At 44.9% G+C, this 72,089-nt stretch overlaps 2 protein-coding genes across 2 annotated transcripts; one reads left to right on the top strand and one right to left on the bottom strand.

Annotated features, from left to right (window-relative positions):
* The first annotated feature begins 21,745 nt into the window (after positions 1-21,745).
* LOC116937840 (uncharacterized) lies at positions 21,746-41,809 on the top strand. Its single transcript, XM_076057557.1, has 12 exons — positions 21,746-22,437; positions 24,051-24,182; positions 26,564-26,631; positions 26,767-27,034; positions 29,803-29,870; positions 29,994-30,270; positions 31,010-31,285; positions 35,615-35,640; positions 35,775-36,057; positions 36,416-36,691; positions 39,650-39,828; positions 40,891-41,809. The coding sequence occupies exons 1-12, from the start codon at positions 22,377-22,379 to the stop codon at positions 41,053-41,055; spliced, it is 2,079 nt and encodes a 692-aa protein (XP_075913672.1). The 5' UTR covers positions 21,746-22,376; the 3' UTR covers positions 41,056-41,809.
* A 7,224-nt stretch (positions 41,810-49,033) lies between these two features.
* On the bottom strand, positions 49,034-66,570 carry LOC142907772 (uncharacterized). Its single transcript, XM_076057556.1, has 3 exons — positions 66,267-66,570; positions 54,084-54,444; positions 49,034-52,108 (listed from the first exon to the last, which is right to left on the bottom strand). The coding sequence occupies exons 1-3, from the start codon at positions 66,529-66,531 to the stop codon at positions 51,985-51,987; spliced, it is 750 nt and encodes a 249-aa protein (XP_075913671.1). The 5' UTR covers positions 66,532-66,570; the 3' UTR covers positions 49,034-51,984.
* Between the last annotated feature and the right edge of the window lie 5,519 nt (positions 66,571-72,089).

The following is a 72,089-nucleotide window of genomic DNA, read 5'->3' as shown; positions in this document are numbered from 1 at the left end:
TTTGTGGCATTCTTTTTTTCATGATTTACTTATTGCACGACATCGACCGTACCAACTGACGCCAATTGCCTGGGGGTGGCGGACTCTGCCAAGTGATGCGCCTTCGATCCAGCTCACGGGGGACATTTCATTTTACGCGTTTAACATGCAATAAATATACACATCACGCTGCGAAGTTTTCACCACAGTCTGATGTCCTCTTCGCCCCCCCCCCCCCAAACACGATGTGTCCAGTTTCTACTACAGAGTTAGTAGATAATAATATTATACTGCTTAGATATCATTATTCTTGCACGGGTGGGGGGATGGGTGTGGGGGTAGTGGCCCTGCCCCCAGCCTGCCAACGTGCCACCTCCACTGCCTCGGCAATCTAGGCCAGGACGGGGGCTCCGCACGAGCCTAGGCCTGACCAAGCCTATGGCAAGTACAAATTTCCTTGCTTCTTACGCTAAGAACTCAGGTTCATTGTTTACTATTATTAAACAAATAAGTTGGCAAATATTACTACCAGACAGTCTCGTCCCTTCACCTGATGAAGGCCGCTTGTGTTGTGGCCGAAACGTCGTGAGAATATTATTGTGTTATTTTATTTTATCAATTTATCATTTTATTCTCATTCTACGTGACTTTACCGAAAGAACCAAAGAAGAAGAAAAATATTACTGTCGTAATGTTTGTGTGCAGATAAGAACTAATGTTCATTGTTTACTACTATGAAACTAATAAGTTGGCAGAAATTACAATAATTGTGTGCAGATAAGAACTCAGGTACATTGTTTACTATTATGAAACAGATACGTTGCCAGATATTACAATAATAATCTGTGTGCACAAAACTACTTTTTCATTATTAGGTTGATAAATATTCCCTTTTTTAGCTGTGCTTTTATCACGCTGTGGCGGTCTATTGCCAGTCTGTCATGTGCTCTGCTGCCTGCTGATTAATCAACGGCAGTGCACTGCCACTCTATTATGTACACTGCTAATTTTCCTTTTGACCATTCTCAGTGTATGCCAGTCTATAATCTGTTGCCTGATTCTTTACCTCAGTGTACTGCCACAGCCTTTCATGTCGACTGTATTCTGCTTTTTCAGCTGATGCCCTTATTGCCAGCTTTTTATGTTGACTGCAGCAATGCCTATGTCATTGAGTCAGCGTACTGGCAGTCTATAATCTAGACTGTAGCCTGCTTCTCAACTTACCTGTGCGTGCTGCTGCTCTTTAATTTACACTTATTTCTGCTTATTTCTTCAATGCATTTCTATTGTTTCGATTGCTCACACGACGCTATTTACTCATACGTAGTACTGCGATACTGATAGCTGTGCCATCATCGGGGATTGCTGTGCACGTCGATGTGTGTGTGTGTGTGCGAGTCCATGTGTGTGTGTTTGAGTCTATATGTGTGCGTGTGTAGGTCTATGCGTGTGTTTAAGTCCATGTGTGTGTCTGTCTTTTACGATTGGACAATGCCCGATGTGTGTGTGTACGTCCAAGTGTTTGTGTGTCAGTCCAAGTATGCGTGTCAGTCCATTTGTGTGCGTATCAGTTGCTGTGTGTGTGTTAGTCGGTGTGTGTGCATGGCTCCATCTGAGTGTGTAAGTCAATGTGCATTTGTGTGTCTATGCGTGTCAGTAGATGTGTGCGTGTCAGTCCATATGTGTGTTTGTTAGTTCACGTGTGTGTAAGTCCATACATGTGTGTGTGTCACTCGATGTGTGTGTGTAAGTCAATGCGTGTGTGAGTTGATATGTGTGTGTGTAAGTACATGTGTGTTTACGTCAATGTGTATGTGAGTCCACGTATATCTGTGTGTGAGTCGGTGTGTGTGTGTCGCTGTATGCGTCTACGTCCATATATGTGTGTGTAACTCCATGTGTGTGTATGCAAAGTGGATATATATGCATGTGTGAGTCCATATGTGTGTGTGTAAGTCCATGTGTTTGTGTGTTAGTTGCTTTGTGTCCGTGACTCGGTGTGAGTCCGTGTAAGTCCATTTCTTTGCGTGTCTGTAGGTCCATGTGTGCGTGTGAGTGAATGTGTGTGCTTTATTGACCTGGTCAAGGCCTATGATACCATCAGTAGGCCTGGCCTCTGGGTTGTTCTTCATGCTTTCGGAGTCCCTCACCCTTTGCTCACGATCCTTAAGGACCTTCATGATGGTGAGCGGCCCCGCGTCAAACTACGTGGCTGTCAGTCAGAGCCATTCCCTCTACACCTTGGGGTGCGACAGGGATGTCCTTTGGCTCCCACATTATTTAACATATCTTTTGACCATGTAGTTCGTGAAGACTTCAATGGCTGTACCGGAGGAATTACCATATGGTAAAGATACAATGGGAGGCTGATCGATGCCTGGGTGCGGTCAAGGGATGGCTCCCTATTGATCAACCATGTTATGTATGCCGATGCTCTAGTGATTGCTGCTCACTCAGAGGAGGACTTGGAGGCACTGCTGCTGAACCTGGAGCTTGGCACTAAGAGGTGGGACCTTACCATCAGCCCCATCAAATCTAAGCACTTGCCTGGGTATTTTGGTACCATCGGACAATCCACCCCCACAACTCACAATTGCTGATGTGGCAGTTGTGGAGAGATTGGAGAGATTCCCATACCTGACCAGTGTGCTCATGACCAGCTCCAGTTTAACACCAGAGGTCTCACTCCAAATCAGTCGAGCACCATTAACTTTTCATCGGCTGCGTTAAGCTGTGTGGAAGCTACCTGGTCTCTCGCTCTGCATGAAGCTCCAGGTCTTCTCGGCCACGGTAATTCCCTACCTTCTCTACGCTTGCGAAACGTGCACCCACCTAATGGAACATCTTCGCTGATTAGAAACATTTAGGCTGGCCTGCTAACGATCCACCCTGGGTTTAACCATATGTGTGTGTGTGTGCATCTAAGTCTCTGTGTTTCTATGTGTGTGGGTTGATGTCTGTGTGTAAGTCCATGTGTGTGTCCCGGGCAACGCCGGGTACTTCCCGCTAGTCTGTAAATATATTAACTGTCAGTGCCAGTATGGGCTCTCTGCCTACTTGATGCCATTTACCTTTATCCCTGCCACTGTAATCCCTTTGGATCTCCTTTCCTCCTCTTATTCTCTTTCATCGTTTCAGTGGCTGTACTGCCACCGAACGGCGACTCCACTGCTGGAGAGGCAGGGTTCATCCGCATCAGTCATCAACAAATTACATAGAGTCTCACTATCGTGTCGTGGATTCCCTCAGGTGTGTGCTCAACACAATCATCAACAGGATTGTAATACAAAATATCTGTTAACCATTTACACACTTGTGGACTTTGTTGTAAGCATTGAGTTTATGACTCCAGAGTTGGGGGCCAAGGTCCACACGCAGGCTTATTACAGCGTGCTGTCTAGACCGTGTCAATCCGCGGGATGTTTTGTTGAGAGTTATGTGAGTTCTTCTTTGGTTCTTTCGGTAAAGTCACGTAGAATGAGAATACAATAATAAATTGATATTTTATTCTCATTCTACGTGACTTTACCGAAAGAACCAAAGAAGATGAACCCTTGCAGTCACGAAAGCTTTAAATCGAAAGTTATCTGAGTTGTTACTTGTGGGCGCAATTGGCCTTTGAGGTTCATCCCCCTTTAGTGATCCACAGATTGCCTACGGTCTCACTATCCTGTGTTGTGGTTGGTTTTTTGACCCTTCAGAAGGGAATTCTGAGTTGTCTTTATGCGGTGGTTGCTTGTCGGAAACAATGGACGAGGTGAAGCCACTCATAACTCGTGATTTGTGGATGCCAATCGGCCTCCTTGAGGCACGAACACGTGCTTGTCCATAGAAGTCAAAGTTTAATAAAAGGGTTTTTCCCCTTTTTTCTGGCAACAAAACTGAAACCTTTTTACAAGGAATCATGTGTGCATTAAGTACAATACTTGTGGTCAAAATGCAAAACAAACACACTCTGATAATATATGCATTGTCCTTGAAACTGATTGGTCCACACCAGAGATGGGTTTCTTTTGAGCCTCATCTCAATTGGTGCTAGACCAGAAGACGCCATCTCTGGTGTGGACCAATCAGTTTCAAGGACAATTAATATATTATCAGAGTGTGTTTTTTTGCATTTTGACCACAAGTATTGTGGTTAATGCACACATGATTCCTTTGAAAAAAGGTTTCAGTTTTGTTGCCAGAAAAAAGGGGAAAAACCTATTATTATATTTTGGTACTGGCAAAGGAGGTCTATTGATGTAGAAGTCAAAGTTTGCTACTGGGGTTGCAAGGATGTGGGGATGTAGGTCACCAGCATTTTTCTACGTCTCAACTTAAGCATAATAGGCTGAACTCCTTGTCATTGAGTATTTTCCTGATTTCCATGGACTTTTTATTAAGTTACATAACATTTCAGTGAGGGAATATTTGTTGATTTTAGATGGAGTTTTTTGGGCTTATAGGCATAGAGACTTTTAAAGTGATGCTGCTGTTGTTGTGGCCAACAAGTCGCGTCTTCTTTATAGGCGGTGGATACTGCCCCCACAAACTCTACTCGTTTCTCAGTGGTAACTGTTGGTTTGAAACATATCTCCTTTACTGCATGTGCAAAGGTCTTTGAAATTACCCCCTACCTCTCATAAACGCTATCACGTCAACCACTCACGGAAGCTGAACCTAAACACCACATTCAACGTTCATCATCAGCAGCGCGAGGCGATTCCGATGCTCCATGGACGCTCACATCTACAAGGAAATAAATCACATCCAAGTTCGCTCTTAACAACTGTTCATGCAAAGCCAAGGGACAGGGAGGTCAATGAGTTCGAGACTTGGGTTTTGAGCGGGACGAGTACTGGACATTGGATGTGGGAGTCTGAAAGTCTGTGGCGAGGAGAGGGGAGCATCATGACCTCGCGAATGAACCCAGCAGTGCTCATGATGGGAGTGAAACTCCTGCTCATGGTGAGGACGACCTCTCACATTCTCTAATTAATTTGTTCATTAAAGGGTTAATGTGTTGCTGAGGTTTTGGTATAGAATAGAATGTTCAACTGCCTGTGACCAAAGTGGATCCTTAAGTTTAGTGGCTATGGTCTCAGCCTGACCATCAGTAACTCACAGAGATCCACAAACTCACAAAGACTCACTGACTCACATAGTGACCCACAAACTCTTACAGAGACCAAGGGACTCGCACACAAGCACACAAACAAACACAGAGGCACATAATGACTCAGAGACGCATAGGCTTGCAGAGAGACCAAGGGACTCATACGGACTTTGTTATTAAACCAGGTTCTCAAGTGTAAGCAGCTAATAGTCTCGTTTCACTTGTTGAAGTGATGTTATGCGTGGTGATTGTGAGGGTTCAATTCCTAAGTTTACCGTTGTGGTTAAGTTGTCCTGTTGATCTAAAGTTGGAGTCTGTGATCAGAAATTAACTCAATATTTTTAACGTTTTTATTTCATATTCTATTTGTTGAATGAAAACTGCTAGAGATATTCGATGTTCAGGATGCACATGGATGACACGTCCGTTCCTCATGTGTTTGATTGCTTGGACTTCAACACAAACTCATAGTGAACAAATTGAGTGAACAAAAATCATAAGGAAGTCAATGGGGAATTATAATTATTTGACGGTGATATATTGATTGATTTCATATATGTTTTACTGTTGAATTATTGAAAGTGATATGGTTTGCCTCGTACCTTAACTGTTTTAAAAAGTGAAATAATAATATATCGATACCAATGCACGCCATGAATGAGGGGCACAGCAGATCGTGGATCCATTGTATTTCTAGCAGGTATCGGTATTTATTTTATATTTGATTTGTCTAGTGTATGATTAATTATGTGAACACAATGACAGAAGGAAAATGTATTGTCTAGATTCTTAGATATCTCCCATGTAATGGATGGATTTAATACACTGTTCAACCTCATACACAAAGACAGATTTCAATTATAAACACGCCTCTTGTTTACAAAAAAAAATCAGAGCACAGTTCGGTGCAATGCCTTTCTTTATCCAGTAGGCACAAATGCATTGTAATTTTCCTCCAAAATATATTCTGCAACTCTCACATTAAGTTTCATTAATAGCACTTGCAGTACCTGTCGGCTCTATATCATTCAACACCTGGAAAACATTTAATTGGTTTTGAGAATTTCCACTGGTTCACTACAATACCTTCTCCACTGCTCTACCACTACACATTCTCCACTGCTGTTCGACTATACCCACTCCACTGCTGTACTACTACACCTCCACTGCTGTACCACTACACCTTCTCTACTGCTGTACCCACTACACCTTCTCCAATGCTGTACCACTACACCTTCTCTACTGCTGTACTACTACACCTTCTCCAATGCTGTACCAGTACACCTTCTCTACTGCTGTACCACTTCACCTTCTCCACTGTTGTACCACTACACCTTCTCTACTGCTGTACCACTACACCTTCTACACTGCTGTACTACTACACCTTCTACACTGCTGTACCACTACACCTTCTCTACTGTTGTACTACTACACCTTCTCTACTGTTGTACCACTACACCTTCTCCACTGCTGTACCACTACACCTTCTCTACTGCTGTACCACTACACCTTCTACACTGCTGTACTACTACACCTTCTCCAATGCTGTACCAGTACACCTTCTCTACTGCTGTACCACTTCACCTTCTCCACTGTTGTACCACTACACCTTCTCTACTGCTGTACCACTACACCTTCTACACTGCTGTACTACTACACCTTCTACACTGCTGTACCACTACACCTTCTCTACTGTTGTACTACTACACCTTCTCTACTGTTGTACCACTACACCTTCTCCACTGCTGTACCACTACACCTTCTCCACTGCTGTACCACTACACCTTCTACACTGCTGTACTACTACACCTTCTCTACTGCTGTACCAACCACACCTTCTCTACTGCTGTACCACTACACCTTCTCTACTGCTGTACCACTATACCTTCTCCACTGCGGTACCACGAAACCTTCTCTACTGCTGTACCACTACACCTTCTCTACTGTTGTACCACTACACCTTCTCTACTGCTGTACTACTACACCTTCTCCAATGCTGTACCAGTACACCTTCTCTACTGTTGTACTACTACACCTTCTCTACTGCTGTACCACTACACCTTCTCCAATGCTGTACCAGTACATCTTCTCTACTGTTGTACCACTACACCTTCTCCACTGCTGTACCACTACACCTTCTCCACTGCTGTACCACTACACCAGGGGTCGGGAACCTTTTTGACTAAGAGAGCCATGAAAGCAAAAAATTTGGAAATTTATTTCAGTGAGAGCCATATAATATATTTTAAAAGTGAATTCAACTAAATGTCAGTATAATAAGCCTCTGAATTTATTCTTTTCAATAATGTTGTTATAACACTCACCATTAATGCGACTTCTGGTGCTGCATGGATTTGCTGATGTCTTTGTAGTCGGGTTGGTACTTGGTGAGGTTAAGCTTCATGCAAGCGTTGAGGCTTTCATCCGTTAAACGTGATCGTAGGTTGGACTTGATGTTTTTAAGATGTGAGAATGACTGCTCACATGCATACGTAGATCCAAACATGGTCAATACAGCAATACTCACACGCTGCAGTGTGTGGTATGTGACAGGAAGCGCGTTCCAAGTTTTGAGAATCAGCTGGTCTTCGGGTTGGAGTTTTTTCATTTCTGTCCACATGTGCTTGCTCGCCAACTCCGCTTTCTGTCGTGTGATTCTTTCCAAATCTTCATTCAGTGACTTGAACTTATTCACCCACATGTCTGAGGCCTTCAGGTCAGCCACTTCTGCTTCAAAATCTCTGACGGAGACACCAGGGATGTAATTCAGGTCGGCTGTGTTCAGTGAACACTCGTTTGGATGGGTGATGAACTTAAAAAGACGAGTGTGCTCACGAAATTCTCCAAAGCGTGCTTTGAAGGACTGTAGGAGACTGGATGTGCAGCCAGCTAGCTGGTGGAGATCAAGGTTTTGAATGGGCTCACTTGCTGTGCATGCATCTTTAAATTGGCTCAGTTTTTCAAAATGTAGTAAACGACCTGTTTCAAGATCCGTGATGAAAAGCTCCAGCTTGTTTTCAAAAGCAAATACAGCTTGTTGAAGGGATAACACTGTATTTCCAATGCCTTGCATTTTCACGTTGAGCTGGTTCAGATGTTCAGTCAGATCTACGAGATAGTAAAACTTGAGGAGCCACTCGGTGTCGGCTAGCTCAGGATGCCCGACGCCTTTCATTTCAAGGAAAGTCCGGATTTCGTTCAGGCAAGCCGCAAAACGGCTAAGCACCTTCCCTCTTGACAACCAACGCACATTGCTGTGCAAAAGCAGACCAGGATAGTTATTTACAACTTCATCCAGCAGTGTTTTAAACTGGCGATCATTTAAGGCTCGGGCAACAATAAAGTTGATCACACGAATGACCAGCGACATCACTTCGCCAAACTGCCTGTCACACATCTGAGCACAAAGTGCCTCCTGGTGTATAATGCAATGGAAACTTAGGATGGGTCTATTTTCATGTTCACGGAGAAGCACCACAAATCCTTTGTTTTTCCCCACCATACACGGAGCACCATCAGTACACACTGAGAGAAGTTTATCCATAGGTAGACTTTTTTCTTGAGCAAACTCCATGAAAGACTTGAATAAATCCTCACCTCTTGTGGACCCTTTTAATGGCAGAACAGCAAGACTTTCTTCGCGCAATGTGTCACCAACAGCATATCTTGCAATCACGCTGAACTGCGACAAATGGCTCACGTCTGTTGACTCATCCAAAGCCAGAGAAAAGAACGGTGCTGCATTTATGTCCTTCACTTGCGTTTCCTCCACTTTGTTTGCCATCACGATGGTACGATCATGAACAGTTCTTGCCGACAGAGGCATGTCTTGTATCCGTTTGATTATCTTGTCTTTGTTCGGAAGATCATCAAAAAGTTCATTGGCTACATCCAGCATGAACGTTTTAGCATACTCGCCATCTGTGAATGGTTTTCCGTTCCTCACTATTGCTAAAGAACCAGCAAAGCTAGCCGAATTATAGTCACCTTGCCGGGTCCATACGCGGAGTTGCTGCTGGCTAGCTTGCACCCTGCTCAGAAGCTCTTGGCACGCTTTCTTTCTGCTGTCTCCCGCAGGGTATTTTGATGCAAAGGTAGCGTGGCGCGTGTCGAAGTGCCGCTTTACATTCGACCGTTTCAACGATGTAATTTTGTCATTGCAAATTAGACACACCGCAGAACCCGCTCTCTCCACAAAGGCGAATTCTTCGGTCCATTCGTCCTGAAATGTACGATACTCGTCGTCTTTTTTTCTTTTCGCCATCTTCTTCGTCGAAGGGTTAGCTTTGAGCTAATGACCGAGCAGACGCAGTCTCAGACTGATTCAAAAGGGGGCGTTTACCTGTTTTACCCAGCAACGGCAAACGTAGGCCAGTATCATCCAATTAAAATAATGGACAATTGCTCCTGCAGCCCTGAACAGGACATGCGCAGTGAAAAATCGATGGATGGATTAAAACAAGTGAGAATATTTTGTTTTATCTGCGAGCCATATGCAATCATCAAAAGAGCCACATCTGGCTCGCGAGCCATAGGTTCCCGACCCCTGCACTACACCTTCTCTACTGCTGTACCACTACACCTTCTCCAATGCTGTACCACTACACCTTCTACACTGTTGTACCACTACACCTTCTCTACTGCTGTACTACTACACCTTCTCCAATGCTGTACCAGTACACCTTCTCTACTGTTGTACCACTACACCTTCTCCAATGCTGTACCAGTACATCTTCTCTACTGTTGTACCACTACACCTTCTCCACTGCTGTACCACTACACCTTCTCCACTGCTGTACCACTACACCTTCTCTACTGCTGTACTACTACACCTTCTCCAATGCTGTACCACTACACCTTCTACACTGTTGTACCACTACACCTTCTCCAATGCTGTACCACTACACCTTCTCCACTGCTACATTGAGTGGTTACTCGGCGTTTCAGGCATGCTCGTGCAATGCGCGACATCTATCGAGAGCAGCTTCACAAGCACGGGAGTGCGCTCACTCCCTGGCCAACAGGAGAAACAGGGCTGCCCCCAACGCTCTGGGCCCTATTACTCCCCTTCTGCTCTTTCTCCTCTAATGTAGTCCACTAATATGCTCCTTTTATTAATGGACGATTGTGTAAGAATAAATCATGTATTTCTTATCGGGTTTATGTTCTCTGTTTTGTGAGGCAAAGGAGACCCTACACATTTACCAGACCTCCAGAGCTTGGCCTTCCCTCTTTCCTTAATATTATACACGTAGTTTTGGTGATCTGTGCCGAACGTCTGACACTGTATGCTGTGTGTAACCCTGGGTAGGCTATGTGGATCCGAGTGACGTCAACAATTATCAAGTCGAATTTCTGCACACGCTAACACCATCTGGAATGCCACCTCATAAATTGGTTTTGAAAAAAGGAACCATTGTAATGCTGATTCCAAATCTCATCCCCCCCAAAAGGAGTATGCATTGGCACACGTCTGGTGATTCGTGAAAGGAACTGAAATTTTGTTGTGGCTGAAATAATTTCAGAATCCAATCGTAGAGATATTGTCTTCATTCCCAGAATTTATCTGGCACTGCATGATGTGAATTTGATATCATTGTCAAGAAATCACAAGGACAAACTTATGAGTATTTTGGACTTCATATTAACGAACCTCTTTTTTCCCATGGACAACTTTATGTTGCATTGTCAAGATGCAAAAATCCAACTAAATCAAAATGCTGATTCAATAGACTTCATCTCCAGAAAACTTTTGGGAAATGATCGTCAATTTACACCAAATGTGATATATAAAGTGTTTGATTAAATATATTCAATACAATCTTCACATTTTAGTCGTTTTGATCAAATGTTATTTTCAGGAGCCCGTGATATTACAGGAAAGCCTGCTACCAAATGTCACATGTCACATCATGCAGAAAATTCCAGCTGCAGGCTCAGGCACAATCAACCATAAAGCCAAGTTCATTTGAGTGAGAAGCAGCGTGAGTGGATAGTGGTGGGAGTAGAGTGGGCACGGGCAGCAGTTGTAGTGGTAGGTGGGGACAGTAGGGGACACGGATGGTGCACCTGCCAGGAGTCATCTCAGTCAGTCAACCTATGGCACCTGCTGGGTTGGTCCCGAGACCTCCTGTCAACAGCGAGCCTTCGGCATTTCACGTGGCCTCAAAGTGCACCTGGCCTGTCACAGGGGCCGTGGTGACATCGTCACTGAGTGACAGATGACGGGTATTGGTAGGGGTGGGGCGAGAAACAACTACAATAGTAAGTTTAGGGGGGGAAATGTATTGAGAATGTGCAAGGTACATGGTATGAATACATGCGTAGTGGATTTCAACTGAGTCACAGGCGTACTCTTTGGAGGCAACACATTTATTAACACCAACACATTAACACAAATGGGTTACTGCCCCTTTAACAGATAACCAATGATGGTGGGCCACCAGGCTAACTACGCTAGTTACTGGGAGTAGCTACAACGGGCAGGACCCTAGCTGGGGTCCTCGTCCACGTGTTGGTGACTTCTTCTTGGACGTCGAACGTAGATTGTAGATCTTCAGATGACAACAGCAACGCTGAACCCCGGTCCCTCTCAGGGACCTGGTTTATATGCTCGCTGGCCGTGGCTAGCCCCGCCCTTGGCCACGACCACCTTCTCGAACCCTCTCGTCGTTTCTCAACCCTTGCCGTAGGATCTCGCCCTGGCACGTGACCACCCTCTAGCCCCCACCTGGGGCCCCTGTGTAGACCTTACTGTTGTCACGTGTCTTCCAGGGTCAACCAGAGTGCCATAGCCTAGGGTAACCTCTTCCCATGTCAGCACTGCACGCCACTGAGCGCTATCCTGGCGCTCAACGAGCCCCCTCTATGGCTGGTACTACACCCACCTATGGGGTGTCTGCGATGACAATGCATCGCATGCCATGCCTTGCTTGAGCCGGCATTACTCAGTGACATTCACGATGTCGCTACATACGTGATATGCGCGATGTGTGTACATCACACGCCGTGCCTCTTTAGGGCCAACGCCACACAGTGACATCCGCGATGCCACTACACATAACAGGTCCCTGCAGGGTGGGCTGGTAGGACAAGTCTCTGCGCTGTCTATTGCTGATTTTACACCCAACAGCACGAGATTTCACTTCGTTAAAGTATTGAAAGGGGACGGACGGACGAACGGACGGACGGACACATTAATCTATTGCAGGCTGGTACACTCAGTTTACAACTTCGTTCCTACCAGTATAACTAATTTTGCTCTGGATATATTTAACTACGTAGTGACGACCAACACACGTTTACACATTTATTAAGAGCCTTTATTGGTTGGCAGGAACACCATCTTAAAGCACGAGCTTCGGTTCTTCAGGAACGAGCTTCGTCTTCTCTCCAAGCGTCTCTTCCCCTTGTGCTATTCCTTTTTATACCCCTCAAGCCTCCTTTCTCGAAAGTTTTCTCGACCTATCTCCCTCAGTCAATCCCCGTCCTCCTCTTAGAACGGTTGTCAACCGTTCTCCTGTCGGTCAAACGTCGTTTTCCCACCCTTTGCATTTGTATTTTTTCTCCAATCCCTTATTTTTTTTGTCTCTAGCCAATTTATTTCCATGAACCCCCTCTGCACTTCTCTTTTCTCCATCATCCACCCCACGTGGCCTCTCCCAGATTAGGGGCACTGATCAGGGGCCTTGTTTTGCTTACTGACTGCCCATGTTTGCACGCACGGCATTACTCATCGTCAGGTACAGTGAGGGAAAAAAGTATTTGATCCCCTGCTGATTTTGTACGTTTGCCCACTGACATATAAATGATCAGTCTATAATTTTATTGGTAGGTTTATTTGAACATTGAGAGACAGAATAACAACAACAAAAATCCAGAAAAACGCATGTCAATAATTTTATAAATTGATTTGTATTTTAATGAGGGAAATAAGTATTTGACCCCTCTGCAAAACATGACTTAGTACTTGGTGGCAAAACCCTTGTTGGCAATCACAGAGGTCAGACATTTCTTGTAGTTGGCCACCAGGTTTGCACACGTCTCAGGAGGGATTTTGTTCCACTCCTCTTTGCAGATCTTCTCCAAGTTATTAAGGTTTCGAGGCTTACGTTTGGCAACTCGAACCTTCAGCTCCCTCCACAGATTTTCTATGGGATTAAGGTCTGGAGACTGGCTAGGCCACTCCAGGACCTTAATGTGCTTCTTCTTGAGCCACTCCTTTGTTGCCTTGGCCGTGTGTTTTGGGTCATTGTCATGCTGGAATATCCATTCACGACCCATTTTCAATGCCCTAGCTGAGGGAAGGAGGTTCTCACCCAAGATTTGACGGTACATGGCCCCGTCCATCATCCCTTTGATGCGGTGAAGTTGTCCTGTCCCCTTTGCAGAAAAACACCCCCAAAGCATAATGTTTCCACCTCCATGTTTGACGGTGGGGATGGTGTTCTTGGGGTCATAGGCAGCATTCCTTCTCCTCCAAAAACGGCGAGTTGAGTTGATGCCAAAGAGCTCCATTTTGGTCTCATCTGAACACAACACTTTCACCCAGTTGTCCTCTGAATCATTCAGATGTTCATTGGCAAACTTCAGATGGGCATTTATATGTGCTTTCTTGAGCAGGGGGACCTTGCGGGCGCTGCAGGATTTCAGTCCTTCACGGCGTAGTGTGTTACCAATTGTTTTCTTGGTGACTATGGTCCCAGCTGCCTTGAGATCATTGACACGATCCTCCCATGTAGTTCTGGGCTGATTCCTCACCGTTCTCATGATCATTGCAACTCCACGAGGTCAGATCTTGCATGGAGCCCCAGGCCGAGGGAGATTGTCAGTTCTTTTGTGTTTCTTCCATTTGCGAATAATCGCACCAACTGTTGTCACCTTCTCACCAAGCTGCTTGGCAATGGTCTTGTACCATTGGAAACCTCATTTGCCAGTAACAAAATATGATAATTGTTTTTTTACCCTTTTATCTGGCAACAAAACTGACACCTTTTTTACAAGGAGTCATGTTTACTTTGACCACAATACCTGCGGTCGGAACGCAAACAAAAAACAACAACTCTGATAATGTTGCCAGATAAAAGGATAAAAAACCAATTATCATATTTTGTTATGGGCAAATGAGGTTTCCAATGGTGTAAATGCTTACCCCGAGCTCTCATACTCTGATGGTGCATTGTCTTTGAGTTGTACGCCTTTTGGCGTCTTCTGGTCCAACACCATGTGCGACGAGGCTCTAAATAAAGCTGTCTCGGGTGTGGACCAATCAATTTCAAGGACAGTGCATACATTATCAGAGTTCATATTCTTAGTTTTTTCGGTAAAGTCACGTTGAAGAGAAACAACAAAATAACAAAATATATATAAAACAATAAAAAATTCTCACGACGTTTCGACCATAACTCAAACGGTCATCATCAGGTGTGTCGGTTTGCATAAATTTATTTTGAAAACGGCATATTTATTTACATATAAAAAAATAACGTTTGCGTCACGCGCAACGATTGGCAGTTTGCCCAGGACTAGTCCATCTATTTTTTGAAAAGAGGAGGGGGGAGACGAAATTTGTTTTTATGTATGCTGTCTGAAAGCCACTGTAAGCGTGAACAATCAATCAAGAACTGAAATGATTTATCAAATCTTTCCAATGATTGCTAAGATAGAATCCATCTTCTCGGTTGAAATTGTCTCTGTGCTTGTATATGTGGATAGCCTCATGAACGAATCTCTCATGGAAGCCAGATGGCTTACAAAGAACCTCCGTCTTGGAAAAGTCAATGGCATGTGAGCCTACTGAATTAGAACAATGATCTGCTACGGCCAAGGTGTTGGTCCTACCGTGTTTAAGGTCTGCTTTATGTTCACGAATGCGGTCCGAGATATGGCGTTTGGTTTCTCCAATGTAACTACTACCACAGAGGCAACTTAGTTTGTAGACACCAGGGTATTGTATGTCCGGAATCACATCTTTTACAGACGGAACCAGATCACGGATTTTATGTAATGTGTTGAAACGGACCTGGATCTTGTGTTTATTCAAGATTTTGGAGATCTTTTTTGTGATCCCAGCAATGTAGGGTAAAGTGATGGTTTTGAAAGGCTCCTCAAGAGGGTTCTTCTTCATGGTTTGAGTGATAGCTTTGCGGATTGTATAGTCGGAGTAACCATTAGCCCTAAGAGCTTGGTGTACGTGCTTGAGTTCACTGCTTATGTGTTCCTGGTCGGATATGCATTGGGCTCTATGATACAGAGTCTTGATGAGAGAATTCTTCTGTGATGGATGGTGGTGGGAATCCGGTTTCAGATAAGCATCCGTATGGGTAGCTTTCCTGTAGACAGAGTGGCTCATTGAACCATCAGGTCTCTTTTTAATTAGGACATTCAAAAAAGGTATCTTGCCATCTATTTCGACTTCCATGGTAAATCTGATGGCTGGGTGTATGGAATTGATGTGGTCGAAGAATTGGTCTAGAGCAGGCCGGCCATGTGGCCAGATGACAAAAGTGTCATCCACGTACCTCTTCCATAAGGTTGGGCGCAGAGTGGCAGTCTGGATGGCGTCAGTCTCAAATTTCTCCATGAAAATGTTAGCTATAACTGGAGAAAGGGGGGAGCCCATTGGGGTGCCCTCAGTTTGTTTGTAGAAAGTTCCATTCCAAGTGAAGTATGTATTGGTTAAACAGTGTCTCACCAGGGGGGGTACCTCAGTGTTTAGTCCTTGATGAACCAAGTCTTCAATGATTGCAATGGTGTCAGGTACAGGAACCTTGGTGAATAAGGAAACTACATCAAAACTGACAAGCAGGTCGTCTGGGGACAGGGAAATACCCTTGATTGTTGATACCAGGTGAGTAGAATTTTGTACCGCAGAGGTGGTCTTTCCAGTGAAAGGACGCAGGATTTCAGACAAAAAACGAGCTAGTTTGTAGGTGGGGGAGCTGATAGTAGAGACTATGGGACGAAGAGGTGTATCAACTTTATGTATTTTTGGTAAGCCGTATAATCTTGGTGGCCTGGCAGCAGAAGGTTTCAACGAAAACTGTTTAGATTGATCAATTAATGCGGTTGAATCAGAAATTATTTTGTTGGTTTGTGTGACGAGGCTGTTGGTGGGATCTCTTTTTATTTTTGTATAACTACCATCGTCGAGTAATTCTTTAATTTTGTTGTTGTATTCTATTTTATCCATGATGACAGTAGCATTGCCTTTGTCAGCTGAGAGAACTACAATATCATTCCTCTTTTTTAATTTATATAATTCAAAACGCTCATCTTTGCTGAGGTTGCTAGCTGGCATCTTAGCGTTTTTGAGGGTTGCAGCGATTTCAGATCTTGCTACGTCTGCAGCGATGTGACCCAGGCCCCTGAGAGCAACGTCTACTTGGGCAATTATATCATTAACTGGTATGTGTTTAGGTGTGACTGCAAAGTTTAGACCTTTAGCTAAAACGGATTTCAGACCATCGGAAATAGAACTGTTACTGCGATTAATTACGACTTTATTAACGTCTAACTTTTTGGTGTGTGGGTCCGGTCTTTTGTTGAAGAGGAGGTTAAATTTGGAAATCATGGATAAAATAGAATACAACAACAAAATTAAAGAATTACTCGACGATGGTAGTTATACAAAAATAAAAAGAGATCCCACCAACAGCCTCGTCACACAAACCAACAAAATAATTTCTGATTCAACCGCATTAATTGATCAATCTAAACAGTTTTCGTTGAAACCTTCTGCTGCCAGGCCACCAAGATTATACGGCTTACCAAAAATACATAAAGTTGATACACCTCTTCGTCCCATAGTCTCTACTATCAGCTCCCCCACCTACAAACTAGCTCGTTTTTTGTCTGAAATCCTGCGTCCTTTCACTGGAAAGACCACCTCTGCGGTACAAAATTCTACTCACCTGGTATCAACAATCAAGGGTATTTCCCTGTCCCCAGACGACCTGCTTGTCAGTTTTGATGTAGTTTCCTTATTCACCAAGGTTCCTGTACCTGACACCATTGCAATCATTGAAGACTTGGTTCATCAAGGACTAAACACTGAGGTACCCCCCCTGGTGAGACACTGTTTAACCAATACATACTTCACTTGGAATGGAACTTTCTACAAACAAACTGAGGGCACCCCAATGGGCTCCCCCCTTTCTCCAGTTATAGCTAACATTTTCAAGGAGAAATTTGAGACTGACGCCATCCAGACTGCCACTCTGCGCCCAACCTTATGGAAGAGGTACGTGGATGACACTTTTGTCATCTGGCCACATGGCCGGCCTGCTCTAGACCAATTCTTCGACCACATCAATTCCATACACCCAGCCATCAGATTTACCATGGAAGTCGAAATAGATGGCAAGATACCTTTTTTGGATGTCCTAATTAAAAAGAGACCTGATGGTTCAATGAGCCACTCTGTCTACAGGAAAGCTACCCATACGGATGCTTATCTGAAACCGGATTCCCACCACCATCCATCACAGAAGAATTCTCTCATCAAGACTCTGTATCATAGAGCCCAATGCATATCCGACCAGGAACACATAAGCAGTGAACTCAAGCACGTACACCAAGCTCTTAGGGCTAATGGTTACTCCGACTATACAATCCGCAAAGCTATCACTCAAACCATGAAGAAGAACCCTCTTGAGGAGCCTTTCAAAACCATCACTTTACCCTACATTGCTGGGATCACAAAAAAGATCTCCAAAATCTTGAATAAACACAAGATCCAGGTCCGTTTCAACACATTACATAAAATCCGTGATCTGGTTCCGTCTGTAAAAGATGTGATTCCGGACATACAATACCCTGGTGTCTACAAACTAAGTTGCCTCTGTGGTAGTAGTTACATTGGAGAAACCAAACGCCATATCTCGGACCGCATTCGTGAACATAAAGCAGACCTTAAACACGGTAGGACCAACACCTTGGCCGTAGCAGATCATTGTTCTAATTCAGTAGGCTCACATGCCATTGACTTTTCCAAGACGGAGGTTCTTTGTAAGCCATCTGGCTTCCATGAGAGATTCGTTCATGAGGCTATCCACATATACAAGCACAGAGACAATTTCAACCGAGAAGATGGATTCTATCTTAGCAATCATTGGAAAGATTTGATAAATCATTTCAGTTCTTGATTGATTGTTCACGCTTACAGTGGCTTTCAGACAGCATACATAAAAACAAATTTCGTCTCCCCCCTCCTCTTTTCAAAAAATAGATGGACTAGTCCTGGGCAAACTGCCAATCGTTGCGCGTGACGCAAACGTTATTTTTATATATATAAATAAATATGCCGTTTTCAAAATAATTTTATGCAAACCGACACACCTGATGATGACCGTTTGAGTTATGGTCGAAACGTCGTGAGAATTTTTTATTGTTTTATATATATTTTGTTATTTTGTTGTTTCTCTTCAACGTGACTTTACCGAAAAAACTAAGAATATGAATTACTGCAGTCATGAAAGCTTTAAATCAAAATTATCAGAGTTGTTCTTTTTTGTTTGCGTTCCGACCGCAGGTATTGTGGTCAATGTAAACATGACTCCTTTTAAAAAAGGTGTCAGTTTTGTTGCCAGATAAAAGGGTAAAAAAACAATTATCAATGGTCTTGTAGCCCATTCCAGCCTTGTGTAGGTCTACAATCTTGTCCCTGACATCCTTGGAGAGCTCTTTGGTCTTGGCCACGGTGGAGAGTTTGGAATCTGATTGATTGATTGCTTCTGTGGACAGGTGTCTTTTATACAGGTAACAAGCTGAGATTGGGAGCACTCCCTTTAAGAGTGTGCTCCTAATCTCAGCTCGTTACCTGTATAAAATACACCTGGGAGCCATAAATCTGTCTGATTGAGAGGGGGTCAAATACTTATTTCCCTCATTAAAATGCAAATCAATTTATAAAATTTTTGACGTGCGTTTTTCTGGATGTTTTTGTTAATCTGTCTCTCACTGTTCAAATAAACCTACCATTAAAATTATAGACTGATCATTTCTTTGTCAGTGGGCAAACGTACAAAATCAGCAGGGGATCAAATACTTTTTTCCCTCACTGTAAGTCGCCTGTTGTGTTTCGGTCTTTACACATACATGCACAATGACAAGTAGATTTTAGGTAGCCTGACACTCTCACATTATGTATAGAAATGCTGTGTTTAGCAAACCCTTGTATATATACACACTGTGGTGCAGCATATAAATTGCTGTGTATTGTAGCTTGTGCAAGACATTCATGTCGGAACAAAAAAAATGATATGGATATAACGTTGAGAAAGGAATACTGTATTAAAGGTACACATGTGATTATAATTATTAAATATATCACAAATATACCCGAACATGGTAAAAGGTAGAGGTGCAGCCCTGCAATGTGTTGCTTAATTCAATGCTGGCGGACGGGCTTCCACAACAGGGAGATCTAGAGATCAACTCTAGAGGGTATTTTTCAGTCTGGTCACATGTCTCGGAAGATGTCGGAGGACTCATAGTTTACCCACCAGAACCTGCCCATCGATCGGATAACTGTGGTGAACCCATTTATACTGCTGGGTGCACTGAGGTCGGCATGTACCAGAGCAGCGTAATAATGGATAAGAGACATCACATCTCAAACATGTGTAATGAGAGAACGCCATCTAGTGGGTGCCAGGGGGTAATTGTACGGGGACTGTCGGATGACCGGCATTCAATCCTAAGTGGGGATAACATCTTGGCCAAAGGTGACGGGGCGAAGTCGGAGAAGATGTTCGGGAACCATCGGGAAGGTTCCACGAGGGGGCGTGGCTAGAAGCGGAGCTTAGCTCCGCCGGGAGGAATGTAAGCAGACGCAGGGAAGGACTTGTGGCCAGTGTGGGCAGCCTCGGGTCTTGACTGCGTCGCTGCTCATTTTCTCCTCGCCACCGACCACGTGGAAGAGCCCCCAGCGGAGCTCGCCTCTTCTCCCCGGCACGCCGCCAGGCAGCGGTGGGATCGGAGAGAGAGTGGCAAACCTCGACAGTGGGACAGAGATAACTCCTCGTCCACGGCATTGATGAAAAGGAAATTTCCCGGAGAGGGAAGGAGCGGAGCTGTACAGCACTACGGTTTAATAAAGAAGCACCATTTCAAGAGTCGCCGTGGAAGTCGTTTATTACACATGTAAAAGGGCAGTCCTAGTGGCAGCTGTCCCTGTGGCCATGAGGTGACTCGGCACCTGGGCTGCAAATGGGTATTAGTTTGTTAATCGGATCGATGCTTGCTATGTTTTTCACAATTGAGTGCTTTTTAATGTATTTAGCAAATGTAGACTATGATATGGCACACAATGGCCAACTCCTTCCAAATGTCAGGGGATCTTAAGATCCACTGTGAGTAAAGCAGACAGTGCATGTTTTTCATTCATTTGGATGTGCCTTCCTGCTGTTCAGTTCCTCACCCCTGGTCGCCCAATCTCTCCGTGTTGTGTGGATCCCCTCCACAGATCTCTTTACTGCACAAGTCGTCTCTCGCCAAGGAGTGTGGTGATGGATTCTATAAATCACAACGAGGCGTCTGTTGTGAGCTGTGCCCTGCAGGTAAAGCAACACAGGCATGGCCATTCAGGCTCATAACGCATTCCCTCCCCTTGCCATTCGATTGTCACGATAACATTCAAAACAACTTCCCACAGCTTCGAAGACCACAGGTATAAAACCGTTGCTCTACCCTACTCCTGTGTGAAACAAAAAGCGTGGCACCCAGGTGCCTGTTTGCTGGACAAGTTTACTCCAATGGGTGTTGCCATTCCAAGTGGCCCCACCAGATGGTTTAAGTTGTAATAAGGAAAAAACAGCAATATGCTTCGAGTTGATGTATTGTTCCTAAAAGCCCCATGCTTAATGGTTGTCGGCTCAGTCTCCCAATGAATCAACTCATGGTTGGACGCCTAGTCCGGCTCCCCTTTAAGCGTCGTGTAAAGTTTTATGTCTTGGCTTGCTCATGCTGCTTTGTCCTCCAGGGACATACAAGATGTTTGACTGCATAGCTGATAAAGCGAGAGCCGCGTGTGATCTATGCCCTGAGGGCAGCTTCATGACCAGAGACAACCATGAGGAGAAGTGTGCACAGTGCAGCAGCTGCGGACCAGGTAAATAACTGCACAGCAAGTAGGTTACGGCCATATCTGCATTGTTTGTTTTTGAGATTCATCTGTTTGTGTGCTTCAAATTCCAATTGTGCATTTAACATCTTAGAATAAGGCAAATAAATTATATTTGGAGTGCACAGTGAAAAAACAAACCAGAATATCAAACAAACCAGGATACCAGCAGTGTCGATATCCTGGTTTGTGAATCTGCAATAATTAATAATTTCCTGGCAATTGCAAAATTATCAGGCATGTTCCTGATCTCATCAGATATCAGAAACTAAACAAGGTTCAACCTGGAGTATCCACTGTGCATATAACTTGTAATAGAGAACGCTACGGGGCTACGTACTGGAGAGTGCAGCAACATCAATTGTATTCATACTCTTAGTTTTTTCGGTAAAGTCACGTTGAAGAGAAACAACAGAATAATAAAATATATATATAAAACAATAAAAAAAATTCTCACGACGTTTCGACCATACCTCAAACGGTCGTCTTCAGGTGTGTTGGTTCTCTTCAATGTGACTTTACCGAAAAAACTAAGAATATGAATTACTGCAGTCACGAAAGCTTTAAATCAAAAATCAATTGTATTGTTCTATTCTCTGTACTATTCTCCCACATCTATGCTCCTCACTTTCACCAACCTGTTCTGTGTGAAGTATTGCCAAACAACCTCAAAAAGGGGAAAAAGGTTACTATATTTTATGGATTTTCTTCAGGTATATATTGTATAATATGAAAGTAGCCTCTCAAATTGGTCAAATCACAGTCGTCTGCGTTCCGATGAGGGTTGTGAAATGAAAACTGGTAACTGTTTAACAAAAATAATTACCGGATATTTGGCCTACTCTTCCACGAAGATCAAATATATTTTAAGGGGTTAGCACACCATTTTAGTATGCTAATGACAGCCCCCTCTAATGCGTATTTGACCGACTCTGCCACACTGCCCACGTCTTGGAAGAGGTCTACCACCTCTCAGTGGTAACTCCAAGGGTGGCAGCATAAGACACCAGCCTATCAGTTTTCCTCTAAGATTTTGTATTTTTAAGGGCAAAAAAAAAATGCCTAACATGATCCATTGTAAAGTCGAGGGGTTGGTGGTTTAATGTGTTGCTTCTCATTGCAGATGAGGAAGTGGCTCACACGTGCTCGGTGGCCCAAGACACGGTGTGTCAGTGCATGGAGGGGCTTAAGAGAGACCCTGGCGCAGGGATTTGTCTGCGTGAAGAGCCCCACACAGGTGAGCGAATCAGCCACTCGAGCCGGTGCCATCAGTTGTGCAGTATAGACGTTGATTTGTCAGCTGACAGTCGAAGCAACAACAGCCTGGTAACTGAAACAGCAGACGCTCATGTGGCGTCATCAACCCCTCTCCTCACCACCCCGACGTCTCATGACGTCACCGCCTCTGCTCTCCAACTCACCCCGATCTTATTTTTAATGGCTAAGTGGTAGTGCGTCGTTGCAGAACCCAGGGTTCGAATCCAGCAACCACATTAATTAATATTATGGGTATATTATCCATAAATACTACGTGACATCTGCTTCACACTGAACATTAGAGATCCCGTGATAGTGTTCCTACAAGAGTGTGCCACGTGTGTTGGCTTCCAAATTATTCAGAATTTGAAGTACACGGTAAACCCTCTCTCTAGCCGCGAGGGTTACGTTCTTGAAAATGATGACGATTGCAGAATTCACTAATGCAAAAACAGCGTTCCAATTGGAAAAATGGGGTGACCTTCATGGTACGAGTGGACATAGGGGGGATATGGCAAATGTTTAATAACAATTATGACAATAAAGTGGTCGCCCCGGTGGTGCCTAGCCTGGTATACAGAAGGTCGTGGGTTCGATCCCAACCCAGACACCTGCTGTATATTTGGAGTTTGCATGTTCGCCTCGTGGTCACGTGGATTTTTCTCAGGGTCCTCCGGTTTTTCCCTCCACATTTAGAAAATGCATTTAGAGGATTTGGCTGGAATAAATTTCCACTTGATAAGCCACTTCGTTGAGTGATCATTTGTGGCCAGGTCATTTCTGAAAAAAAGATCTATATTAAGTTAAGTTGGCCTTACCGGGGAAAAAAATAGTTATAAACAACTGTGTTTTTTTTTAACTACCTTTGATGATGATGGTGATTTTACGACGATTGAGGTGTGATGATGTTGAGGAGCTCAGGGGCATGACTCTCAGGAGACACAGGTGTTTGATAATAATCATTTTGGATAGCACGAAGCCACAACACTTTCCCGCATTCGTTTTGATACAGCTCACAGTCGACTCGTTTATACTGGAATGTATAAAGGAGTGGACTGTATGTACGTATAAAGTAGACGTGCACAATAGCGAGTTCCGAGCGGGATCACTGCAAGACGTGAGGACTAAGCGGGCAGCCGAGCAGACGTGCCTAATATTTGGAGACTGTTTCAAATATAAAAGTCTGTACACCCCTCCCTGGTGTTGGTGGTTTGGCACTGCGTTACTCGAAAATACTGGAGTCCAGTGGGTCACGAATAAGGAATTAGTATACATTTAGTAACTCGCGAAACTCACGAATCCAGAACTTGTCAATAATGAGGTTTTACTGTACCCACAAATTACTTAAGTGCATGAAGCCACACAGCAGCATCGTTCCCTAATGAGAACCTATTGCAAACAATGTCTATAAAACACTGCACCTTCCTTTGCGATAGCCTTACACTATAAGAATGGTGCGAATACTAAATGTGATAATCTTTTTTACCTGAAATGGGTTATTAACTTAAAACGTAATAGGTTACCATATCTGACAAGTGCAGAATACACTGCGAATGTTCCCGTTTTGACAGCTTGTTGTTTCTCATCCTATAGAAAACTACACTGCAGTTACAGCAGCTATCGTATTGGGATGTGTCCTTGCACTGGTACTGTCTGCATTTATTTTCTCTCGATTTATGAGAAAATGGAAATGGCCGTCTTTGAAAAAAATATTGGAGCTTTGTGGTAAGTATAGTGTCCCATGATTAGTTCTAAAAAGGGATTAATCTATCAAAATGTATTCATATGCTACCATGGTGCACCACTTGAGATTTTCTAGGTGCATGCTCAAATTAATGGAATTCAGAGAGACTAACTCTTACATATTCTGATCATTGTTTATTGTCATTTCTCACCATACATCTTGTCACACAAGAGTAAGGTGTTTCCTATCGTTGGTTGTGAAAACTCACTATACAGTACCCCATTTACTTTACTGTTTAATCAGGCAGAGAGGTAATCTCGAGACCAGAACTTGAGGCATCTTCTTCTTTGGTTCTTTCGGTAAAGTCACGTAGAATGATAATAAAATAATAAATTGATAAAATAAAATACGTGACTTTACCGAAAGAACCAAAGAAGATGAATCATTGCAGTCACGAAAGCTTTAAATCGAAGTTGAGGCATCTTGCATAAGCTTCATTGTTGTATATTTGTTGTATATTTGCAGCCACTGCAACATCAATCTCAGTGATGCCTTGAATGACTCCAAACTCTGAGTATTTATGCGTGGATATTCATCATCAGGAGTTTAGTCAAGTACATGAACCTCACATGATACTTCACCAATGGACTACCAGAATTTTCAACAACTTCAAACGATTCACAAAAAACGCAGACAACTCTTGATCACAACCTCTAGTTCATCGCATCTCACCTTGAGGGAAATGTTTATCACCCCAATAGACAAGGGCATGGCTACCAAACAGCCTCATGGATATTGTTGAACAAGAGAAAGTCTAAACAGTGAGATATGATGCACAATTTTCTGCAGAATCTGATACAAACTGAGACTCCAATAATGATTAATAATAATAATTTAGGGGAAAGAGCACTTCAAATATTTGAGACTGGTACGACTCTAATCAGGCCTAGAATATTAGATGTGTACAATCTGACGGTTTCCAACATAAAACTTTTAAATAAAAATGTTACTAACTTGCAAAACCATATATTAAACATGTTATTCTCTATCATTCTGCCACTACCTATGGCAGATATTTATTGGACACACAATGTCTGTGCCCCCAATATATATTTATTTTCAAATTTCACGTGATATGTGGTCTCTAATCGGTGAACAAAGGCCCCCCAACCACCGCCCGCCACCACAAACTACTTCACCGGCTCCAGCCGGCGAGGTCGGTCGGTAGCTTTCTTTGTCGCCGCTGGGCCTGCTTTGTCTTGACTGCTACCACCGCTTTAGACACCCCTTGCTCGCTAGTCTCCAAAGCTGTTGGCTCTGCAAAGTTGGTCTCCTCTCGCGGGACGTTCCATAGGGTAATCTCCTCGTCGTCAGACATCGTGGGTAGATATCTTCGGCGGCTTGGGCTCGACATTAAATAATTATACCTCCTTCTTGTTGAAACGACAATAAGGACGAACTACTAGGCGCGTCTTGATTATAAAACAATCACAATACTAGGTCTGGGCTTTGTGCTTGGTCTTGAAGCTCATGCCTTCCGTCGTACGTCCCCTCAAGTTGTGCTCTGCCTTTTAATATATTTCGAGCCATCTTTCTCGAATGTTCCATCATTGTTTTTTCCCTTGCCAATCCTGTTCCTTCTCCTCTAATGGATTCCAGCCGTCTCCTCTGGGTTCTACTCTGGTTGATGCCTATTCTAGTTCAAACCATTTCCTACAATCATTTCAAAAGCCTGCTTCCCGACCAATCACTGTGCAGGCCTCTTTCTGCCAATCGGAGATCTTGGCCTACTTTTGAATAACCATTAGGTTGCACATTGGCTTGGGGTGAGTGTTTGTTATTTTCAGTCATTACATTGGAAGAAATGTTCAGCTGTGGCAGGTGTAGAGAGAAACCAGACGTTACCACAAGGGATGATCATGTAGAGCACTGCTAAGGAGTGGAGTGGAAACAGCAATCAGAGGGATGAGAAACATCAAGGCAAGCGGAGATCAATTTGTGGTGGAGACACAGAAAAAGCCTTAGACATTGGGACCTTGATGATGACATTTCTATACTTGTTCTTAACCTCTCAGCCCTGAACGGTGTAGCAGCCTTCAGCACTGTGTGGACAGCACTCATCTACACTTCTATGTAGTCTTGTTCCCTGCTGTCTACTTCTGATTCAACACTCACTTTATATAAAACTTCTCGTTCTGCAAATCTGCAGCTGAATATTTTAAATATTTGTGCAATCTTTGAATATGTTCGTCATCGAAATGGCCTATTTAACTCTAACCTTTCCAAGTCCACATGCTCTGTTATTGTTACTGGGTTCCAATAATTGAATAGTGCTTTGCTCTGGCAAAACAAGAAAATAATACACCATATTAACCTGCATTCGAATCAGTGATAAATTAAATTTATTGTATTTATGTTACAGGCTCTACCAACACAAAGAACAATTATTTAAGTGAACCACTTGTTGCTGTTGTGTCAAATGGAGTTCAGGTAAACATGACGCAGAAAGTTTATACATTGACTCTACCCTTAATTTTTCAGTGTTTAGGCTTACTCACAAGTACACTGTGGGCCGCATCCCTCATTTCTAGAAATCGTCTACACCCCTTGTGTTCTCCACTACAGATAATGAAACTCATCCAAGAGAACAAAGATAATCTCAAGGCCTGGATTGGAGTGGATCCCTCACTCCTCCTGGAACGTCTCAAGGACTATGATTGGATTCCATGCCATGTTTACCAATCAGCCAAGAACGAGCATGGAGAGGAGTGTGTGGAGCTCATAGTGGACTACTTCATCCAAAAAGGAGAGCCGGGGTGTGAAAGGCTGTGGGACGGCCTCTACTCTGTGAGGATGCACTATGTGCAGCTGTGGAGGTGGCTTCAGAAGCAGGGTATGATCCACATCAATTATAACAAGAGCTGTATACTGTCAGCGTCCTGACAGTGCGTGGCTTTTGTTCAAAGCAACAACGAATCAAAATCATGCATAATGAAGGGTCTTATGCTGCTCCCTACCATGTATTTATTTTTCTGAAGTAATTTGCATGACGTATTAAGTTGCACGACAAAAACATGTTGCAAGGCGCAGATTGTACAACCGAACAATCAAATTAAAGTTTAACTTAGAAGTCATACCTACGTTGTGCATTAAATTGTGGTGAATTTGAAAGCAAAGTCCCATCAGCCTTGCCTGATAAAAGTGGTTGTTTCCCCTTAGCTTTCTTGCCAGGAAGTCATATATATATAGGTCTTGGGAGTCCTTCAATAATTTGAAGAATTAGTTCACTCAAAGACCTTGTCTGATAACTTTCTGGCCCTTAAAAGGGCTACTTTTACTTTATTTACCTCTACTGATCCATATCTGCATTCGATTTAACTGATTCCATTTTACCCATATGATGGTATTAGTTGTGTTTATGGTGATATGAAAACATTCAAAAAGTTTACCACGAAAAAGCTACCATATCCCACCCACTACTTTTCCATGTCAAGGGAGATGGGTGACATCTAGAGTGGTTATTTCTTAAATTGATGGCTACATGAGCTATGCTTTACAGGTGTGGGACTGCTGGTGTAGTATGAACTATACTTCAAGGCAGATGAGAGTCTCAAAAGACAATAGCACCTAGTCTTGAGCAACACTGCTCCCCCTCACATCCGCTGGGAAGTTGCAACTAGCAAGCTACTGGAGAAGATCAACGCCAACCTAAGCTTGTGGCTACATGGAAATTTCCGACATCCACCTGCCATAGATCTTACATCATGACACCCACTGTGGTTGAAATAGCCATGCCAGGGCTGCTTGACGGGCACTGACTGGAGGGAGGAATGTCGGGCAAAATGAGCACGAAACCAGTTCTTAATCGTAGTTCCGACTGTCAGTCTGTCCAACTGGCTTAAATTTACTGCACCATCAGTAGGCCTTGCTCAACAGGCTCTGGATAGGGCGAGGTTTCTTTGCAGCTCACCTCCACCGTTGGGTTTATTATGACAATCCCTTTTGCAGCTGTGACACTATACAAACAATATTGGTCTTCTTTGGTTCTTTCGGTAAAGTCACGTAGAATGAGAATAAAATAATAAATTGATAAAATAAAATAACACAATAATATTCTCACGACGTTTCGGCTTAAAAGCCGTGATCTGAACGTGGCTCTTTCACTCCAGCGCTGTCCTACCAGACAGTCTCGTCCCTTCAACTGATGAAGGCCGCTTGTGTTGTGGCCGAAACGTCGTGAGAATATTATTGTGTTATTTTATTTTATCAATTTATTATTTTATTCTCATTCTACATGACTTTACCGAAAGAACCAAAGAAGATGAATCATTGCAGTCACGAAAGCTTTAAATCGAAACAATATTGGGTATAGTAGAGGACTCTAGATTTGAAGCTTTCGTGACTGCAAGGATTCATACTCTTTGGTTTTATTCGGTAAAGTCACGTAGGTAAAACAAATTAAAATAAAAGAAAACAATTAAAACACGACGTTTCGGAGGCAACACAAGCTTCCGTCTTCAGGTGGAGTAGTCAACAGCAGAAAATCTGTGTGAGTACACAGAAATGAGATGATCGGGTGTATATATAGGTCAAGGAAGGGGCGGAGCCAGAGAGGCAAGTTAGTGGATGAGTGGGTGCCACATAATGCCTGGTACAATACCCTTTTAGTATGCTGCAGGGGGGGGGTTTGTGAAGAACTAAACCCTTTTATTATGCTGCGGGGGATCGTCTCATTTCTGTGTACTCGACACAGATTTTCTCCTGTTGACTACTCCACCTGAAGATGAAAGCTTGTGTTGCCTCCGAAACGTCGTGTTTTAATTGTTTTCTTTTATTTTTATTTGTTTTACCTTCGTGACTTTACCGAATAAAACCAAAGAGTATAGTAGAGGACTGTCCACTAACTATAGTCCAGTGGTCTATGATAAATAGGTGTTACCACATGACTCATCGATTATGCACTCGCTTAATTATAACGTGGGACCCTAGGTATTCTTTGGAACCCATGTCAAATGGAAAAGTAGTGGCTACCTCCCAGTGCCATTGTGCAACCACCACAACGTCACCAAACATTTTCAGTATGAAAATAAATTATTGACATTTGAGCTCAGATGTTTGAGAAGGACGCGAGGAATGTATTGGCAAGATAGCATAGGCAATGCAGACGTGTGGAAGAGAATATGGCGGGTAAGTGTTTTCCAATCCTTAGGCAAAATGATTGTACTGAGTGGGACGTGTACAGGATGGGGGAGGGCCAATTGCCAACAGAGGCATGGGGGTGGTGTGCACGAGCCCTGTGACCAAGGAGGACGAGTGCGGTCAGATGGTCCACGACTGTCAGAGAAGTCCTTGGAGATTGCATCGCTACTGCACAGCAGCTGCAGAATCTGTCAAGGCAAAACGCGTTGACAATATTTAGTCGCAACAGCGGCTGCAGCCATGATGACATGATGATTATGACCGCGATCTTTCAACGTCAAATTAATGTTCATGTCTGTCGAATCTTTTTACCTCACAACGTTTTCAAGTTATGTCTCCCTTATTTTTAAGGGGTTCCAATAATCGCTTGGTATTTTTCTATGAAGCCATTATAAATTATGCAACCATATCAACTGCCATTTGAATGAGTAGTAAGGTAATTTTATTTTATTTATTTCACAGGTGCTACCAAAACAAGGAGACATGATTTAAGTGAACCACCGGTTGCTGATGTGGCAAATGGAGTTCAGGTAAACTCGATTGCACATTGACTCCACCCTCCATTATTCAGTGTGTAGGCTTACTCAAGTACGCTGTGGGCTCTATTACTCATATACATAAATAATCTACACACACTGTGTTCCTCACTACAGGAGAGTGAGACGATGAAACTCATCCGAGAGAACAAAGAGGATCTCAAGGCCTGGATCGGAGTGGATACCTCACACTTCCTGGAGCATCTCAACGGCTATAATTATATTCCACACCACGTTTACAAAGCAGCCAAGAACAATCATGGAGAGGAGTGTGTGGAGCTAATACTGAACCACTTCATCAGCCAAGGAGAGCTGGGTTGTCTGAACCTGTGGAAAGCCCTCTACTCTGTGAGAAAGCACTATTTTCAGATGTGGAGGTGGCTTCAGAAACACGGTATGACCCACACTAATTATAACAAGAGCTATGTACTGTCGGTGTCCTGAGAGTGTATAGCTTTTACATCATGGGACCTCTTTTGCCAGTACCAAAATATGAGAATAGGTTTTCCCCTTTTTTCTGGTAGCAAAACAGCTGTTAAGATGTTAAAACACCCAACTGAAACCTTTTACAAGGAACCATTTCTACATTAACCACAATACCTGTGGTAAGAATGCAAATAAGAAACGTACTCTGATTATATATGCATTGGCTTTGAAACTTTTGGTGTCCTCTGGTCTAACTCCGTTTTGAGACTAGGTTCAAAAGAAAGCTGTCTCTGGTGTGGACCCATCAGTTTCAAAGACAATGCATACTGTACAGCATATAATCAGAGTACGTTTCTTCTTTGCATTCTGACCACAAGTATTGTGGTTAATTAGGAAATGATTCCTTGTGAAAGGTTTCAGTTTGGTGTTTTAACATCTTAACACCTGTTTTGCTGCCATAAAAAAGGGGAAAACCTATTCTCACGTGTAGCTTTTGTTTGAAGTAATAAGGAATACAATCATGCATACGTATAGATTCTGTGCTGCTTCCAAATGTTTGTTTCTCTCAAGTAATTCGCATTACGTTTCATGTCAGACAACAAGATTATTTCACACGATGTATGGCGTGTGACTGAACAACTTCATGTTAAATTGCATCTGTATCAGAAGATAATTGTAGCATTTGATCGAAGCTTTGTTGGTCACAGGTGAGGCAGTGCATTCCATTAAAGAGAAGAAGTCGGACCTGCAACTGTGGATCAGTAGAGATACCCAGCATCTCCTACAGCATCTGAAAAGTCAAGGACTAATCCCTAATGAGCTCTTCGCTGAAGCCAATGACATGAATGATGGCAAGAAGTGTGCAGAGCTACTGCTCAACTACTTCATCCAGAGAGGCAATGATGACTGCTTAAATCTGCTGATTTCTCTGCAAGCTGTACAGGATGAGTATCTTGAAGTCAAACAGTGGCTGGACTCCCTTGGTGAGTAATAATTTAATTTAAAATGGCATCGAACGATTGAATGCAAACAAGTGTAAATGTGAACATTGGGTGGCCAAGTGGTTAGCACACTCAGTTTGCACGGAGCTGACAGTCTTAACCTTGTCACAGCAGCCCTGTAATCTTAACACGTAGGTATTTGTAACAAACATTATGATTCATAATTTATTTCTGGGCTAGGCTACGTAATAATCTCACCAAATTTGTCTCGTTAAGACCCTCCACCACCTGACAGCCAAACACTTGTCACATGTATTGCCGATTAATCCGCTAATTATATTATTGACTCAACTCACTGGTAAGTTGATGAACAAATCCTCGATTGTAAACATCAATTCGCGGCAATGTCATTTGAATCAGTAAACATCATCAGTACATTCATAATATATTTTTTAATCCATAATAAAAAAATTTGGGTTAGATTGCATAAATATTTAAATCATCAATACAATATCCAGGAAACCAAAATAACCATGTCACCTGACCCGACTTCTTTACAAGGTGTCATAATGTTACAGGCACAACCAATCAGTTTGAAATGTGCTGTTAACCATTACACATTAATGTATTCTATTGTCATAATTTAGCTGGACCAATACCATTACACGTATTATTCAGTACAACTTCTAATCCCAGGAGCCTGGGCATGTTTTCATTATTTCGTTTAATAACAGAGGAGGGCCAGAAAGTTGACTTTGACAACCTGGCAGTGTTATGTAAAATTTAGATTTAAAGCTTTCGTGACTGCAGGGATTCATATTATCGGTTCTTTCGGTAAAGTCACGTAGAAGGGAAACAATAAAATAATAAAAATATAAAACAATAAAATTCTCACGACGTTCCGACTGCAACACAAGCAATCATCATCAGGTGTGAAAACCACAGCAAGAAAATTTGAAAAAAGTGGCGGTTATTTTTAACGTTAGCACCACGGAGAGCGATTTGACAGTTTGTTCAGATGGACGAGTCCATCTATGTTCGGAAAAGAGGAGGGGGGGAGACGAAAATAATGGATGCAGTCTGAAAGCCACCATAAGCGTGAACAATCAATTAAGACCCAAAATGGTTTATCAAATCTTTCCAATGATTACATAAAATCCGTGATCTAGTTCCATCTGTAAAAGATGTGATTCCGGACATACAGTACCCTGGCGTCTACAAACTAAGTTGCCTCTGTGGTAGTAGTTACATTGGAGAAATCAAACGACATATCTCGGACCGCATTCGTGAACACAAAGCAGACCTAAAACACGGTAGGACCAACACCTCGGCCGTGTAAGATCACTGTTATAATTCAGTAGGCTCACATGACATTGACTTCGCGAAGACAGAGGTTCTTTGCAAGCCATCTGACTACCATGAGAGATTCGTTCATGAGGCTATCCACATATACAAACACAGAGACAATTTCAACCGAGAAGATGGATTCTGGCTTAGCAATCATTGGAAGGATTTGATAAACCATTTCGGGTCTTAATTGATTGTTCACGCTTATGGTGGCTTTCGGACCGCATCCATCATTTTCGTCTCCCCCCTCCTCTTTTCCGAACATAGATGGATTCGTCCATCTGAACAAACTGTCAAATCTCTCTCCGTGGTGCTAACGTTAAAAATAACCGCAACTTTTTTCAAATTTTCTTGCTGTGGTTTTCACATCTGATGATGATTGCTTGTGTTGCAGTCGAAACATCGTGATAATTTTATTGCTTTATATATTTTTATTATTTTATTGTTTCCCTTCTACGTGACTTTACCGCAAGAACCAAGAATATAGTGTTATGTAAGATGTACTTTTATTGTCAAGGATTAACTGAGAAAAATATTGAGCTAGAACTTCTTATAATTTGAGCTTATAAGTTAAATGTAATTAGGAACATATATTATGACTACGTAATATACAACCAAATAGACATCATTAATCTTTCTGACAAACCAAACAAATGTTACATGAACAGCTAACAACATGATATAAAATATAACTACTCTACACTATTCTCAACCAAAACCAAAAACTACTCCGTTCCATCACAAACACTGAATTAATATATTTATTCAAACCAAAAACGGACAATATTGGAAACTCAATGACATCTACTATAACATTAGCAAATAACAATTACCAGCCACCAAACTCATCAGCAACACAATGGCAATTCACTCCAGTATCACACAATACAGTAAACAACATCATCAAACAGGCTAAACCCACTTTACCACATACCGACCCCTGACCCACGTGTCTTACTCTGCGGTTCTTCCAATACTCAACCGGGCAATCACGCACCTGATCAATCATTCACCGACTGGCAAAATTCCAAGCTCATTTAAAGAATCAAACATCACACCACTGTTAAAAACCAATCAGTAGACATGAATGATCCAAGCAACTACAGTATGAACTTGTATCTCACCTACCCTTCCTATAAACAATACTTGAAAAAAATGCCATGCAATAGCTCTCTAATTACATCACGACAAACAACCATCTACATCCCAACCAATTCGACTTCTGCATGAACTCCAGCACTGAAACAGCCCTAATACAGCAAAGAGACTACGTGCTATGGAACATGAATAACGCCACAATGCAATTCATCATCCTTGACCTGACAGCATACTGTTACGTAAAAGATAGAACCACGACACTCACATCCGAGACATGTCGTTTCGTTTCCCTAATGCAACTGCTGCCGCAACCACAACTCATCTTCTTTGGTTCTTTCGGTAAAGTCACGTAGAATGAGAATAAAATAATAAATTGATAAAATAAAATAATAAAACACAATAAAATTCTCACAACTCAGTTTGTAGACACCAGGGTATTGCATGTCAGGAATCACATTCTTTACAGATGGGATTAAATCACGAATTTGGTGTACTGTGTTGAAACGCACCTGGATCTTGTGTTTGTTTAAGATTTTGGAAATATTTTTGGTAACCCCTTGCTATGTATGGTAACGTGATGGTTTTGGTTGCATGGCCACTGTTGCAGTGGTTCTCTTGCATTGACGCTCTTGATTCGTGGAGGCCACTCTTCGATCTTACATTAACATCATGCTAATCTCTTACATTAACATAGCCACTTCTGTGCCCTCGTTGAGGGGGCCGCTCTCCTATCTTACAGTAATATGCTAATTTATCACATTAACATCACTAGCCCCGCCCACTTCTTTATGACCCTTGGGCTGCACCCACTTCAAACCTTTTTAAAACAATCTGCCTCAGCAGCAGACCATGCCTTCTCACCTGATGACGGACGCTTGTGTTGCGTCTGAAACATCGTGATTTATTTTATTTTATACCTACGTGACTTTACCGAAAGAACCAAAGAGTATGGATTCCTGCAGTCACGAAAGCTTCAAATCTAGATTGTTACAGGCTAGTTTATTCACGAGTAAATATGATGCATAATTTTACGATGTTAATCATTGGTCCAGTTAATTATAATATAATCAGAATACTTTAATTTGTCATGGTTCATATTTAGTATAAATCTAATTGGTTATTTCTGTGAGATCGTGACAATTATGTAATAAAGCTGGTCAAGTGACAGTGACTCCAACTTCCTGGATTGTTACCCTGCCTTTCTGGATATTGTCCTGACAATGTTTAATGTAGTAAAACAAACATCTTTCTGAATAGTAAATTTGGTTTTGAGGATTGTTCTTAAAGTCACTGGTGAGCTGAAACAATAATACGTGGCAGGTTGACACTTATGCACTTGACAATTAGTTTGGCTGCGTTGGGTGGTAAAATGTTTCTTAATGGCAGAGATTTGCTTACATTATCACATGGCCAAATCCAAAAATCTATTATGACCTAGAATAGTCTAATTTTAAAAACTCACCTGACCATGTTTGGAGTTGCCTCACTGCAGCTGTACATAACGTGCTCAGCCAACCTTCTATTTAGTTCCCTACTGATTACCTATGTTAACCACAAACTTAATATTATTCTTTCTAGAAATAAGATTCACATGCTCGTTGAGAATGTATTCTTTCAAACTCCAAATCCCTCTGCTTGTGGTGTAAGATGGGTAACATCATGAGTACGGCTACACAGGCTCTAGTTTGTGGGTTAAAAAACACTTTATGTAGTACTGAATATAACCTGCAAAGGCCAATGGCTCCCACAAACATTGAAAAGGGAGTGGTTACCACCCGGGGTCATGTTTCAGTGACCAGACCATGACGATGGTCACAAACATTATTTAGTTTGAAAAGTTTGTTAAAGTTGAAGCATAGATGTCAGACGTGCTAATATTTTCCTTTTGAATTATTGGTAACGTAATTTGTATTTGTCTTTCCACAGGCACTAACAAAAGAAATCGAGTTCAGGTAAACACAACGCAGGAAGTTTACACATTGACCCTACCCTTAATGTTTTCAGTTTGTAGGCTAACGTGTGAGTACGTTTCGAGATCCATCCCGTGTAACCAGAGATAGTCTAATTCCTGTATGCACCCTTACAGGGGGGCTATGAGAGTGAAACAATGAAAATCATCCGAGAGAACAAAGATAACCTCAAGTCATGGATGGGAGCGAATCCCTCACCCCTTCTAGAGCATCTCTACGATTTCACTTTGATTCCACCTCATGTTTATCAAGCAGCCAAGAACAAGCATGGGGAGGATTGTGTGGAACTCGTACTGGACCACTTCATTCAACAAGAGCTGGGCTGTGAGAGATTGTGGATAGCTCTGTACTCTTTGAGGAGGTACTACAAGCCGCTAAGGAGCTGGATAAAACAAAACGGTATGACCCACATTAATTATAACCATAGTTGCGTACCGTCAGTATATTGAATTTGCTTGGCTTTTGTTAAAACCGACAAGGAAGAACAACCACGCATATGCATGGATTCTATACAGATTTGCCACATTCATGTGGTTGTCCTCGCAAGTAATTAACATCATTTTGTGCCGAATAACTTGACATCACACAGTGCATGACTGAACACTCTAATGTTAAGTTATATAATAGTGAGTACCATTGTGAGCGTCTACCTACTTGGCACTTTCATTCTATTTGCAAATTGTGGAATCATGGAATAGAAAATGAAAACATCTAAATGAATAAATGTAAAACGTATTCAAAGATATGTTGGTCACAGGTGAATCAGTGCGGTCTGTTCAAGAGAAGAAGTCCAATCTCAAGCTGTGGATCAGTAAAAACCCCCGGCATCTCCTGCTTCAGCTGATGAGTCAACAACGAATTCCCAATGAGCTCTTCACTCAAGCCAAGGGCATAAATGATGGCGAGAAGTGTGCAGAGCTACTGCTCAACTACTTCATCGAGGAAGGCAATGACGACTGCCTCCAGCTGCTGTTTTCTCTCCAAGCCATACAGGACCAGTATCCTGAAGTCAAGCAGTGGCTGGGATCTCTTGGTAAAAAAAAAAAAAACTGCATTTTTAATCCTTTCCACATTTTTCATGTAAACAAATGGAAATATTAACACTGGGTGGCCAAATGATCCTCACACTCATGGAGGAGTCCGTTTACATGGAGTTGACAGTAGCCCTTCTAATCCAGCAGTGGCCAACTGGCATCTCCCAAGCCACGTGCGGCTCTTTAATGCACCACATGCGGCTCGACTGAAGGGGCATAACGTATGACATACTATCACATTAGCATAGCATAATTAATACAAGTTGTAATAATAAGTTGTACGATGTAATAATATATATATACTGTACACTTGGCCCTTTGCAGAACACACGGTTACTTTTTGGCTCTTGGTCTGTAACAAATTGGCCACCCCTGCTCTAATCGATTTTTAAGAGCCTTCATCATCAGCCATTATATATTCACTGCTGGATAAATGCATCCCAAGTCACTGCTAATCCTCAGTCCTGCGATACAATCCTTACAGCTCTAGAACCTGAGCTGATTGCATTGTTTCATCTCCACAGCACATATACTATGAGGTGCATTCCCTCTTTTGCCTGCCCCACCATTGCTAGTCTGCTCCACTGGACTCCTTGTAGTGGTGTCCTAACAAAGCCCACTTTGAATTGGCAGCTAAATTATGTCCTAAAGTACGTGTTCCTCTTTCTGTCACTCAATGTAATACTAAGCATCTCCTTCTCAATTTGTTTTAATGATTCCAACCACAAGGGGGCAGGAGGGGGGTGTGCAACTTCCATGACAGATGAGTGGTGCGTGGCGGGATAGGTGGCTGGGACAGACAACCATCGCGGCGGACGTGTAGGACTGTAACTTTATGTGGTATGTGTGTCAGATCCCTTTTCTTCGGGGAAGGAAGGGTGAAATAGGGGGGAAGGGGGCAATCAGTCTCATTTCAATCTCAGCCAAGCAAACTCAGGGTCTCTGGATTGGCATTCACGAAGGGGCCCCAGATCTGGGTGAACTCCCCTTTTCTATTCCTCAGTTTCAGACTCAGGTGTTCTAAAGCTGCTCGGGCGAATTGGGAGCCATGCCAGAGGGTGAATGAGGGGGCTCCATGATTCTTCCAAGAGCTCAGGATGATCTTTCTAGCCGAAATGTTAAATTCTTGGAGAATGGTGTGTTGGTGCCAGGTGCTGCCTTGGGGTTTAAGGCCCAGGAGGAAGGATTCAATGCCAATTAGTATTTCGGTGCCAGACATCATGTTGTACAGATCAGTTATTTTATCATAGAATTTACTGATGGAGGGACAGTCCCAGAAGGCATGAATGTATGTTTGGAGGGTGCCGGGGGGGCACCTGGGGCAGTCTGGAGATATGGTCTGGGAGAATTTAGCCCTCCGTTGGTTAGTGTGATATGTGCCATGAAGGAACTTCAATTGAATTGTCCTGAGAGGGAGGGATCTTATACCTTGCCAAGGGTTGTGCCAAAGTAGTTTCCAAGACTCTGATGGGATCAGGTGGACCAGCTCCCCCTCCCAAAGCACCCTGGTCTTTGGTTTCACTTCGGTAGGGCCCTGGAGTAGGAGCTAGTATGCCTCAGAGATTTTATAGTGGGCCATCTATTCAGTCAGCCATACCCATATTGGGGAGGACATCTTTCAGAGATCAACAACCCTTGCCTTGTCAAAACAGTCACTGATCTGGAGAAATTTTTTTAAGAAATCGCTATTAGGGAGGTCATGTCACTTTCTAATATTTTAGAGAGTGTCCACCCACCGAGTCAGACGAAAGGTCACCCACCCTCCTGATTCTCACTCTTTTCCAAGCCAGGTCAGCTGACACCCTTGCCCCCAATTCGGAGGGATGGATTATTCCACATAGGAGAGTCGCTGGAGGCCAAAGGTGATAGGGATCAGTCTTTTTCTCAGGATCCAGAGGGTTGTGTTGACCGAGGATAGTGGTTCAAAATCTGAGGGCTTATCCTTCGGGTGCGAGTGGACTATTACCTCAAGGCTCCAGGGGGATACTGAAAGCCTCTTAGCCCGGTCTGTTCTTGTTGAGCCAATGCTTGACCATAAGGATGCCTCACGATAAGTAGTACTTAGTGAAATCAGGTAGCCCCAGCCCACCGCATTTATTCTCCTGAGGTAAGGTATGGTTGTCGATCCTGGCCACCTTGTGGCCCAAGACAAAGGAGGATACGAGCGGAGCTTAGTGAATAACTTCTGAGGTATCTTTATCGGGATCATCTTGAGATGGTAGATGGCCTTTAGAAGGGTCATAATTTTAACCAAGTGGACCTGATTGGGAAGTGATAGCGGGATGTGTTCTCGGAGGAGCTGAAGGACATTCCTATCCATTTCCTGAGGTCTTGATTTGGACGGAGAGGAGAGGGGGAGGAGGCTTTAGCCTTGTTCCCTGGGATGCGCTCTGCCATTAGGCTCGAGAGGGAGTGAGTAGACTCAGGCTCCTTGTGGAGGAAAGAGGGAGGAGGAGGGGGGAGGGGGTGGAGGCACCAAGTAACTGCAGTTCGGAAGGGTCGGGGAGAGTTTGGGTGTAATAAAGCATGGCGCTGCAAGGCAGGCCCAAGCCTACGGGTAAAAGTAGGGTTCAATTGTCTCATTCTAGGACCCCCTTTAATGGGTCTGATGGTGAGAGTAAAAAAACAAATTAGTAAAAATAAAGAGGTGCTTCAAGACACTCACATGAAGTGGTTGGTGAGGTCACTAAAGGAAGCAGCTCACTCCGGCATGACGTCATCAGAAGTCTCCCCCCTTCTCAAATCTTACTTGCACACTTTCCAATTTTTGTTCCTTATTCTTCGTCAATGTCCATATTTCTCATCCGTGTTATAGCAGGTAACATACAGCGATTGAAACCGTTATTCAGGAATATGAGTATTGCTTTTCATGATTAAGTTTAGTTTCAAAAAGCACTCCCTCGTCCTTGTGTGCACCTCCAAGGCTTAACAGTGTGGACTATCACTTTTTACCACAGCATTTTTCCAGAGGCTTTGTAAGAAGACCTCTTTGTTTCTAACCATGTACAAGGAATCTGTTCTGCAAGAAAAAATCCAAACCAACACAAGTAAGCTGATCAAGGCACTGCACTCTGACCTGAGACCCCTGCTATACCAACTACAGAACCGAAATATACTCAGCAACATCAATGTGCGGGTACGTTCATTATCAGTGTGCTGGTGTGTCCATTATCTAGTGCACTCACTAAAGGTGGATCAGGACCAAATTGAAGAATCACAATTTTAAAAGTAGAGTGGGATGGTATGCAATCTGTCTGTAACATGGGGGTACAATTTCACTTGTTAAGATGATCCATGTATTTATCCTATGAGTCTAATTGGTTGCGAGTAATCAAGGGTGCCACGGTGGCGAGATGTTAACTTCCTTGCCTGCTATGCAGGAGATTGTGGGTTCGATCCCTACCCTGACGCCTGTATATTTGGAGTTTGCATATTCTCCCCTTGGTTATGTAGATTTTTCTCCGGGTCCTCCAGGTTTTCCCTCCACATTTAGAAAGTGCATTTTTAGTATTTGGCAGCTATACATTTCCACATGATAAGCCACTTCGTTGAGCTATCATTTGTGGCTAAGTCACATCTGACAAAGAGATATATAACTCAGTGGGCCTTGCATGGCAAAACAAAAACAAAGTTTAGTAACTTGCGTTTGTCCTTGGAATTTTTTTAGTAGAAAAATTAAATTACGTACTCAACCGCACAACAAGATGACCTCACACGGCGCATGATGAGTAATGTGATTTAAAATCACGCGTGATGACGTCATTAGAAAGGGATGGGGCGGTGCTCCCGCTTTGAACGCGAGGGCGCAGATGCCAAGGGGAATCCATTTGGCATTGGCTGTCCCAAATCTAGGGTGACTTTCATAAATTGGGCCAATTTACTCTAAGATGAGTCCCTAATAGCAATACAACTTTGTACTAAATTTGTGTTCACAATAGTTATCATGCCCCAACATAACGTACCGACGAACAGAGCTAGTTCGTTAAAGCTTTAAACCTTCAGTTATAAATGGTTAACAATATCACGGGATGCACAAGCATCAAACCAAATAAAACCTTCGTCATTAATTCTGCCTTTGAACTGAAACACACGCACAGAGAAGCCTGACAGTGGACCTAAGCAGTGTGTCTGACGAATTTCCAATGCCTGGAACATCACCCTGCTCTAAGCGACACGCGTTGTGGTTGTGTTGGTGCAGGCAGTGAAAGGAATGGAGCAGTTTCAATGCAGAGAGAAGGCGACTGAATACATGCTGGAGCTGGTTTGCATGAAAGGACGACAAAACATCAAGCAGTTCTGGATGGCGCTGTGGGATCTCAGGAGAACCTACCGACAACTGGAGGACATCTTTGAGCAATTCTAACTGGACAGCAGCGACGATTATCTGAACCGGTCCTGGGCCTCCCCTACATCGACTCATCCTCAAATGAGTACCTGGTGCAGTGTGTAAAAACATCGCCACTAGGGAAGCAAAGGTGGTCGGGCGTGGTGCTGGCCACCCACCCCCTTGTGTACCGTTCCGGCCTTCATAGGTGATCGCTAACAGCACTTGCCCCTACAGTCTGTTAATGCGATATGGGGGATCTTTGTCTTTGTTTTTTTTGTGTCTAAAGTCGATGTCTGTGTGTGAGTCCAAATGTGTGTGTGTAAGTCGATGTGTGTGTCTGTCTTTTTCGCCTGAGCAACGCCGGGTACTTCCCGCTAGTGCTATATAAAATCTCAACATTATTAGGATTTCCACGTGATTGCGGCATTGGATTTGTGTCGTAAGTAGAACTTACGTCTGTGTTGTGGGGCATCTACGATTTCAATCTTACCGAGTATTCATGGTGGGAGGAAGTGAACGTTTGGTATGGTTCACAACTGCTTATAAAACTATTTTGACCTGATGATTGTAACAGGGCATTGAGTCCTGTGAAAATTATCACAAAACGTCTCTATCCTCATCATATCGACCATGAATGCTAAACAATTCCAGATCTTTTGTGGGAGGTGTTGTATATATTCCATTTCCAAAATTTCATATTAAGAGTGATTTTGGCAATTCTTTACGTAATCGTTTTCTATTTTTCATATATCTGGATTTAGCGCGTTCTAAAATAAACGCAGTAATGGAGGCCTGTGAACTCCTCCTTTGAGACAACAAAGGCCAAAGGAGCACCCGCCGCTGCTTCGCCCTCACACAAAATAAACTCGGCATCTGAAGGTCAATTATCCACAAGCCTTGGCTTGGAAAAGTTGTAAAGTTGGATTGACCACCAGCTCATAGGAATATTTTCAAACATCATGGTATTAAACGTTAACTTGATGCTAGAATGTATATGATGATGGAGAACAGGTGTGCTGTATTAGTGACGAATTGGCATGTTCTGTTAACGTGACAACCCTTACTAGTTGGCTGTGTCGGGTGGTGGCGGGATTTTAACGACACATTTATATATTTACGCGATCTAACCCAAATAATCTCTATTATGGATGGTATTGGTCGCAAAATGCTACGTGTTAAAATTACTATTACACCAAAAAGTCTTGGATAAGCAGGTAAAACTTAATGATGATGCAAGGAGTGACCCAGGGAATTTCTGAGAGAGCAAGGGAGAACCCATGGCCAAACACCATAAACTTTCTGCCCACCAGAAGGCAAATACAGGGCAACGAGACAAGAATCTCCCTTGCCGTTTCACTCTCTAAATTCACAAACCCTGGTGCCTCGAAAGTTGAAACGTTCAAATGCTCACCATGCATATTCACATTTTTAAGCATCCTGGCATTAAGCATTAACTTTGACAATACAGCACATAGTCAGGAGGTTTTGAATACTCCTAGTTGCATGTTTTATTAATAACCACCTATCTATACATAAGTGCCATGAGACCTCGGTTAGGCATATAAGATTGATAACGAATTGTGGAAGTTTTGTATTTAAGTATTGAACCAAAGGATCATTCTAAAGATATACATAATACGAATTATATGAATTCTCCATGACAAGGATAATATGTATTCCAGGGGTATAACCAGAGCCTGCCCACCGTCCTTTGTCTTCCAGTGGCTGTCATTGCATGCTACAGCAGGAATTAATTTTAAGGATGAGCCCGCCTGAAGAGGCGGGGGGGGGGGAATGCCTTTTCACAATAAACAAGGCTACAAACACACACCACACTTAGGGGAGTGTTATAGGGGTTTTGACATCAGGTGCCAGGATGCCTGTGGAGCCAGCACAAAGGGGCTACTAGGCTGACCAGATCAATGCAAGGGGCGTGATAGGGGGAGGAGTTTTGGGCTTTGATGTGTCTTGGGGAAGAAGTTCCTTTTTAACACTATACGAGAATCATACAAGTCAGTCTTGCAACGGCAAACTCCAGGGGCACCGGTAACCAGCCAAGTGTCAAGGGTGTTGCAGAGGCAAAGGCTCTATGTCGCTGAGTGTTGAGTTCGGCGCTGACAGACTCTTGAGTATTGCTCAAATTTTCATTTTCCTTATGTTTTGAGTCACTTGCAGAATCAAGGACTTCCAGAAGTTAGATTGTACTAAGCTAAGAGTTGTGAGAAGCTAAGAGATGTGCAAAAGCATTTTTACAGAATACTGTGATCAGCTAAGACGTGTGAAAAGTTAGGTGGAGATTTGAGTTATGCAACAATATCGAGTGTGCATGAAATGTTGTCCAAGGTATAGGCTGAAAAAGTTATGTTGTCAAAGTGACTGATGTTCTTTGAGTCTGGAGAGTTTTGGAGAGTTAGCGTGGAGCAGGATACCTCCCGAGGGAGGTGGGGGAGGCACCAAGGGTTGTTGCGCGAAGCAGGCAGCTGCTGACAGGAAACGTGTTGAGAAACGTGGCCACAGAGCACTCCAACGGCAGATCGAGCCTGGCGTGCAGATAACCTGCAAACGTGCAGCGCAGCAGATTGATGATAATGGCCGACCACGAGCGTGCTGACTCGGGAGCCCCAAGCGCCCTCCGGAGTGGGTCGAGCAGAATGCAGAGACAACAGCGCGAAGCAGCGGCGAGCAACAGGGCCGCGAGGGCCCTACAGCTGTGGACCAAGCAGAAACATGAACTTGACACTCACCATTGTTAACTTACCTTGCACAGGTTGGGGGCCAAGAAGAACATCAGCCTGCATGCCTCACGCGCCATAACAAGGGAATTGTGTACGGTCGCGTTACCATGAGACAGCCTATTTTATTTTGATCACGTGATTTTGACATCCTATCATTGACGTTTTCTAACTATTTGATAAGCAATTGATGAGAACGCATTCTGTGCGAATATTGCCACTTTGAGGTGTTGCCTATTGTTCTGGTTTGGGGGCCGTCCATAAATGACGTCACGCACCTAAGGGGGAGAGGGGGGGTCAGACATTTGTAACGAGGGGGGGAGGGGGGTTTTGAGAAATGCGCAATTTTAAATATAGATTTGTTATAACAACACTAATTTTGAAACATTTTCATTATTAACTATTTGCTTATTTAAATTTACTAAGGTCACCTTAGTAAATTACCGAAGAGCCAGTAGCTATCACCTCTACAGATGTTTAAAGTTGCTTATGTAGTGGAGTACGAAGGTGCATTGTGGAAACAGCATGATTACATGATCACTCAGACAGTACGGGTCATCTTGGGTCAGCCTGTAGTGAAGGCGAATACAGTGCAGGTTATGTTAGGGCAATTAAGCTGGGGTAGCCGTGGACGACTGTGATTGGTTGGTGCTGTTGCCGGGGCTGGAGAGGCGTCTGGAAGTCTGGCGAGAAACAGGTGCGACGGTCACGCGGAGCGCCGTTGGGACGCGGGTTAATTAATTGGGGGTGTAATGAGAGCGGGTATAAGAGCGGGAGTCGGAGTCAACAGAGGGGAGTTGAGTTGAAGGGAGTTGAGCTTGGAGTTGGGTTGAATGGTGGAGAGCTTGGAGAGGGGTTGAAGAGCGGAGAGCTTGGAGATGGGTTGACGTTGGAGAGCTTAGGGAAGACAGAGTTTGGAGATGGAATTGTAAACAGAGTTTGGAGGCAGAGTTGGAGACGGAGTTTGGAAACAGAGTTGGAGACGGAGTTTGGAAACAGAGTGTGGAGGAGAGCTGAAGAAGAGAATAGCCAGCAGTGGAGTGAGCATAGCGATAGCGAAGCTGAAGAAGAGAAGTAGTTAGCAGTGGAGAGAGAGCATAGCGATAGCGGAACTGAAGACGCTGTGTGCGAAGACGCTGTGTGCGGAGTTGCTGAGTGCGGAGTCGCTGAATGCAGAGCAAGCGAAGTAATCGTGGGGAGCGGGGAGACAAAGGTGGCGAGCGAGTCGAGTGAAGCACAGCGAGCGAGCCGTGGCGACCTGAATATTGTGGAATGTGGAGGACATGCTGAGAGTTGTAAATAGAGCGGTGTTCGAAGAAAGACAAAAGTTGTCCGAGTGAAATCGAACACTACATTCGGTGTCAGAATGTCTACGAACCACGCCGACATGTGGAAGACGTCGGCCAAGAGAAGGGACGTGCTGACGGACTCGTCCGACGACAACGAGGTGAACGTGATTGCCGCATCGGGGCAAGTGTGTGCCGCTCATCCGGCGGGCAGAACGAGCGTTGCCGACGGGGCTAAGCCAACCCGCTGCCGTTCTCGCGCCGCCGGGAAATGTCGACGACGGAGCCGCACCTCCCGCGGCGCTGCAGGCGGGGCAGCAGGACGCACGGCACGCCGCTGCTTCGACCGCCATCGAGAGGGAGAGCGCCGGAGCTGGAGGAGAGAGAATGCCACCGCCGCTAATGCGGGTGACGGGGCGGGAAAATTGTGCGCATCGTGCTCGCGCGACCGCCATCGTGGCGGCCGTTTGGCACGCGGTTCCCTCCGAAACGCCGTTCCCGCCATTCTCAACGCCTGTGGAGGAAGATGTTCGGCCGTCTTGGTGGCATCCTGTCGCAAGAGGATGCCGTGCTTCGAGTTCCTCACAGCCTCTCAGGCGAGTCGTGACACAACGCACCCGGCCCTAAACACACACCTCACCCATCTTGCTTGCGCCGGGTTGTTGTTGTTGTTTTTGCCTGTGGGTCTTTGTTGCTTGCTGGGCTGCTGAACGGGGTTTCTGACTGTGTGAATGTAGGATGAACGCAATGTCTGTGCTCGTGTGTGTGGCTACGGCGAGTGTCCCGAGGCCCTTTAAATATCCTGTGGGTTGCCGTGTTAATGATTCGCGATTGTTATTGTATATGCTGTATGGAGCTTCGCTTGTGATTGGTTGTGTTCGACTGTGAGAAACTTTGATCGTTATTGTTGCCAAGATATAGACTGTAGCGGACTGTATATGCTAGAAACTTTAATCGTTATTGTTGCCAAGATATAGACTGTATCGGACTACGTATGCTGCATGTACTGTATTACCTCATTCAGCGATTCGTGGGATTGTGTATAGTTGTTTTGCTCTCTCAACTCGGTTGGTACAGCTGTGTGCTGCAATGCGAGTATCTGACATAATGGGTACCGATGCGTGATGTGAAGTGTATTGTGGTGACCGTTGGGTATTTGGGATCGTCGCAAATTGTGTGCGCTTGTTCGCCATTGGAGATGGTGACATGCTGCCATTGATTTGGTATTGTGCTGGCTGTCAAATCTTTTGGGGCGCAGATCCTGAACAGGATGGCCCAGTAAGTGTTGAGTGTCTAAAACGAGAGTGTGGTCCCGTCATGCTATGGATGATAGTTTTGACCTGACGGCCCGGAGGTTGAGGCCCTCCGAGGTGCGTCTGAAGCTATACGATGGAGCTATAGGCTCGCCCTGGAGGCCCGGAGTTCGAGACACTCCGAGGTGCGTTGAAACAGTGGGCTGGAGTTGTATCCCTTAGTTGTCAGGGTGCATGTTGTGCAGTGAGGTAACGATGTGTCCTCTCAACTCGGTTGGGGCAGCTAATTGGGGCAACGTGAGTCTTGGAGAAACATTGGTTTAAAATTCCCCCGCTACAGCCGATTCGTGCGACGAACGGCGGCGACGCAGAGAGGCGTCGGAGGGGTGTGAAATGCGTTGTCTGTTATGATTCCCAGAGGAGTATACTGGGATGGGAGTGCGGGGAGAACCGCGGAGATAAGCGGGTGCGCGGGGATTGCGGCATTGCCGTCCAAGCATGCGGCCGTCATTGCGTGTGCGCATGGGTAATTGTGTGATTGTGGGTTGATTCTAGAATGTGTATTTTGGTTCCTTCCGCCAGGCGGAATTGATCATCTCCACTTCCCTGGGCTGGGTGACTGTTGTGTCCGACGAGCCGAGGCGAGTGTTCGTCGAGTGATGCCTCAGGAGGGTTGGTTTCTCTCGTCACAGGATTCCTGCGCCTGCCGCCCTTGGGAGTCGCCGGTTGTGCTGGCTGGATGTGGACTTGAAGGGGGGAGTGGAGCGCGTGCTCGCCTCCCCTGGGGGCTCGGCCACGCGAACTCGTTGAAGACTGGCCGCTGGAACTTGCTCCCGATGAAGAACTTTCTATTGACTTTTACGCCTCGTACGGCTGTTGTACATATGTTTCTGTGATGCGTTGGTGTTGTTGTTATGTTGTTGTTCATTGTTATGTCCGAGGTACTCCACTACCCAGAGGTCGAAGTGTCGTCGTAGCCAGGGCGGCTAGATTTTTTTATCATGGTGGGGGGGGGGGGTTATGTAGTGGAGTACGAAGGTGCGTTGTGGAAACAGCGTGATTACATGATCACACAGACAGTACGGGTTATCTTGGGTCAGCCTGTAGTGAAGGCGAATACAGTGCAGGTTATGTTAGGGCAATTAAGCTGGGGTAGCCGTGGACGACTGTGATTGGTTGGTGCTCGTTGCCGGGGCTGGAGAGGCGTCTGCAAGTCTGGCGAGAAACAGGTGCGACGGTCACGTGGAGCGCCGTTGGGACGCGGGTTAATTAATCGGGGGTGTAATGAGAGCGGGTATAAGAGCGGGGGTTGGAGTCAACAGAGGGGAGTTGAGTTGAAGGGAGTTTGTAAACAGAGTGTGGAGCGGAGCTGAAGAAGAGAATAGCCAGCAGTGGAGTGAGCATAGCGATAGCGGAGCTGAAGAAGAGAAGTAGTTAGCAGTGGAGAGAGAGCGTAGCGATAGCGGAGCTGGAGACGCCATGTGCGAAGTCGTTGTGTGCGAAGACGCTGTGTGCGGAGTTGCTGAGTGCGGAGTCACTGAGTGCGGAGCAAGCGAAGTAATTCGTGGGGAGCGGAGAGACAAAGGTGGCGAGCGAGTCGAGTGAAGCACGGCGAGCGAGCCGTGGCGACCAGGATACTGTGGAATGTGGAGGACATGCTGAGAGTTGTAAATAAAGCGGTGTTCGAAGAAAGACAGAAGTTGTCTGAGTGAAATCGAACACTACACTTAGATGAAAAACAGATTCCTGAGTGCTTCTTTACTCAATTCGTTCGACATTGTCGTAATGACGAACTGTATCCTGCATGAGATCTGAATCGCAAAGACCTGACGTAATTTCACACGTAACTATTAAAGTGAGAATCATAAACGTTGAAGCGAGTATCATACATTTTGAAGCGAGAATCATAAATGTTGAAGCCAGAATCGTTAATCTTATCACGATTGGCGATGCATACCCCTAAAAACGAGAGAGCCAATAATAAATGGCGCGAAGTAATAACGACACACACACAATTACACATACATACCCTTAGACAACACATAATAACACACAACAACAACAACCACCATTCGCCACTAAGTGGCGGTGATGTCATCACGACGCTTGTGCCAGGCTATGTGCACATTGAGACCACGTGAAGTATCGAACGCCCGTTGGCAGGAGGTCACGGGGCAAACCCAGCAGGTGCCACGGGTCGACTAACTGAGATGATTGAGATGACTGGCTGATGCACCATCTGTGCCCCCTGCTGTGCCAACTTGCTGTGCTTGAGCCACCCGGTGCTCCGCTCGTTGTTGTGAGCGTTGCTCCTCCGCCCTCCGTTATTGTTGGAGGGCGACTGCCTCCAACTGCCCAGCAGCGTCCTTCACGAGCCTCCTCCACAGAGGCCGATCTTGACACCGCTGGTACCAGTCATCGGCAAGTCCACTCAGCTCCACATCCTCCTGTACCACATCACTCCATCTCTTCTCTCGTCCGTGCCACGCCCGTTTACCCCCTCGATCCAGCCGAACAAAAGCTGTTTAGGCATGCACAAACACTAACACATTAATCATAAAACACATTTTTAACACATTCTCAATTACAATGCCTATTTTTAGTTAAGCACACTTAATTACATTCATTAACATATTTACGTAATTTTCACAATTGTTTTAATTTTCTCATATTTCATTTTTTATTTGTTTTGTAGAACAATAAATACAACACCACCACCATCCCCATCACCACCATCACCACCACCATCCACATCACCACCACCACCATGACTATGACCACCACCATAACCACCACCATCACAACCACCATCGCCATCACCCCCATCACCACCACCACCATCACCACCATCACCCAAGACCTCCGGCATACCAGACGAGGCAGATAACATATTTGTATATCGAGGTGTCTCTGTAAAGGCTGCTGAATGACTCCCCATTGAAGTTACGTAGATTCCACTCTTTGTTGAATGTTCTTATTTCGTAAAATTTAACCTCAAAACACAACAACAATAAAAAAGACTCACCACCACGTATCTATCAGCTGGGTGGGTGAGTGGGTGGGCGAGTGAGTGGGTGAGTGGGTGGGTAAGTAGGTTGATGAGTGGATAGTTGTGTGGGTGAAACAATGGATGGGTGAGAGAGTGGGTGGGTGAGAGAGTGGGTGGGTGAGAGAGTAGGTGGGTTATAGAGTTGGTGGGTGGGTGGGTGAGTGAGTGGGTCGGTGAAAGAGTGGGTCGGTGAAAGAGTGGGTCGGTGAAAGAGTGGGTCGGTGAAAGAGTGGGTGGTTGTTTGAGTGGGTGGTTGAGTGAGTGGGTGGGTGCATGGTTGGGTGTATGAGTGGGTGGTTGAGTGAGAGGGTGGGTGAGTTGATGGGTAAGGGGGCGAACAGGTGAGTGAGTGGGTGAGCTAATAATAATGCAATTTATAACGCGCACAAATTTGCGGACGTAACGGCCGCAACTCAGAGGCGCGGAGCCAAGCTCAAAGTCGCTCGAAAGCATGGTTATAGAGGTGAGTTTTTAAGTGTCTTTTGAAGGAGGCGATTGAGGTGATGCTGCGAATGTGCAGAGGGATTGCGTCCCAGACTGTTGGGGCTGCCACCGAGAAGCGGCGCATAGACGTGACCATCCTGGATCTTGGTATCAAGAGGAGGTCGTGAGTCGCGCGGCAGAGGCATCTGCCTTGTGCTGAGCTGCAAGTCGTCAGTAATGATGTGAAGGCACGGTGGCAGAGGCAGGCGATCTTGTATATGACCCTGCTGGCGATGGGTAGCCAGCGGAGGGCACGGAGACAGGCCAAGTGAGTCGAGTCGGGGATGAGTGCGGCCAATGGCGACGCGTGCCAGGTTGTTTTGTAGTCTTTGAAGTCTTTTTAGGTTGCCAGTGGAGGTCCGGACTAGGACGGAGTTGCGATAGTCGAGGCTGAATCTGATGCTGTGACCAAAGATGTGTTTGTGTGTTGGGAGTGCTGATTAGTTGAGACGTTGTTTGGTACCTAACATGATGGCCACTGACTTTTTCGGATTAAGGTCTAGGGTTGTGTGCAGTGAACCACTGTTGCAAGGCGGTGGTACATTCCGAGAGCCTATCGAATTCAGATGCATTGCTAGAATTGATGGCGGTGAAAAGAAGTGTCATCCGCGTACGAGTGGTGCTTAACACCGAAGCTTGCGATGAGTCGGCCGATCGGGGAAGTGTAGGCTGTGAAGAGCAGTGGACCTAGGCCGGAGCCCTGGGGAACCCCACATAATGCTTTTGTTTCAGGCGATGTGGACGTGCCCACCCTGACTGAAGATTGCCGGTCAGAAAGGTACTAAACTATCCACTTGAGTGCTGAGCCACATATACTGAAGTCGGACTTCAGGAGGGAAGTAAGGAGCGAGTGGTTGATGGTGTCGAAGGCTGACGAAATGTCCAGACTTACAAGAGCAACAATGGAGCCAGAATCAATAATCGTTAAAATGTCATCAAGCACTCTAGTGAGTGCTGTTTCTTTTGAGTAGTTTTGACGGTGAGCTGACTGGAAGCAGCAGTAGTTTGCGGAGGATGTGATGTGTGGTTTTAGCTGGGCGAGGGCTGAGTCGTTCAAGGAGTTTAGAGAGGTTCGAGAGATTAGTGATGGGACGCTAACTAGATGGGTCATCCGGGTCGAGACTTGGTTTCTTTAACAAGGGAGAAACCAGCCCAAATTTGAGGTTGGACGGAAAATACCCCATAGAGAATGAGGCATTTTCGATGTTCCTGATCATGATGGCGAGTTCCGGAGCACATTGCTTGAACAAGGAACCTGGGAGCACGTCGAGTGGAGATTACTTCAATTGAAGTGATTCAATTAAAGATAAAAAGTCTTTTGTAGACACCGGCTTGAGCGTAGTTAGAAAGGTGTCTGGGTGAATGCTTACAATTTCAGGAAACTGGAGCGGGGTACGGTGGTGCGATGTGTGGGTAGACGTGCAGGAGTTTGCGATGGTGATCAGCTTGTTGGTGAAGTAAGTATTAAAATAAGTGGCAAGTTTCAGTGAGGCCAGGGGATCGCTAAGGTGAAGGACCATGGTGTTACCAGGATGTAGAAGATCCTTGAGGGTTTTCCATAGAATGCGTGGTTTTCCGGTTGCTGTTTTGATGCATTCTTCAATGTAGGAGGAACGTGAGACGAGGATAAGTTTGTTAGTTTTCCTGCAGGCAACTCTGTAGGCAAGTCGATCAGCAGGTAGATCACTGAGGGATGCGATACTTTGGAGGCGCCTCCTGGTTCGCTTCGCAATGATGGCGTCTCTTGAGAGAGCCAGTGAGTGTCGTGGGAAGGCTGCCTAGCGGTTTGTGATATTAACGGAGCCAGTTTGTCCAGCGCCGCCCTCGTGTCAGCTTCTAGTTGGACAGCGCAGACGGTTGGATCCGATGATGGGGATAACATTGAAGGCGAATTTGCGAGAAGGTGGTGTAAAGCAGAAAACTCGATACCCTTGAAATTACGGGAGTTGCGAGTGAATTTGATGGTGATTGGCTTGGGAATTTGGAGGGAAAAAAGTATGAGGCGGTGGCCAGAGTAACCAGTTTGGAAAACTCCCAGTGCAATCATGCGTCGATGCTGGTCAGGTTCCAGAACCAGGTCGAGCATGCTCTCAACATTTGTTGAGGAAGCTCTGGTGGGGCCTGAGTTTGTGATGACCAGGTTGTGGCAGGCCAACGTTGATTCACAGTTTGCATATCTTCATGGTCCCGGCGGCGTCTATGACGATAAGGTTAGATTCGTGTACAGTGATGGACAGGAAGTTTCCATTGGGCATTGGCTCAGTCCACGCCGTTTCATTCACAGCCCTGCGAGAAGAACAGAGACACCATAGACTCAGCATTGCACCATAGACTCAGCACTGTCACCCATAAACTCAGCACTGCCACCCATAGAGTCAGCACTGCCACCCATACACTCAACATTGCCACGCACAGAATCAATACTGCCACGCATAGACTCAACACTGCCACCCATATGCTCAACCCTGCCACCCATACTCAACACTGCCACCTATAGACTCAACACTGCCACACATAGACTCAGCACTGCCACCCAACACTGCCACCTATAGACTCAACACTGCCGATAGACTCAACACTTCCAATAGACTCAACACTGCTACCTATAGACTCAACACTGCCCATAGATTAAACACTGCACCATAGACTCAAAAATACCCATAGACTCAGCACTGCCCATAGATTCAGCACTGAGTCTCATACACTCAACACTTCACCATAGAATTAACAGCACTGCCCATAGACTCAACACTGCATCATAGACTCAGTACTCACTCATAGACTCAACACTGCCACCCATAGACTCATCACTGCATCATAAACTCAGCAATAAAACCCAAAGAACAAGCATTACCATCCATAGACTCAACAATGCCACCCATAGAGTCAGCACTGCCAACCATAGACTCAACACTGCCACCCATAGACTCAACACTGCCACCTATAGAATCAACACTGCCACCCATAGACTCAACACTGCCACCCATCGACTCAACACTGCCACCCATAGACTAAATACTGCCAGCCATAGAGTCAGCATTGCCACCCCTGGACTCAACACTACCCCCAATGAAGTCAGAACTGCCACCAATAGACTCAGCACTGCCACGCATACACTCAACATTGCCACCCGTAGACCCAACACTGCCAGCCATAAAGTCAGCACTGCCACCCATAGACTCAACACTGCCCATAAATTTCGATTTAAAGCTTTCATGACTGCAAGGATTCATCTTCTTTGGTTATTTCGGTAAAGTCACGTAGAATGAGAATAAAACAATAAATTTATAAAATAACACAATAAAATTCTCTCTCGCCCTCAACTTTAGCGCCACGGATAGCTATCCGTGGTGCTAAAGTTGAGGGCGCTTTGTTCCTCTCACACAGCTTAAAGGCCGTGATCTGAACGTGGCTCTTTCACTCCAGCGCTGTCCTACCAGACAGTCTCGCCCCTTCACCTGATGAAGGCCGCTTGTGTTGTGGCCGAAACGTCGTGAGAATATTATTGTGTTATTTTATTTTATCAATTTATTATTTTATTATCATTCTACGTGACTTTACCGAAAGAACCAAAGAAGATATCTCTATGACCAGTCACAAGCTAATCCCTCAGTTATTTCAATGCTAAATTCTCCTGTTTGATTTGTACTAGGTGCCTCTGTGAATGTGTATGCTTTGACTTTAACATAGCCATTTCTGAGACCAGTCACAAGCCAATCACTCAGCTATTTCAATGCTAAATTCTATGCTAATTCCTTTGTCAAGGAGTGCCTCTGTGGATGTGTATGCTTTGACTTTAACATAGCCATTTCTGTGACCAGTCACAAGATAATCACTCAGCCATTTCAATGCTAAATTATATGTTAATTCATTTGTCAAGGCGCTCTGTTTCTTCTCACACAGCTTAAAGGTCACGGTCTGAGCTTGGCTGTGTTCGCTCCAGCGCTGTCCTCCAGACAGTCTCGTCCCTTCACCTGATGAAGGCCACTTGTGTTGTGGCCAAAACGTCGTGAGAATTTTATTGTGTTATTTTATTTTATCAATTTATTATTTTATTCTCATTCTACGTAACTTTACCGAAAGAACCAAAGAAGACTGCCCATAGACTTAACAATGCACCATAGACTCAAAAATACCAATAGACTCAGCACTGCCCATAGATTCAGCACTGCATCATAGACTCAGTACTCACTCATAGACTCAGCACTATCACCCATAGACTCAACATTGCCACCCATATATTTAACAACACAAGTCCAACCTGTGGTAGAGGAGCCCATTGATTCCATGGAGGTAGACTCCACCCGCAGAGTCCACCTCTATTTTCTTGGGCAAAGCCGGAGCGTTTGTACCGTTCGCCCCGACCCACGTCGTGTTGGTGCAGTCAACGTTGGGCTTACGCCACAGCCGGTATAAGGAGTCGCAGGCCCAGCATTCGTTGGACGAGCAGCCTACAGCGTAGACGTCGGCGAAAATTTTCAGGAGACTTATCGACGTCGTCAACCAGGACGGGCGCTTGCCGGGTGCAGACGCCCTGGCGCAGACGACGCTCCAATAGCCGCCCATGTGGCCGGTGGCGTAGATGTAGCCCGGGGCTCCTCCCGTGAATGACTGTGCGCCGTCTGCACGCACCCGTTCATATATATACATTTGTTTAGATAATTATATATAGGGTGTACATCATGGGACCTCCTTTGCCAGTACCAAAATATGATAATAGGTTTTTCCCCTTTTTTCTGGCAACAAAACAGCTGTGTTAAGATGTTAAAAGACCAAAACTGAAACCTTTTACAAGGAATCACGTCTGCATTAACCACTTTACTTGTGGTCAGAATGCAAACACCGTTTGAGACGAGGCTCAAAAGAAAGCTGTCTCTAGTGTGGACCAATCAGTTTCAAGGACAATGCATATATTATCAGTGTGTTTTTTTGTTTGCATTCTGACCACAAGTATTGTGGTTAATGCAGACATGGTCCCTTGTAAAAGGTTTCAGTTTGGTGTTTTAACAACATAACACTTGTTTTATTGCCAGAAAAAGGGGACAAACCTATTATTATATTTATAGGGTGGTTAATATGTTAAGAAATGTTTTGTACGTACTCAAGTGTGGTAGAATATTACCCCAGGAACGTAACCTCCCCCATTAACAATTCATCCTATGTGAAAGTGGGTTTCACTTAGCGCTGCTTCACTTAAAGTGTCATTTCCAGGTTAATATACAAGGTGCAGCTCTGCCTGTGCGTTGCTGCACTCCACCTGAACACATTCATTAATGTGTGTATATATAGGGTGTGGTTCAATGTATGAATTTACGATCGAATGTTTTAAAAAAACATTCGATCGTAAATTTCCACAGGAATGTAACCTGCCTAATTAACATTGTTTCCTAATGGGAAGTGGGTTTGCACTTCGTGTGGCATCACTTAAAGTCATACATCTATAAAGGGTGGTTCCTATATAGTGTGGCCTAAAGTCAGGACGCATAGGAACTCTATGCATCTCTATTAATTACATGGGTCTCTATAGATATCTATTCATCTCTAAAGAGTCTCAATTTATCTATATGCGCCTCTATGTATCCCTATGACAGTTTATGTATCTCTATGGATCTCAATGTATCTCTATTTATCTATATGAGTCTCTAAGTATCTCTATGGGTCTCTGAGTATTTATATCGGTCTCTCTATGGGTCTCTGTGTTTATCTGTGTATCTCTATGGGTCTCTGAGTATCTCATTGGGTATGTGAGTGTCTCTAATGGTCTCTCTGTGTTTCAATATATCTCTATGGGTCTCTGTGTATCTTTATGGGTCTTTGTGTATTTCGATGGGTCTTTGTGTTTCTCAATATGTCTCTGTGTATTTCTATGGGTCTCTGTGTATCTCTATGGGTCTTTGTGTTTCTCTATGGGTCTCTATTTATTTATATGGGTCTCAGTGTATAGCTATGGGTCTGCGTGTATATCTATGCGTCTCTGTGAATATATATGAGTCTCTGAGTATCTGTATGGGCTTCTGTGTATTTCTATTGGTTTCTGTATATATCTGTGTATATATGTGTAGTGAGTTTGACGGAGTTGCAGACGTATACTTGGAGGCAACACATTTATTTAACACCAATACACGGGGTAACTTCCCCTTAACAGAATAACAACCTGTGGTGGTGACCACCAGGCTGACTACACTAGTTACTACACTAGTTACTACACTAGTTACTACACTAGTTACTACACTAGCTACTACACTAGTTACTACACTAGTTACTATGCTAGTTAGTACACTAGTTACTACACTAGTTACTACACTAGTTACTACACTAGCTATTACACTAGTTAGTACACTAGCTACTACACTAGTTACTACACTAGTTACTACACTAGCTACTACACTAGTTACTGCACTAGTTACTACACTAGTTACTACACTAGTTACTACACTAGTTACTACACTAGCTACTACACTAGTTACTACACTAGCTACTACACTAGTTACTACACTAGTTACTACACTAGTTACCACGTGACTGGTGTAGTTAACCAGGTGGTGACCACCAGGCTAGCTACACTAGTTACCACGTGACTAGTGTAGCTAACCAGGTAATGACCACCAGGATAACTACACTAGTTGCCACGTGACTGATGTAGTTAAGCAGGTGGTGACCACCAGGCTAACTAGACTAATTACCACGTGACTGGTGTAGTTAGCAAAGTGGTGACCACCAGGCTAGCTACACCAGTTACCACGTGACTGGTGTAGTTAGCAAAGTGGTGACCACCAGGTTAACTACACCAGTTACCACGTGACTGGTGTAGTTAGCAAAGTGGTGACCACCAGGCTAGCTACACTAGTTACCACGTGACTGGTGTAGTTACCACGTGACTAGTGTAGTTACCACGTGACTGGTGTAGTTACCCAAGTGGTGACCACCAGGCTAGCTACACTAGTTACCACGTGACTGGTGTAGCTAGCCTGGTGGTGACCACCAGGCTAACTACACTAGTTACCACGTGACTGGTGTAGTTACCACGTGACTGGTGTAGTTACCCAAGTGGTGACCACCAGGCTAGCTACACTAGTTACCACGTGACTGGTGTAGTTACCCAAGTGGTGACCACCAGGCCAGCTACACTAGTTACCACGTGACTGGTGTAGTTAGCCTGGTGGTGACCACCAGGCTAACTACACTAGTTACCACGTGACTGGTGTAGTTATCCAGGTGGTGACCACCAGGCAAACTACACTAGTTACCACGTGACTGGTGTAGTTAGCCAGGTGGTGACCACCAGGCTAGCTACACTAGTTACCACGTGACTGGTGTAGTTAGCCTGGTGGTCACCACCTTGCTAACTACACTAGTTACCACGTGACTGGTGTAGTTACCACGTGACTGGGGTAGTTAGCAAAGTGGTGACCACCAGGCCAGCTACACTAGTTACCACGTGACTGGTGTAGCGAGACAGGTGGTGACCACCAGGCTAACTACACTAGTTACCACGTGACTGGTGTAGTTAGCCTGGTGGTGACCACGAGGCTATACTCTGTATATATCTATGGGTCTATGTGTGTCTCTATGGGTCTCTGTGTATCTCTATGGGTCTCTGTGTATCTCTATGGGTCTCTATGGGTCTATGTGTGTCTCTATGGGTCTCTGTGTATCTCTGTATATCTCTATGGGTCTATGTGTCTCTATGGTTCTCTGTGTCTCTGTGTATCTCTATGGGTCTATGTGTGTCTCTATGGGTCTCTGTGGATTTCTGTATGTCTCTATGGGCCTATGTGTGTCTCTATGGGTCTCTGTGTATCTCTGTAAATCTCTATGGGTCTACGTGTGTCTCTATGGGTCTCTGTGTATCTCTGTATATCTCTATAGGTCTATGTGTATCGCTATGGGTCTCTGTGTATCTCTGTATATCTCTATGGGTATATGTGTGTCTCTATGGGTCTCTGTGTATCTCTGTATATCTCTATGGGTCTATGTGTGTCTCTATGGGTCTTTGTGTATCTCTGTATATCTCTATGGGTCTATGTGTGTCTCTATGGGTCTCTGTGTATCTCCGTATCTCAATAGGTATCTATGTATCTCTGTGGGTCGCTACGTATCTCTATTAATCTCTAAGAGTATAAATGTACCGTTACGTGTCTGTGTATATATCTATCAACGTGCATGTAGCTCTATCAGTCTATGGGTCTCAATGTAGCTCTATGGGTCTCAATGTGTTAATGAGTATGTTGATACAGCCAGACTAACCAAATAAACACGGAACTTGACTCCCACACCAACAACTGCAGTGGGATGTTTAGATGCAGATAGGATAGCATTGGTAGAGCTGTATTAATTCAATTAAGTGTGAGCGGAGAGGGGGAGTGAGTTAGTGGGTAGGTGAGTGAGTTAGTGGGTGAGTGGTTGAGTGATTGGGTGGTGAGTTATTGGGTGGGTGAGTGGGTGAGTGATGGAATGGGTGAATAGGTGAGTGGGTTAGTGGGTGGGTGATTGGATGAGTGAGTAGATGAGTGAGTGAGTGGGTGAGCAGGTGAGTGAGTGAGTGGGTGGGTGAGTGAGTGGATGATTGAGTGAGTGGATGAGTAAGTGAGTGGATGAGAGAGTGAGTGGGTGAGTGAGTGAGTGGGTGAGTGAGTGAGTGATTGAGTGAGTGGGTAGGTGGGTGGGTGAGTAGGTGGATGAGTGGTTAAGTGAGTGAGTGAGTGGGTGAATGGGTGAGTGGGTGGGTGGGTGGGTGAGTGAGTGAGTGGATGAGTGAGTGAGTTAGTGGGTGAGTAAGTGAATAGGTGAATGAATGAGTGGGTGGGTGAGCAGAAGAGTGAATGAGTGGATGAGTGAGTGAGTTAGAGGGTGAGTAAGTGAATGCGTGAATGGATGAGTGGGTGGGTGAGTGGAAGAGTGAATGAGTGAGTGGATGAGTGAGTAAGTTAGTGGGTGAGTAAGTGAATGGGTGAATGGATGAGTGGGTGGGTGAGTGGAAGAGTGAATGAGTTAGTGGATGAATGAGTGAGTGGATGAGTGAATGAGTGACTGGGTGAGTGAGTGGATCGGTGGGTGAATGGGTTGATAAGTGGATGGATGATTGGTTAAGTGAGCGGTTGGGTGAGTGGGTGGGTGGGTGAGTAGGTGAATGAGTGGATGAGTGAGTGAGTGAGTGATTGGGTGAGATGAGTAAGTGAGTGGGTGGGTGGGTGAATGGGTGAGTGGGTAGGTGGGTGGGTGAGTGGGTGGATGAGTGGTTAAGTGAGTGAGTGGATGATTGAGTTAGTGGATGAGTGAGTGAGTGAGTGATTGGGTGAGATGAGTGAGTGGGTGGGTGAATGGGTGAATGGGTGAGTGGGTAGGTGGGTGGGTGAGTGGGTGGATGAGTGGTTAAGTGAGTGAGTGAGTGGATGATTGAGTGAGTGGATGAGTGAGTGAGTGGGTGAGTGAGTGAGTGGGTGAGTGAGTGAATAGGTGAATGGGTGAGTGGGTAGGTGGATGGGTGAGTGGGTGGATGAGTGGTTAAATGAGTGAGTGAGTGGATGATTGAGTGAGTGGATGAGTGAGTGGATGAGTGAGTGAGTGGGTGAGTGAGTGAGTAAGTGGATGAGTGAATAAATGGGTGAATGGGTAAGTGGGTGGGTGAGTGGATGAGTGAGTGAGTGGATGAGTGAGTGAGTTAGTGGGTGAGTGAGTGAATGGGTGAGTGGGTAGGTGAGTGGATGAGTGAATGACTTAGTGGATGAGTGAGTGAGTGGAGGAGTGAATGAGTGAGTGGGTGAGTGAGTGGGTGAGTGAGTGGGTGGGTGGGTGAATGGGATGATAAGTGGATGGATGAGTGGTTAAGGGAGCGGTTGGGTGAGTGGTTGGGTGGGTGAGTGAGTGAGTAGGTGGGTGAATGGGTGAATGGGTGAGTGGATAGGTGGGTGGGTGAGTGGGTGGATGAGTGATTAAGTGAGTTAGTGAGTGGATGATTGAGTGGATGAGTGAGTGAGTGAGTGAATGGGTGAGTGGGTGGGTGGGTGGGTGAGGAAATGGGTGAGTGAGTGAGTGAGTGAATAGGTGAATTGGTGAGTGGGTGGGTGAGTAGATGAGTGAGTGAGTGGATGAGTAAGTGAGTTAGTGGGTGAGTGAGTGAATGGGTGAATGGTTGAGTGGGTGGGTGAGTGGAAGAGTGAATGAGTTAGTGGATGAGTGAGTGAGTGGATGAGTGAATGAGTGAGTGGATGAGTAAGTGAGTAGATGAGAGAGTGAGTGGGTGAGTGAGTGAGTGAGTGGGTGAGTGAGTGAGTGGGTGAGTGAGTGAGTGAGTGATTGAGTGAGTGGGTAGGTGGGTGGGTGAGTAGGTGGATGAGTGGTTAAGTGAGTGAGTGAGTGGGTGAATGGGTGAGTGGGTGAGTGAGTGAGTGGATGAGTGAGTGAGTTAGTGGGTGAGTAAGTGAATAGGTGAATGAATGAGTGGGTGGGTGAGCAGAAGAGTGAATGAGTGGATGAGTGAGTGAGTTAGAGGGTGAGTAAGTGAATGCGTGAATGGATGAGTGGGTGGGTGAGTGGAAGAGTGAATGAGTGAGTGGATGAGTGAGTAAGTTAGTGGGTGAGTAAGTGAATGGGTGAATGGATGAGTGGGTGGGTGAGTGGAAGAGTGAATGAGTTAGTGGATGAATGAGTGAGTGGATGAGTGAATGAGTGACTGGGTGAGTGAGTGGATCGGTGGGTGAATGGGTTGATAAGTGGATGGATGATTGGTTAAGTGAGCGGTTGGGTGAGTGGGTGGGTGGGTGAGTAGGTGAATGAGTGGAAGAGTGAGTGAGTGAGTGATTGGGTGAGATGAGTAAGTGAGTGGGTGGGTGGGTGAATGGGTGAGTGGGTAGGTGGGTGGGTGAGTGGGTGGATGAGTGGTTAAGTGAGTGAGTGGATGATTGAGTTAGTGGATGAGTGAGTGAGTGAGTGATTGGGTGAGATGAGTGAGTGGGTGGGTGAATGGGTGAATGGGTGAATGGGTGAGTGGGTAGGTGGGTGGGTGAGTGGGTGGATGAGTGGTTAAGTGAGTGAGTGAGTGAGTGGATGATTGAGTGAGTGGATGAGTGAGTGAGTGGGTGAGTGAGTGAGTGGGTGAGTGAGTGAATAGGTGAATGGGTGAGTGGGTAGGTGGATGGGTGAGTGGGTGGATGAGTGGTTAAATGAGTGAGTGAGTGGATGATTGAGTGAGTGGATGAGTGAGTGGATGAGTGAGTGAGTGGGTGAGTGAGTGAGTAAGTGGATGAGTGAATAAATGGGTGAATGGGTAAGTGGGTGGGTGAGTGGATGAGTGAGTGAGTGGATGAGTGAGTGAGTTAGTGGGTGAGTGAGTGAATGGGTGAGTGGGTAGGTGAGTGGATGAGTGAATGACTTAGTGGATGAGTGAGTGAGTGGAGGAGTGAATGAGTGAGTGGGTGAATGGGTGAGTGGGTGGGTGGGTGGGTGAGTGAGTGAGTGGATGAGTGAGTGAGTTAGTGGGTGAGTAAGTGAATAGGTGAATGAATGAGTGGGTGGGTGAGCAGAAGAGTGAATGAGTGGATGAGTGAGTGAGTTAGAGGGTGAGTAAGTGAATGCGTGAATGGATGAGTGGGTGGGTGAGTGGAAGAGTGAATGAGTGAGTGGATGAGTGAGTAAGTTAGTGGGTGAGTAAGTGAATGGGTGAATGGATGAGTGGGTGGGTGAGTGGAAGAGTGAATGAGTTAGTGGATGAATGAGTGAGTGGATGAGTGAATGAGTGACTGGGTGAGTGAGTGGATCGGTGGGTGAATGGGTTGATAAGTGGATGGATGATTGGTTAAGTGAGCGGTTGGGTGAGTGGGTGGGTGGGTGAGTAGGTGAATGAGTGGATGAGTGAGTGAGTGAGTGATTGGGTGAGATGAGTAAGTGAGTGGGTGGGTGGGTGAATGGGTGAGTGGGTAGGTGGGTGGGTGAGTGGGTGGATGAGTGGTTAAGTGAGTGAGTGGATGATTGAGTTAGTGGATGAGTGAGTGAGTGAGTGATTGGGTGAGATGAGTGAGTGGGTGGGTGAATGGGTGAATGGGTGAGTGGGTAGGTGGGTGGGTGAGTGGGTGGATGAGTGGTTAAGTGAGTGAGTGAGTGGATGATTGAGTGAGTGGATGAGTGAGTGAGTGGGTGAGTGAGTGAGTGGGTGAGTGAGTGAATAGGTGAATGGGTGAGTGGGTAGGTGGATGGGTGAGTGGGTGGATGAGTGGTTAAATGAGTGAGTGAGTGGATGATTGAGTGAGTGGATGAGTGAGTGGATGAGTGAGTGAGTGGGTGAGTGAGTGAGTAAGTGGATGAGTGAATAAATGGGTGAATGGGTAAGTGGGTGGGTGAGTGGATGAGTGAGTGAGTGGATGAGTGAGTGAGTTAGTGGGTGAGTGAGTGAATGGGTGAGTGGGTAGGTGAGTGGATGAGTGAATGACTTAGTGGATGAGTGAGTGAGTGGAGGAGTGAATGAGTGAGTGGGTGAGTGAGTGGGTGAGTGAGTGGGTGGGTGGGTGAATGGGATGATAAGTGGATGGATGAGTGGTTAAGGGAGCGGTTGGGTGAGTGGTTGGGTGGGTGAGTGAGTGAGTAGGTGGGTGAATGGGTGAATGGGTGAGTGGATAGGTGGGTGGGTGAGTGGGTGGATGAGTGATTAAGTGAGTTAGTGAGTGGATGATTGAGTGGATGAGTGAGTGAGTGAGTGAATGGGTGAGTGGGTGGGTGGGTGGGTGAGGAAATGGGTGAGTGAGTGAGTGAGTGAATAGGTGAATTGGTGAGTGGGTGGGTGAGTAGATGAGTGAGTGAGTGGATGAGTAAGTGAGTTAGTGGGTGAGTGAGTGAATGGGTGAATGGTTGAGTGGGTGGGTGAGTGGAAGAGTGAATGAGTTAGTGGATGAGTGAGTGAGTGGATGAGTGAATGAGTGAGTGGATGAGTAAGTGAGTGGATGAGAGAGTGAGTGGGTGAGTGAGTGAGTGGGTGAGTGAGTGAGTGATTGAGTGAGTGGGTAGGTGGGTGGGTGAGTAGGTGGATGAGTGGTTAAGTGAGTGAGTGAGTGGGTGAATGGGTGAGTGGGTGGGTGGGTGAGTGAGTGAGTGGATGAGTGAGTGAGTTAGTGGGTGAGTAAGTGAATAGGTGAATGAATGAGTGGGTGGGTGAGCAGAAGAGTGAATGAGTGGATGAGTGAGTGAGTTAGAGGGTGAGTAAGTGAATGCGTGAATGGATGAGTGGGTGGGTGAGTGGAAGAGTGAATGAGTGAGTGGATGAGTGAGTAAGTTAGTGGGTGAGTAAGTGAATGGGTGAATGGATGAGTGGGTGGGTGAGTGGAAGAGTGAATGAGTTAGTGGATGAATGAGTGAGTGGATGAGTGAATGAGTGACTGGGTGAGTGAGTGGATCGGTGGGTGAATGGGTTGATAAGTGGATGGATGATTGGTTAAGTGAGCGGTTGGGTGAGTGGGTGGGTGGGTGAGTAGGTGAATGAGTGGATGAGTGAGTGAGTGAGTGATTGGGTGAGATGAGTAAGTGAGTGGGTGGGTGGGTGAATGGGTGAGTGGGTAGGTGGGTGGGTGAGTGGGTGGATGAGTGGTTAAGTGAGTGAGTGGATGATTGAGTTAGTGGATGAGTGAGTGAGTGAGTGATTGGGTGAGATGAGTGAGTGGGTGGGTGGGTGAATGGGTGAATGGGTGAGTGGGTAGGTGGGTGGGTGAGTGGGTGGATGAGTGGTTAAGTGAGTGAGTGAGTGGATGATTGAGTGAGTGGATGAGTGAGTGAGTGGGTGAGTGAGTGAGTGGGTGAGTGAGTGAATGGGTGGATGGGTGAGTGGGTAGCTGGGTGGGTGAGTGGGTGGATGAGTGGTTAACTGATTGGTTGGTTAAGTTGGTGTGTGAGCGGATTAGTGGGTGAGTGAGTGAATGGGTGAATGGGTGAGTGGGTGGTTGGGTGAGTGGATGGGTGAGTGAGTGAGTGGATGAGTGCGTGAGTGAGTGACTGAGTGAGTGAATAGGTGAATTGGTGAATGGGTGGGTGGGTAAGTGGATGAGTGAATGAGTTAGTGGATGAGTGAGTGGATGAGTGAATGCGTGAGTGGGTGAGTGAGTGGGTGGGTGGGTGAATGGGTTGATAAGTAGATGAATGAGTGGTTAAGTGAGCGGTTGGGTGAGTGGGTGAATGGGTGAGTAGGTAAATGAGTGGATGAGTGAGTGAGAGGATGAGTGAGTGAGTGAATGCGTAGGTGGGTGAATGGGTGAGTGGGTGGGTGGGTGAGTGAGTGGGTGGGTGGTTGAGTGGGTGGATGAGTAGGTGACCTGGTCCTGGCCTATAATACCATCGGTAGGCCTGGGCTCTGGGTTGTTCTTCGTGCTTTTGGAGTACCTCACCCTCAGCTAACGATCATTAAGGACCTTCATGATGGTGAGCGGGCCCAGGTAAAACTACGTGGCCGGGAGTCAGAGCCATTCCCTGTACGCCTTGGCGTGCAACAGGGATGTCCTCTGGCTCCCACATTATTTAACATCTATTTTTACCACGTCGTTCGTGAAGCCTTCAATAGCTGTACTGGGGGAATCTCCATTTCGTACAGATATAATGGGAGGCTGATCGATGCACGGGTGCGGTCAAGGGATGGCTCCCTATTGCTCAACCACGTTATGTATGTCGATGATTTGGTAATAGCTGCTCATTCAGAGGAGGAGTTGGAGACGCTGCTGCTGAGACTGGAGCGTGCCACTAAGAGATGGGGCCTTACCATTAGCCCCACCAAAACTAAGCACCTGCCTGGGTATTTTGTACCATCGGACACTCCACCCCCACAACTCCCAATCGGTGATGGGGCAGTTGTGGAGAGAGTGGAGAGTTTCCCATACTTGGGCAGTGTGCTTATGACCGGCTCCAGTTTAACAGCAGAGGTCTCACTCCGAATCAGTCGAGTGGCAATATCTTTTCATCAGTTGCGTAACGCTGTGCGGAAGCTACCAGGTCTGTCTCTCCGCACTAAGCTTCAGGTCTTCTCGGCGACGGTCATTCCCTCCCTTCTCGACGCTTGCGAAACGTGGACCCCCCCTATTGGAACATCTTCACCCGTTAGAAACATTTAGGCTGGCCTGCCTACGATCAATCCTGGGTTTAACCAGGCTGGATTGTGTGAGGATTTCACAAATCCTTGAAAGATCTGGGCACGGTCCCATCGGTGAGCTCCTCCGGCAGGCAAGGCTGCATTGGCTGGGTCATGTAGCCCGCATGCCCAGCCACCGCATGCCGAAACAGCTTTTGTTCGGCCAGATCGAGGGGGCTAAACGGGCGCGGCATGGGCTAGAGAAGAGATGGAGTGATGTGGTACAGGAGGACGTGAAGCTGAGTGGACTTGCCGATGACTGATACCAGCGGTGTCAAGATCGGCCTCTGTGGAGGAGGCTCGTGAAGGACGTTACTGGGCAGTTGGAGGCAGTCGCCCTCCAACAACAACGGAGGGCGGAGGAGCAACGCTCACAACAACGAGCGGAGCACCGGGTGGTTAAAGCACAGCAGGTTGGCACAGTAGGGGGCACAGATGGTGCATCAGCCAGTCATCTCAGTCAGTCGACCCGTGGCACCTGGGTCTGCCCTGTGACTTCCTGTCAGCGGGCGTTCGACACTTCACGTGGCCTCAAGGTGCACATGGCCTGGCACAAGCGTCGTGGTGACGTCACTGCCACTTAGTCGCGAATGGCGGTTGTTGTTGTAGGTGAGTGACTGAGTGGGTGAGTAAAGAGGTGAATGGGTGAGTGGATGAGTGAGTGAGTGAGTGGACAAGTGAGTGAGTGAGTGAGTGTGTGGGTGATTGAGTGGGTGGGTGGGTGAATGGATGAATGGGTGAGTGAGTGAGTGGGTGAGTGGGTGGGTGGGTGAATGGGTGGGTGGTTGTTGAGTAGGTGAGTGACTGAGTGGGTGAGTGAGTGAATGGGTGAGTGGGTGGGTGGGTGAGTTGGATGAGTGAGTTATTCAGTGGATGAGTGAGTGAGTGAATGAGTGAGTGGGTGGGTGAATGGGTGAGTGGGTGGGTGGGTGAGTGGGTGGATGAGTGGATGGCTGAGTGGTTAAGTGATCGGTTGGGTGAGTGGGTGGTTGAGTGGGTGGGTGTGTGAGTGGGTGAGTGAGTGGATGGGTGGGTGAGTGAGTTGATGAGATGGGGGGATGGGTGAATAGGAGATTGACTGACTGGGTGAGTGGGTGAGTGAGTGAATTGATGGATGGGTGAGTGGGTGGCTGGGTGAGTGGATAAGTGAGTGTGTGAGTGGATGAGTCAGTGAGTGGATGAGTGAGTGAGTGAGTGATTGGGTAGATGAATGAGTGAGTGGGTGGGTGAGTGGGTGGGTGGGTGAGTGGGTGGGTGGGTGGGTGAATGAGTGGGCGTATTACTTTAAAAAGAATCTGCTTGCAGTAGTGGTACTAATAGCAGCAGCAGAAGTAATGATCATCTCACCCATCACGTGGTACCACGCGTATCCATGATAGTAGTACACGTTCCAGTTGCTGGTTCTTGCCCACGCGTAGAGGTCTCCGCTCGACGTTGCGGCACCCCGACCTCGGCCTCCGGTCGATATCCGATCAAACATCGCCCCCATTGATCGCCAAGAGCAACCGGACCAGATGCTGACGTCTCTGTTGCTCCCAACGCCGATGAGGATCCCTCCGGGGGACGCCGAAACGTCCCTGAACTTGTTGCTGAATGGAGTGGAGCAGACCATGGTGGCTGTGGGGAGACAAAGATGGGTGGGATGGTGGGTGAGTGAGTGCGTGAGTGGGTTGGTGGGTGAGTGAATAGGTGAGTGGGTGGATGGATGAGTGGTTAAGCGAGCGGTTGGGTGAGTGTGTGAGTGGGTGGGATGGTGGGTGAGTGAGTGGGTGAGTGGGTTGGTGGGTGGGTGGCTGGGTGAGTGGGTGAGTGAGTGAGTGGGTGAGTGGGTGAGTGGGTGGGTGGATGAGTGGCTAAGAGGGAGAGATGCGTGTGAGTGTGGCGATTGCCTAGCCTCAGATATCGGAGGGAAGTAGCCAAACCCTGTGGGTGGGTGAGTGAGTGGATCAGTGGTTGAGTGAGTGATTGGGTAGGTGGGTGGGTGAGTGAGTGATTGGGTGGGTGGGTGAGTGGGTGGGTGATTGGGTGAGTGGGTGAGTGAGTGGGTGAGTGGGTGGGTGGGTGAGTGATTGGATCAGTGGGTGGGTGAGTGATTCGGTGGGTGCGTGGGTGGGTGAGTGGGTTGATCAGTGAGTGAGTGATTGGGTGGTTGGGTGGGTGGGTGAGTGGGTGAGTGGGTGGGTGAGTGATTGGATCAGTGGGTGAGTGAGTGATTGGGTGGGTGAGTGGGTGGGTGAGTGGTTGATTGGGTGGGTGAGTGGGTGAGTGAGTGTGTGAGTGAGTGGGTGAGTGGGTGGGTGAGTCGGTGGGTGAGTGGGTGGATGAGTGGGTGGCACATTCAACTCCATCACCACCCCCATCATCGCCACCACCATCATCATCGTCACTACCACCACCAGCACACTCACCATCAACCTCTGTTGTAATGATGAAGAGAGATCCCACCATCATCATCACCACCACCATCGCCACCATCATCACGGCCTCAAGATGATGTTCCAGAAGGGGCTAGAGAATTATCCAGACTTATATAGATGCTTGCAATGCATGGGAATATGATAACTGATTCCATGCATACTGAGTAAACATTAACAATTGTCTTGTAGACGTGACACATTTTTTACTGTTTGGCCGTGTCGGGTGACGGAGGGTTGAGACACATTTATAAGTAACGCGATCTAACCCAAAAACCTTTATTATGAATAATATTGATCGAGAAAGTCTTCGTGTTAAATTTAACCAAGGCGTCCAATAGCACACGTACACATACGTAGACATTTGAACCTATACACACACACGTACGTATACAACAAAACAGGTGTGAAGATGTTAAAACACCAGACTGAAACCTTTTGCAAGGAATCATGTCTGCATTAACCACAGATACTCGTGGTGAAAATTAAAATAAAGAACATGCTCTGAAAAGTATATGCATTGTCTTTGAAACGTATTGGTCCACACCAGAGACAGCTTTCTTTAGAGCCTAGTCTCAAACAGTGTTAAACCTATGAATCAAAATTAACATGTTTTTTTTTAAATAATAAATTTACTACGAAAGATTTAGACACCAAGACGCACTACCGCAGGCGGGACTGGACACGACGGGCCGAGTTCTAAGTGGGTAGGAACAATCTCGACAAAACTACTCACTTCTAAATCTTTTGTAGTTATTTTCTATACTTTTTAGGCATAAGCAATTACGAAATAACACTTACCACCCAGGACCAAAAATTGTGTTACATAGTGAATTCATCAACGCCGGTGTTGGCTGTGGTCGGGAATCGAAGTCGCCGGATTCGTAGCGCGGTGCAACGCTAACCGCTACCACACCACTGCTCCCCACGGTGAGTATGGTGAGTACCGTGGGTATGGTGATTACCGTGTGTATGGGGAGTACCGTGTGTATGGAGAGTACCGTGAGAGGTGAGTATGGTGAGTACCGTGGGAATGGTGAGTACCGTGAGTATGGTGAGTACCGTGAGTATGGTGAGTACCATGGGTATCGTGAGTACCATGGGTATGGTGAGTTTTGTGAGTGGTAAGTACAATGGGTATGGTGAGTACCATGAGTACGATGAGGACCGTGAGAGGTGAGAACCGTGGGTATACACTACACTATTATACACAGCACTGCTATACACTACACTACTATACACTACACTACTATACACTACATTACTAAACACTACATTACTATACACTACATTACTATACACTACACTACTATAAACTACACTACTATACACTACATTACTATACACTACACTACTATACACTACACTACTATAAACTACACTACTATACACTACATTACTATACACTACACTACTATACACTACACTACTATACGCTACACTACTATACACTACACTACTATACACTACTATAAACTACACTACTCTATAAACTACACTACTATAAACTACACTACTATACACTACATTACTATACACTACACTACTATACACAACACTACTATACACTACTATACACTACACTACTCTATAAACTACACTACTATAAACTACACTACTATACACCACATTACTATACACTACACTACTATACACTACACTACTATACACTACACTACTCTATAAACTACACTACTATACACTACACTACTATACACTACACTACTCTATAAACTACACTACTATAAACTACACTACTATACACTACACTACTACACACTACACTACTATACACTACACTACTATACACTACACTATTACACACTACACTACTTTACACCACACTACTAAACACTACTATACACTACACTACTATACACTACTATAAACTACACTACTATACACTACACTACTATACACCACACTACTATACACTAAACTGCTATAAACTACACTACTATACACTACACTACCATACACTACACTACTATACACTACACTATACACAACACTATACACTACACTACTATACACTACACTACTATACACTACACTACTATACACTACACTACTATACACTACATTACTAAACACTACGCTACTATACACTACACTACTATACTATACACTACAATACTATACACTACTATACACTACACTATACACGACACTACTATACACTACACTATACACTACACTACTATACACTACACTACTATACACTACATTACTATACAATACACTACTATACACTACACTACTATAAACTACACTACTATACACTACATTACTATACACTACACTACTATACACTACACTACTATAAACTACACTACTATACGCTACACTATTACACACTACACTACTTTACACTACACTACTAAACACTACTATACACTACACTACTATAAACTACACTACTATACACTATACTACTATACACTACATTACTAAACACTACACTACTATACTATACACTACAATACTATACACTACTATACACTACACTATACACTACACAACACTATACACTACACTACTATACACTACACTATACACTACACTACTATACACTACACTACTATACACTACACTATTACACACTACACTACTTTACACTACACTACTAAACACTACTATACACTACACTACTATACACTACACTACTATAAACTACACTACTATACACTACACTACTATACACTACACTACTATACACTAAACTGCTATAAACTACACTACTATACACTAGTATACACTACACTACTATACACTACACACTACACTACTATACACTACACTACTATACACTACACTACTATACACTACACTATACACAACACTATACACTACTATACACTACACTACTATACACTACACTACTATACACTACATTACTAAACACTACATTACTATACACTATACTATACACTACAATACTATACACTACTATACACTACACTACTATACACTACACTATACACTACACTACTATACACTACACTACTATACGCTACACTACTATACACTACTATACACTACTACACTATACACTACACTATACACTACACTACTATACACTAAACTGCTATAAACTACACTACTATACACTACACTATACACTACACTATACACTACACTATACACTACACTATACACTACGCTCATCATGAGACCTCCTCTGCCAGTGTCAAAATACACGAACAGGTTTTTACCCTTTTGTCTGGTTCAGCAGTTCCACTGCTGGATTATTTTTTTCCTCCTGAGGAGGATCGCTTGTGTTGCGACCGAAACGTCGTGACATATATATTTAGTTATTTACTTTTCCTACCTACGTGACTTTACCGAAAGAAGCAAAGAGCAACAAAACAGCTGTGTCAAGATGTTAAAGCACCAAAATGAAACCTTTTGCAAGGAATCGTGTCTGCATTAACCACAGACACTTGTATATGAACCTGGAAATGACACTTTAAGTGAAGCAGCGCTAAGTGAAACCCACTTTCCCATAGGAAGAAATGTTAATGGGGGAGGTTATATTCCTGGGGTAATATTCTACCACACTTGAGTACGTACAAAAACTTTCCTAACATAGGAACCACCCTATAAATATAATAATAGGGTTTTCCCCTTTTATCTGGCAACAAAGCAAGTGTTAAGATGTTAAAACACCAAACTGAAACCTTTTACAAGGAATCATGTCTGCATTAACCACGATACTTGTGGTCAGAATGCAAACAAAAACATACTCTGATAATATATCCATTTTCTTTGGTTCACTTTCGGTAAAGTCATTTTACCGAAAGTGAACCAAAGAAGATGAATCCTTGCAGTCACGAAAGCTTTAAATCGAAATATATGCATTGTCTTTGAAGCTGATTTGTCCACACCAGAGATGTAGCTGCACACTCCGAGTTCTCAATATCCTGATAGTGGCGTTGTTTTCGTGCCGTTTGGCTCTTGGCGTCCTCTGGTCTAACACTGTTTGAGACTAGGCTCTAAAAGAAAGCTTTCTCTGGTGTGGGCCAATTCGTTTCAAAGACAATGCACATATACTGTCAGATCATGTTTTTTGTTTGTATTTTCACCACAAGTATCTGTGGTTAATGCGGACAGTTTGGTGTTTTAACATCTTAACACCTAAATTTTGATTTAAAGCTTTCGTGACTGCAGTAATTCATATTCTTAGTTTTTTTCGGTAAAGTCACGTTGAAGAGAAACAACAAAATAACAAAACCTCGGCCGTAGCAGATCATTGTTCTAATTCAGTAGGCTCACATGCCATTGACTTTTCCAAGACGGAGGTTCTTTGTAAGCCATCTGGCTTCCATGAGAGATTCGTTCATGAGGCTATCCACATATACAAGCACAGAGACAATTTCAACCGAGAAGATGGATTCTATCTTAGCAATCATTGGAAAGATTTGATAAATCATTTCAGTTCTTGATTGATTGTTCACGCTTACAGTGGCTTTCAGACAGCATACATTATAAAAAAATGTCGTCTCCCCCCTCCTCTTTTCAAAAAAAATAGATGGACTAGTCCTGGGCAAACTGCCAATCGCTGCGCGTGACGCCAACGTTTTTTTTTATAAATAAATAAATAAATGTGCCGTTTTAAAAATAAATTTATGCAAACCGACACACCTGATGATGACCGTTTGAGTTATGGTCGAAACGTCGTGAGAATTTTTTATTGTTTTATATATATTTTGTTATTTTGTTGTTTCTCTTCAACGTGACTTTACCGAAAAAACTA

This window comes from Petromyzon marinus, chromosome 83, assembly GCF_048934315.1.
Source record: "Petromyzon marinus isolate PM22_M1 ecotype Great Lakes invasive population chromosome 83, UKy_Petmar_22M1.pri1.0, whole genome shotgun sequence".
NCBI lineage: Eukaryota > Metazoa > Chordata > Hyperoartia > Petromyzontiformes > Petromyzontidae > Petromyzon > Petromyzon marinus.
This window is presented reverse-complemented; position numbering and strand designations above follow the sequence as displayed.

Excerpts from the sequence above, each read along its gene's own strand:
- LOC116937840 (XM_076057557.1), top strand. The coding sequence starts at position 22,377 with ATGGAGGGGCTTAAGAGAGACCCTGGCGCAGGGATTTGTCTGCGTGAA. Across the intron at positions 24,183-26,563 it reads AAAAATATTGGAGCTTTGTG|GCTCTACCAACACAAAGAAC; the intron begins GTAAGTATAGTG and ends TTTATGTTACAG. Across the intron at positions 30,271-31,009 it reads GAGGTGGCTTCAGAAACACG|GTGAGGCAGTGCATTCCATT; the intron begins GTATGACCCACA and ends TGTTGGTCACAG.
- LOC142907772 (XM_076057556.1), bottom strand. The coding sequence starts at position 66,531 with ATGGTCTGCTCCACTCCATTCAGCAACAAGTTCAGGGACGTTTCGGCG. Across the intron at positions 54,445-66,266 it reads CGCGTGGTACCACGTGATGG|ACGGCGCACAGTCATTCACG; the intron begins GTGAGATGATCA and ends GGGTGCGTGCAG. Across the intron at positions 52,109-54,083 it reads AATGGGCTCCTCTACCACAG|GGCTGTGAATGAAACGGCGT; the intron begins GTTGGACTTGTG and ends TTCTTCTCGCAG.